This window comes from Pollachius pollachius (assembly GCF_949987615.1).
Source record: "Pollachius pollachius genome assembly, chromosome: 16".
Classification (NCBI taxonomy): domain Eukaryota; kingdom Metazoa; phylum Chordata; class Actinopteri; order Gadiformes; family Gadidae; genus Pollachius; species Pollachius pollachius.
Genome location: NC_136949.1, coordinates 8,489,053 through 8,558,638, shown reverse-complemented (window position 1 = coordinate 8,558,638; position 69,586 = coordinate 8,489,053). Strand labels below are relative to the sequence as shown.

Sequence of the window (69,586 nt, the reverse complement as noted above, 5' to 3'; positions counted from 1 at the left end):
GTGTGGGTTCGGCCACAGTGGGTTAGGTTATTACTGCATGCAGACGGTCGCTGAAGTTACGTTGGGGCTGCTGGGGCTGTACAGCCCTCCGGCGCTGATCAGGTGGCAGAAGGGGCTCCGGTCGGGGACTGGCAGCACAGGTCGCCCCCCGTGGTTGGCTCTCGGTCTGGAGGCAGCACTAGCGGTGGCGCTCTGGCTCTCAAATCTATTACTGCTGTGGAGAGGAGAGGAGGAGAGGAGAGGAGGAGAGGAGGAAAAGAGGAGAGGGGAGGAGGAGGGGAGGGGAGGAAGAGAGAGGAGAGAGGACAGGAGGAGAGAGGGGAGGAGGGGAGGGGAGAGGAGAAGAGGAGGAGGGGAGGGGAGAAGGAAAAGAGGAGAGCGGAGGAGAGGGGAGGAGGAGGGGAGGGGAGGAAGAGAGAGGAGAGAGGACAGGAGGGGAGAGGGGAGGGGGAGGGGAGAGGAAAAGAGGAGGAGGGGCGGGGAGAAGGAAAAGAGGAGAGGGGAGGAGAGGGGAGGAGGAGGGGAGGGGAGGAAGAGAGAGGAGAGAGGACAGGAGGGGAGAGGGGAGGGGGGGAGGGGAGAGGACAGGAGGGGAGAGGAGAGGAGAGGAGAAGAGGAGAGGAGGGGAGGGGAGAGGACAGGAGGGGAGAGGAGAGGAGAGGAGAAGAGGAGGGGAGAGGAGAGGAGGGGATATGACAAAGGACAGGAGGGGAGAGGAGAGGAATATTGATTGTTCTCTTGATTGACCAAGAGTTAACTTATTACCTGTTAACATAATGTAATAGTGACTATGAACTATGACATAACATACCTGCTCATGACTCCCAGGCTATTGAGGTTCAAGGTAGAGGCTGCCATGCCCACGGCCAGGCCAGGGGCTTCGATGGCTGGGTACACATGAGACAAAGTCCCCTACAGCTGCATGGAGTGCTGGGAAGTTACTGGCAATCACTGGCACTAGAAAATTGTCTGAGTCGAAAAAGAAACCCAAAGAAGGGAATGTAGACAAAGTTAATGACCTTAAAAAAACTTTAAGAAGCTGCAGTTTTAAACCAGGACTGTAACATGTTCACTTTAGGCAGGTAGTCATTCATTTTGATTGAAATTACTTGGTAACACTTTACATTTAGGGTACATTAATGAACCATTAATTAACATTAGTTAATGCAGAAATAGTTAGGGTTAACAATAATCCTAACCCTATTAAATAATGTATAAATGAATACCATACTTAACACACCATTACCTTAGTTGACATCTGATTCAAATAAAAATAAAAATCTTTATTAATTCCATTTGGGGCAATAGTTACAAGCAGCTTGTACACAGTGAACCGCACCTTTAGTAAACATAATCAGCATTAGTAAAGGATTACTTTATTTGTTGACTGTGAATGAAATTTTTGAAAATGCTTATTAATGCATCAACTAATGCCTTGTTCATTAATGTACCCTTATTGTAAGGTATTACACAATAATCTGAAGAAAAAGGGTGCGTCTATAACTTCTAAGACGGCTGCACTGATAACAGTGACAAGGTGCTGAATGAAAAACACTTTGCGGAACCGACGATGGAACGCATTGTGCTGAGCAAACAACCAACACGATGGACAGATATCATAGGTGGCCCGGGCTTGATCAAACAATCGTGACAACAGCCTGACTGTGGACACGCCACACCGATAGTACTGTGCTCTACCGTGCGTACAGCCCGTCTTTACTGCGCTTCTTAAGTCCTACGGAACAACACCCATTTTGTTTTCATGAGAAGATATGATCAGGAGGAAAAACAAAGTATCCCCTGAAGAGATGAAGAGATGAGGACTAGAGGGAGTTGGAGGAGGGGGGGGAGACAGAGGGAAAGTCTTTTTCTGTCTCTGTATCTGTGTGAGGTGAAATGAGGCATTCGATTGCTTTCAAATGATGAGTTGAATAGAATTATAACTATAACAATGGAACTATAGTATTTTTTTTGATGCCAGGTTTTTTAGCCATGTTGTGGTATGTTATTTTTTAATAACATAATAATAGGTCCACTATAATCCAATCTTCAGATATTTTAAGATAAGTAATGACCTTATACACATAGCAGCGCCTTGACAATATATTTGGATAAGCTTACTAAGTCTTTTTTGAACTATGATAATTGGCATCTGCTCATTAATTTATTTTCCAAGACACCAGACGTCCTTCTGCATGGAAAGTCGCTATGACCTAGTTTGGTTCTTCCTGACTCAAGACACGTGGAATGAGAGGAGTAACAAGGCGAGCCGTGGAATCTCCATTGGTGTAGAAAAATGCAGGCAAAGGAAGGACAAACCAAACAGGAGTAGATAAGCACTCCTCTAAGAGCAACTCGGATGACACAGTTTGAATCGGTCGGCACTGAATCAATCAGTATCCAAAAGCCAGCATAGTCAATATCATTGTCTGTATCATCATCATCATCATCATCATCATCATCATCATAGTTTTCACTTAGTTTGCTGTACTTCTCCCTGGTAATGTGTAGGGTATGTAGGAGTATAAATGTTGTTTGTTTACCGCTCATACATATGTATATATGCTTTCATCAGAAAAAAATATGAAAACAAACAAATGTACTAACATAGCACATGCACATAACACATGCAAATACCTTAAACATCTGAAAGGACTGAAATGAGAAAAGTCAATAATTGCACTGTTTGAATACTGGAGCGAAGTCTTGTGTGCTCGCCTACCTCATGGGGTCATCGCTATTACTTCAAATATTAGCCTATGTTTGCTTCATCACTTACCTCTACAAAGCTGATTAACAGCAAACTAAAATGCGAAAGAATGTACCACAGTATCCAGCCCACAGCAATCATATTTGCATATGAATAATGATAGAAAAAAAAATATATATATATATATATAAATATATATATATATATACTATATATATACTATATACTATATATATATATATATAACTACAACAACGGTTTAACCTACCTCACTTTAAGTCCCATGACTGAATTCCATTCTTAAGTGGGGGGTCTCCCATGTTGGACTTGTTAGAAGAGGCAGGAAAGTGACATAACAGAAGAGGCTATATCTGGTAGGTTTATTAGCCTACTGGCAGTCTGCGGCCTGGATAACCTTATGTTTTCTATCAGGCATTAATGACCCGCATACAACTGTTTCTCTACTGGGTTCACTTACAGACAGATGTGTCCCAGACAGTATTGACATGGCCGAGGCCTAATCGTGTTGCATGCAGCCCCCTTTACCGGTTGATTGCGTGTAAAAAAGGTTCCTTAAATGAGGCTTTTGTTTCATGGCTTTACCACATAATCCGCTGGTGTCCCAACATTATATTCGGGGTGGGTTGAGTGTCGTTTAAAGCTTCTAAGCCCGCGTGGTTTATGCAAACGCATGGCCAACCTGTGAATTTTCATCAAACCACGACAGACTCACAGAGGACCATCTGTCTTTGGGTGATTGGTCGTGGCAGGCTATAGATAGACACAATAATCAGAAGGTGTTTTCATCCTATAACGTTCTGAGTGAATTACACGAGAAGTTTAAGTTAACATATAGGCTTAAAGAGTAGTAGTCATAGTCCTCCCCAAATCACATGCAGAGAACAAAAAGGGGATTCTGAAAGTGAAAATGGAACAAGCCGGTGACCAGTCAAACCATTCAAATAACTAAACACGAAAGACATTGAACTTACTTAACCTACCTCCCGTTGCAAGCCCCTTTCTTTTCTCAACGCAATGTGTGTTTGAACTGGCATCCCCTCGAACCGACGGTCACCCTGTGCTACCCGAGGAGGAGAGCCCCCAGAGCAGTGTATAAACCAACATCTGTGTGTGTGTGTGTGTGTGTGTGTGCGTGCGTGCGCGCGCGCGCGTGAGTGAGTGTGAGTGAGTGAGGGAGATATAGAGCGTTTGTACGACGGATAGACGGACCAACAAACGGCGGTTACACTTACTGAGAGATCCATCCACACAAAGTACATCCTACTCCAGTCCAGACTCCAGAAACATTGGGCTAACAAGGCGTGCGAAAATAGTCTGCTAGCCCCCCAAAAGAGTTTGACTAGTTCACTTCTCCAGCTTCGGCTCTTCTTGGACAATAACTTTTAGTTTGACTCTTTAACGGATTTATCGCATAATTATCGATCATGTTGCAACTTCTCGAACGTAGTATTCTGCAGGTCGCTGTGTAAGGAGGCCTTTAATGTGTAGTATCGCAATGAATGTTTCCGATGTCATGTGTTGCCCAGCACTTCTCATCATAGTAAAGCGTTGTTTGCTGTTTGAAGCAGGAAGCGACAAAGAACCTCCTCTCTCTCTCTCTCTCTCTCTCTCTCTCTCTCTCTCTCTCTCTCTCTCTCTCTCTCTCTATCACAGGAAATAAAACAATACGTCTGTGTGCAACGTGTGTTCGTGTGTGTCCGTGTGTATCTGTCTGCGTTGGGGAATACCTTGGCTCAGCCTATTGCTCGAGCGGCAGGGGGGAATCCCTCAGATAAAGGCTTGTGCATATTATCGGATTTTATTATAACAAAGCGAGTAGGCCTACGAAAGAGCTTGGGCAATGGGTTGCAACGAAAGAAGCTTTCTAGTCTTGGAAGTGGTTGCATTTAAATGCATGAGACAATTGTCTCCCCAATTTCCTTTCTCAGTTGTATTGTCCGTTATGATGATGTTATATGAACAGCCGTGGTTGATTCCCCTTATATAGCCTACGCCTGTATTATTACCCATTGTTGATGGCCAATTACCTTAGACAAATTAGTGTATTTCTTTGCTTCCCAAACTCAGGGCAATGTAATGGCTTTAGAAAAAAAAATCTGGAGGTTGTTTAATGCTTTTTAAACGCTCACTGCATGCTAACAGGTAGGTCGTGTTTATGTTGAATAGTTCTGTTTGTATTTGTACTTGATTAAGCTTTGAGGGAATGTGTGTCTTGTTTCTTTTGTGGCGAAAAAAAAGAAGATAAAAACAAAAATAACTTATCAATCAGGCCTACCAAAAAGAATACAGTGGTCTACAACATAAATACATAGGTATAGCCTATATACCTGTAGCCTATATCATATACGTGAATTGAAAACATATGTCCTCTACTTCAGAGGACTGAAGCCTAACAAGGTCAGAGGCCAAGACGTAATGCACACCATTTGAAACCGCTTTATCTTCATTTCTTCTGGATTTCTAAACTGAAACTGAAATGTGATTCTTACCTTGGGGAAAATTAGTTTCCCCCGAGGCCAGAACAGAAGAGGTTACGGAGTTTGACCTTTCTGAATACCTAGAGTATCCTTGAAGCGCTGCAGCAAACTTAACCCCTTTAACTTGTTCTGTCCTCGATGAAACACAGCCAACCACTATAGAAAATGTTTAGGCAGAATTGTCAAACTCACTCACACTTATTAAGCAGCCTCACAACAGTATAACTGGAATTGACAATAATTAAATACGTTGACTATAAGATTTTCCTCAATACAATGTAGCTATTATCGATTTAAGCAAAGGGGTTGTAATTTGGAAAGGGCTGGTTCTGCCCTCTACTGACTGTATAAGGTTATTGCAGTACATAGTAAAGAAACAAGCAGAAGGAACCCAACACCACAGTTCGAAGGACCTGTTTCATTGTGGTTTGCTGTAAGCGATGCCTGTCTGTCCCTTTAGGAGATTACAGCACTGCTTGTTATACAGCTTTTTGAAAAGTGCCACAAGATTCGCTAAGAGGGGGTCACCTGAAGGATTGACAGCAATATCATATTCGTTGTAATATTAGGAGAGTTTCAATGTCACAAATACAATGCAAATCCATCAATGTTGTTTTGCGATACGCCCACACACACAAACACACACACACTTCTCGACACTTCAATTTCTAGATAATTATACATATTATTTAGAAGCAGCCATGTATTATGAGGAGACACTATTCTTTCAGAAGCACAAACAGTCAAACACCCTCAATTAAAAGTACAACCTTGTGAAAACAAAATGACAAAAACAAACACGGAACAAGTTCCTGAGAGCTCTGCATTAAAGATAGTGCATTCAATCATTCCTTCCCAATTGTAGCCGATAAGGTACAGGTTCTACACCCAGGTCATACAGACATAAACACAATAACACATTCAAAGTCATACACACACACACACACACCATCATCATCATCGGCGATCACTCAGAGTCGAGTATGATGGTCCTCCCAGGGTATCCTTCTTGTGGGTCCTTAGATGGCTAAAGATGAGGGGCCGGGGGGGAGAGTATGAAGTAAACCCCTACAGGAGGACGCCTGTGTGTGAATTATTTTAACGTGGGGAGACTGGTGCACAGCCACCACACGATCCACCTCCCCCTCGACCTTACTGCCAAGGGTGACCCTACCAGGAGCTCACCTCCAGACGGCATTGCTCTTGGGATCTCAGGTACACACAAGCCTCTCCACCGCAACAAGGTGGCCACTCTCCGGAGAGGACACACACACACACACCTGACACACGCACACACACACACACCTGACACACGCACACACACACATTCTCCTCACCTCTTTCTAATTGTTATTTATCTGACAATCCATACAAGTCTCTGCTTACTACATACAGAGCGTGTAAGGTAGTGAGCGAGTGAGACGGTGAGCAAGAGAGACATCGAGAGAAAAAGGAAAAGGGATTGTGTAACGGTTAAGGAGAAGCCAAGTGATTCCCTCCTGCTTATCCCCTGGAGTCAGGTGCCAGTTGAACAGGTAAAATATTGATCTACTTTAGATACTCTACAGTTAAATATGGACAAAGGTCCACAGGAATTTAAATACTTCTCATTTTTGTGTGAATATTGGCATTAGATGCCAACGTCGGAAATGGTAAATGGCTGTATTTCTATTTGCTTTCCTGTGTTTATATGTTGGAGTGTCATGCGTATACATAATGCATATATATCAAGGTATGTCTGCACACACCAATATCTTTATGTTTAGAAGTGTGTTTTATAGAACAGAAATGTTGAGGTTGTCTTAAAGATAAGATAGGATAAGGTATTTTTTCAAATTTGTTTTATGTTGAGCACTTCTGGCAATTAAGGGTTCCGATGCAAAAAATATGAAAAAAAAACATTAAAATGTGAACCTATTCAAAAGTTGCACTGTTTCACAGATGTATTAATAGTTATTTATTTGTTGAAATGATCCATATTGACAGATTAACGGTGCGAATGTAAATTACTAGAACATGATTTACCTATTTGCTACTGCAAACAGACGTTCAAACATGCATGGATGATTGTATACCACTGTAAAAATGCTATTTGAATATTCGTGATTATGGCTTTCAGCATGACCCAACAGCAAATAATAATGTGCCAACATTCTACACACAATTGGCAGGAAAGTGCAAATGTAAGTTGAAAATGTGGACTCTTCAGATTGTTTAATGACCGTCCTCATTAAAAGACGCTGATGAATTCAACATAAGTTGTGATATAATAGGCGATGACATAAAGACCCAGTGGACAGTAATCAAGAGCTTGGAGGCAGTGAGTGAGCTGACTCAGCAGAGTGACTCGGCTGCTAGAGTGGTTGTTAGGGACGTCTCCGTAATTACACATGGTAACAGCTGGTCAGCTGACCTCACATGACCCACATAACCTACTTATATGTCTAGGATCAATTTACTACCTTATCAAGGCATTGACAATCATACACCATCACCTTGCCACTGTTCTCTCTCCCTCTCTTTCTTGTTTTCTGTATTTCTATATGTCTCTACATCTCTCTCTTTCAGTCAGTCTCTCTTGGGCTCTCATTTTTGTTCAATCTCTCTCTGTCTTTGTGTGTCTGTCTCTGTCCCTCTCTTCGACTGAAAAAGAAAAAAAGCGGAGGATATTCCAAAAGGTCTTCATTATGTCCTTAACCCTAATCCTAACTATTTTAACAGGCTATGCGCTCACTTATTATGATTTTGTAAATCACTGTTGCTTTAAGCGGGAACAAAATAATGTGTAAAGTTCTTTTTTGATTTGTTTTAAATGGACCTTTTTGATACAATGTTGTTATTTCCCCTCCAACCAGAGTAAAAGATTGACTCTGTGTAACTGTAGTACTCTGTGTACAGTTTAGGCCTATTTGTTTTGATCTGTCCAGATGGTTGCGTCAGGGTAATACTCTCCAGAGAGGCTCTCTACTAATCCCTCAGAGAATCAGTCAAGGCCTGATCTCATCCATGCGATGGAACCTGGACGATAGACTCTCTGCTTAGCTGCTTAGACTCTTGATTCCCATAGTGCTCTCTGTTTAGCACTGCGAGTGCAACAACATAGTAGCTTAGTGCTACACACCTCGTCCTTCAGTTTGAAGCTGGGATTCACCTGACCCTGGCGATAACGTGCGGATGGAAGGCAACGCCACCGTTGAGTTTTGAGATTTATTTACAGTGGGGTGAAGAACCTTTGTGAGTAGAAGTGGAGACATTGATAGAAGAAGGAGAGGATTTAACATTTAATTGACGCTGGAGGACTATTCAGGGAACAGTCGGTGTGGATGATAAATACCAATGAGGTACATTGTCTTCTTTAAATGGTTCAGCATTCGGCTAGTCTATATTGATATTCACAGTTGTGGCTATTTAGATATCTTAACATCAAGACTATGTTTATATTTATTTTCACAGTACATTATTTCCCCCTAATTTCTATAAATGTATGAACATGGTTGATACATTTTGTCCTGGAAGCAGATTTCATTCAGCGTGGTATCAGTCAGACCAAAGCAAAGGCTTTAACCTCAAGGGTAGATGTTCAATTTACAAATATAAATAATGTATGATGGCATCTGTAGGGAGATACCTAAAGAAATAGAAAACAACGTAAAGGGTTATTCCTGCTCAGCAGGGGCAAAAATAGTGAGCTATATATCCGACGTAGGTGGAGCAGGAAGCAATTCTGAGGTTTCCTGTTCCCCCTTCCCTTCCCTCTCTCTGCCAAACTGAAGATGCTCCCAATGAACATGCAGAATGTAAAAATAAATATCTGAACAATATATATAAATTAAATGTTCAATTAAATGTCTAATTGTGTGTGTGTGTGTGTGTTTTGTTCGATCAAACCCTGGGCCTGCTGCGTGTCTCTTGTGGATCTTCTGCTGCCCGGCGGACGGTGAGTTTCCATGACAACGAGGCCCTGACAACGAGGCCCACACGGGTTCAAGTGTTGATGTTGATGGGTTCTCATTGGGGCTGTAACGCCATTCACTTCAGCATATCAAAATGTGCTCTGATTAATCTTCTCTGGTTTCTTTTACCTGTAGAAATACATCTCAATATTAACCTCTTCTGTTTCCATTAAACAGTCCCTCCAGAAAAACGCGATCATGCGATCGCATAATTCAACGCATAATCAGCCAAAGTCCGCATATTCATGCGGGGCCGCATTTTTTCAAATATGCCGCACTTTCACCGCATAAATTGCCGATTTCCCCGCAAAATATGCGGGGCTTGCATGATTTTATAATCCCCGCATTTTCGTTGCAAAAAAGTCACATATATCTGAGCAGAAAGTTGAAAAATGTTGCGTTTACTTCACACAAGAGCAGCCATTTCCCCCTGTTGCCATGGGAACGTTATGAAGTGACGTAATTACGCGACGTGAACGTCATCGAAAAGCTGCATTTTTCGCAAGTTCCCGCAATTTTTGCAAGTTCCCGCAATTTCATCGCATAAATATGCCGCATATTTCATTTTTTTTCGTTTTTAAGAAAACGTGCCGCATAATCAAGGATTTTTGGCCGCAACAATCACAAAAAACGTCGCATTTTTCTGGAGGGACTGATTAAAGAGCATTATTTATTGATCTATTTTTTACCATATCACTGTTCTGTTGTTGAATCCATGGCATTTTATATATTGGTGTCTCAAAAATGGACACTCAAATCAAAATGGGATCAAAGTCCGACCTTGAATGTTAAAATAAGTGTATCATTACACCCCTAATGTGCATTTTATGATTCGTTTTCAAACTAATATGTCAACTGTCACTTTTTTGAGATACTCAGTTGGCCAAATAACAGTGATTGGCCACTCAGTTTGCCAATAACTGATAAGCCAATTAGCTGACCTTCAGTAAGCTCTCGCTCTTGTGTTAAAAGGTAGTTTGTGGGCTTGTTTGCATATGAGAGAGAGAGAGAGACAGAGAAAGGGAGAGCGAGAGATACGATGTGCAAGAGAGAGAGAATTTGAATGTTTTTGAGTCAGACGAGCTCAGTGAAGGTGAAAGCCAAATGAACAGGCAAGACGTTTGCTTGCCTTTTTTTGGCAGAGCCTAAACTGAAAGTAATATTTCGACACAAATAAAATGTATAATTTTTTTATTTAAATATAATTTATTATTTACAATATAATATAGTATAATATTATTTACAATACAATAGAGCATAATACAATCTCTCTCTCTCTCTCTCTCGCTCTCTCTCTCTCACTCTCTCTGTGTGAACAGCCGATGTGATCATATATTATAGAAAAGTTCTCGCAGAAGCATTTTTTTTATTTTATCTAGACATAATACAATTACATAACGCTGAAGTCATGCCTGTGATTTTTTCTCTTGTTTTGAAAAACACAAACGTATGCCATATGAAATATCCTCAAAACATAATTTGGCGTATATCGTTCTCCCCACTAGACGTCACTGTGTCACCGCATAAGCACTTTCCAGCTGCACTCAACCCTATACTGACAAATGGGCGAACCAATCATATCCTAAAATGTGATACAGTAACTTCACTGGACCAATGAAAACAACCCCAGTGTGTTTTTCACTGTAAAGGGGCGGGTCTTGTATGCGGTCTGCAGGTTTTCTTTGAGCTCGAGCCAGGTTTTCGGTGTGAGATCCCCTATTTGAGGTTTGGATCGCGAGCGGAGGGACATAACGTTTTTTTTCCGAGAGGACAGTGAGGTTCCGCGTTTGGAAAAGTTTTTTCACGTTGTGGGGGAATTTCACCAGGTAACGTTTGTCTTAACACTTCAATCCACGTGAATATCATGACACATGTGGTATTTTTATGACGGCGTATTTTGTGAGAGATAAACCAATTTCAAACGCACAGTTGGTTTTCATCAGATGCTAACGCTGACCAGCGTCAACGTTGGGCAGGGCTGTAGCTAGCCACCTTTTAAACCCTTCAGCGAGGCTTCACGTACTAGCCAATGTCGCTATCCATCTGAGCATTCATACCTTCGATGCAAAGATATTTCACGGCACCTATCTCTACCGTGCTATCTCGATTACGACGTTATTCATCCGTGTCTTCTTAAAGATCGTATTGGTGTTGTACGTCAACGATCACCGGGGGTTGATGGCTGCATTTCGCATTAATGGACCTCACGTGAGGGTAAAAATCTGCTGCCCGCGCCTCTCGGCGTTCCTACGTTACGGATGTTTACCTCTCCTAAGGGTAAATGCACTACTGCTCACGTTACGCGGCAAGTTTTGAACAGGCTCCCTAGGCATAAAATGAAGAGGACACGGTTTACAGTACATGTCTATGTTATGTTAGATTAAAGCTGCTTCCCTGCAGGGGCTGAAGTTGAATGGCCAGATGTTTGCATAGCATGTGTGCCTTGGCTCAGAAGCAACATACCACTAGTCGGTTTTTATTACGAGCGATTGCCAATAGATTCAAAGTACTGGGACACTCGCCCTTTATCGATAAAGCCAGTTGACCGTTTGTTTTGAGGCCAACGTTTCGATATGTTTGATATAAAACATGAGGAAAAAATCTAAACTCTTGAAAAAAGTAGTAGGATAGACTAGTTTAGATGTTCCATGTTTTTGCAAGTATTTATAAGTTTGACCTGTGTGTGTGTGTGTGTGTGTGTGTGTGTGTGTGTGTGTGTGTGTGTGTGGTGAAATTCTTAGGGGCAGATTGACAGATGGCTGGTGGCTAAAGTAGTTCTCAGACAAGCAGTACCCCTACGAGAACATTATCAGGGCTTAGAGTTTTGCTTGCGTATCCAGCGAGTTAATGTATATTTACTTTTTAGAAACTAATGGATGATATCATTTTTACTGTTGTACTTTTTACATTGAAGAGTTATTGTAGATTGTTTACGGCGAGTGGCTCTAATAATCTCATAGTTCTCTTGTGTGAGTCTGTCTTTTCAGCAGCTAGTTGTTAGGTGTGTCGTGCAAGTCAGGGTGTCATTTGTTCTGCAGCATACAAAATAAATCAAGATGAAAGGTCTCAGTCAGACAAGCTGGCTGAGACAGATACCCTTTTATCAGGGCAGCTGGCTGGGCACTTAAGGCATTAGGAACCACCTTTTTAATATCCAAACCCAAGTATACGTTGGTGCCCGGCTGGGCACCAAAGCCCTGAGCCAAACTAGTCATCATCTCAATTGGCATTCCCCACAGTAGTATCTCCTCTTGAGCTCTCCTCATCTTATGCCCTGTGACAGACACGTAGGGAAAATAATATGTTGGTTTTAAATCCAAACTGAAACTGTATACTACACCCTTTCTCAATACCTATTTTCTTGGGACACTGGTTGTCCCAGATCCTCTCGATTCTCTGTCAAAAGCAAAACATAGTATGTTTTGATATGAGCGAAAGGAAGGCATTTCAATCTATTAATTCTGCATGCACAATAGGGATGCTAGATAAAGTATCTCGCTAATGAGATTTGGAGCTTACTTCCCGCTTGCCCGGCATTCACCTCAATTAGTGACTCCTCATTTCCTGTTCTCATTATCCTATTTTCACAAGTCCCTTGTTTTTAGATTCCGATGACATGCTAGGACAGTGTTGCCTTGAACCTGCCTGGCTCAGACAGGGATGCATGTTGACACGACAGCAACTTCTCATTATTCCTATGAAATTTACGATCTTTCACTTCTCACTTTAGATTTTGGGGTGGTTTTGATGTGAGCTCGCAAGCTGTGGGTGACCTCGGTGTCCGGCCTTGCTATGTATGTAGCACGGTTATAACCATCCGCTCCAGAGCCGAGCCCCCGCCGGCTGGCTGGGTTGAACACTAGGACTCTGTGGAGCGGTGCTCTGTGGGGCTCCGCTAATGAGCAGACCTAATTGGTCCTTCTGGTAGGAGAATCTTCTCATTAAAAGGTGGCTAAAACTAACTCTAAACGATTGCACAACTCATTTTCAACGTGGCGTTTGTTTCTGTGTCAAAGACCACCCAACAAAAGACGGTTTTTATTTTATCATGTTTTTATGACATATTTGGATGGAATGTCGCTGGTGCGCTGCCACGGCCAGACAGGCGTTAGTCATTACCCAAGTGTCAGCTGGCTGACCCAACGGTACAACTGTGTTATTCTCTAGCTTTCCCTCTCTTTCTCCGTTCCTCACCACACACACACACAAACACACACACACACACACACACACACACACACACACACACACACACACACACACACACACACACACACACACACACACACACACACACACACACACACACACACACAGGGAATTTGGCCGGCCCTCAGTGAGTAGCCTTGCAGATTGCTTGACAGACTCGGCCAGTGAATTGCATGGCCAAGGTTGCCTTAAACGAGAAAACCAACTCTCTCCCAGCCCAAGGGTGCTGCTGCTCCCTTGGGCTTAATGGGGGGCTGGGATTACCATGGCCCCTTTTAACCATGAGTTACACAGGTGAAGTACTAGTTGAAACGGGTCCCAGCCAGTAAGATGGATGAAAGAGGCAGATACAGTCACGCTGGAGATGAGAGGAAAGCAACGCGGCTGGTAGTAAAAGTCTGACAAAATTAGAGGGATGAAGAGGAACAAAGAGGCAGAGGATATGGGTAGAGTGAGAGGGGGGAACAGAGAGACTGACTAAGGGCGACAGGGAGAGCGATATTGCCTAACCATTCGGAAAGGCTATGGGAACATCGCTTTGTCTGTGTGTGTCAGTAGTATGTGTGTGTGTGTGTCACTCGGTGTGTGTGTCACTCGGTGTGTGTTTACCCTGACCTTGTTTTTTCAACAGGATCTATCTCATCAGCTGTCATTCACGAAGGGACCCACATTCATGATACATTGTCCTACATTCACTCACTCATTGCATGTGTCTTTTTGGTGTGTGTGTTTGTGTGTATGCCTTTCGCATACAGCATTAAACGGAGGTCGAAGTGGATCAGAGAAATAGGGGCTTACTCTTGTTGATTAAAATGTCCAATGGACCTTGACACAATTTGGACAGTTATTGCCCTAGTAGTGTAGCAGAAAGTTTTGCCATTAACCTCACATCCGTACAGTAGTTTAGCAATGAGAGCAATGGCATGTAAAAACATTGATTTGCATGTAAAAATGTTTGTGTATATTGTATAGATCAAATATCTAGGAAAAGATAAGGCATGAAAAGGCGGCTGTGTAAATTTGCCTACTCGATGGTAATCAGTTGCACAAGCCCTGGCCGGCGCGGAAAACAAACAATCACGAGCGGCGCTCGCATGCGTCCTTGGGACTGTCCTGTTTTCAGACGGACATGCTTGACAGTGCTGGAGCTTGACCAGAGAGGAGCTTTGGCCAATAGCCCTGCAGCGTTCCCTGCTGCCATGCGATCCCACGCTGCGGGACAGCCATTCACACAGCGCAGATCAGAGGGCCCACGGATGAATGGAAACTGTAATGTAATGTAATGTTCCGCTTATTACCGTAACAGAGGGTAAGGGGCGAGCGAGGGTGAGAGAGGAGGGGTGGGTGGGGGGGACTGTGTGCGTGTCGATGAAAGGGAAGGCGATAAAGGTGGAAGTGGGAGAGCAGGGTGAGCACGTGTGTGAGGGGAGCGGCTGAGGGAGCCCAGGTAAAGGGCCTGGTTCTTGGGGAAAAAGACAGAAGGAAATGATGGGACAAAAGGGGGAGATTTTGAAGGCAGTTGGGGGAGGGGTTTACTGTGGCTTTTGGCCGTGGGCCAGATGTGGTTAAAAACAGATTAATCAGCAAAGGGTCACATTCTCCCAAAGGGAACACGAACCCAACTGTTGGAGAACAAAAAGTCAATAAATAAGAAATTAGAGCAGTGATTCACATGCCACTACAGCTGTTAATATCAGCAGATCAATTTAAAGCAGATCAGAAAATGATACACCAGTATTCAGTTATTAAAGAAACCATTTGTTGCTGCTTGAATTAATAAATAAATAGATGTTCAACTACAATTTAAATGGTCAGGAGGAGAGAATGATTGGTCAGATACTACATTGTAGAAAGTAGAAAGGTAAACTTACAGAAATTGGCTTATCACAACATTAACTGGTTGGCTTACTATGGAGGTATAAGGTATCTTGCCTGGTACAGCATCCCTGACAATCAGTCACTGAAAAGAGAAATACACAAAGGAATTTAATGAAGTTGTGAGTGTGTGTTTTTATTTTAACCCTGTGAACTGAATTTCTTCAGTAGTACTCCTTAATGAGGACATTCTCTGATGGTCCATCCTAGAGGAAATGCTATTTTAATGAGTGAGTCAGGGGTTATGGGTAAGGCTAAGTCATCTAGCGGTCAGGAAATTAATTCCAGTTTTGTGTGTGTGTGTGCTCTGCAAGCTCCTAGATATTTTACTAAAGCAACAATACTAGTGCAAGCTAGAGTGTAAACATTTGGTAAACCAGAGACATTCATTTGGTATATCAGAGATATTCATTGGGTCCCTCCATATCTTGTATGCTGTAGATCCCATGTTCCCGGCCTTTTCCAACATTTGTATACAGATTTAGTTTAGACTTTAGCCCTTTGGCTTTCAACAGCACCAGTGCCTCTTGATGTCCATCCAGATGATCGTCACACCACATGAAACCCTAATCCCCTTCTTGAATGTATCGTCCCTGTGTTGCCTCGACAATACCCCACACCACACCCACTCTTGCAAAAAAAAAAAAAAATCAGTTAAACTTTCCCCGTTTTATTTCCTACAGGTTCAACAACACGCTACCTCAGTCGTATAATCTTTTAAATGTAGTGCGTCTCCCTTTTTCCTTTCAAAGCCCTCGGGGGCTCGAAACGTTTTTTGTCTAATGTTTTCTCGTTTTACCCTCTCTTTCTCTCTCTCTCGCTCTCGCTCTCCCACGTACACACACAACTTGCAGGCAGAGCCCTTACGGCTGACTGCCTTAATTGTTGAATGGGGAGTTTAGCAGATAACAATAGTAGTTATGAGCTGACCTATTCTTCTCTCACAGAAAGAGACGGAGGGAGGGGGCGCTGGCTGGTGGATACACCAGCATGGGTGGTGGCGCATGCGTGGGTGTGGGCTGCACACAAGCTTGTATTGTACACCTGAAATGGGGTTTTGCGAGAGTCATAGTAGTGGAGGGTGTAGATGGATTTCTCTGGAAAGTAATTGCAGAAGTTATGATTAATAAAAAGGGAAGTTTTGAACAGGATTCTTTGTCTTTTGACAAACCAGTAGAGCTGTAATATACAGGCATTGCTGGCGGTGGGAATGGTATTCATGGGGGAAACCCCAGGGAATAAGGAGGAAATGTTGACTACATAACAAGAATGATCATCTGGGTACACGGATAATCACACCACCATCGGTGTTATCACCACCTCGGGAAAATTCATTCAGACCAACTGGTAAATGCACAGAAATAGATGGATGAACGGTCGGGTGGGACTGGGTGACTGAGGGACAGCTGTGACATGGATAATCCCAGTTATAATCCAGTGTCTATAGGGCTTGCCAGTGTAAGGGACAGGGATGTTTTGGAATCTGGACACGGCCATCATGTTTGTGAGATTCTGTGGTTGCTGATTTGCGCTTGTAAGCACATTTACCACCACGGCAGATGGGCAAATAGTTGGATGAGACAGAGTGTGTGTGTGTGTGTGTGTTCTAGGGCTGCTTGATTATGGGAAAAATCATAATCACGATTATTTTAGTCAATATTGAAATCACGGTTATTCAAACGATTATTTTTGAGTTTGAAAACATGTTATATTCATTCAGCATGTCTCTCCCAAAAAAAACTTTCTAACGGAGGACTTTGAAATTTCGCCTTATAAAAATACACAAAATGGTCAAAAAGAAAATGTTCCAATCTAAAATAATATGCAGATATGTATCCAGCTGTTCTGCCATTTCTATAAAACATTACATTTAAAAAATATAAATATCGAAAAAAACTCGATTATGTTAATTTTGTGATCGTTTGACGCTAAAATCAAAATATTGGCTGAAATCTCCACTTGCGACGGTTGAATATAGCTGTAGTGTTATTCATTTGGTCGCCACAGCAAAATAGTCTTTCATTAACTTTTGAACCCTATGGTGTGTTGTATTCATTTTTATTTGTAAAGTCCCTTTAATATATCCTGCACACAAGGCATTTGGGCAAACATTTTAAGATGATTGTAGAGGAAAACCTGTCAGCTGAAAGGCTAGATTTCCGCTGTGATGTAATTTTACTTGGTTGTTTTTGTTTCCCTTGGTGGTGTCTGCTATAAAATTAGTTATTGTAGCCATGGGCCTGCAATGCAGGAAGCCCTTCACTGTGGAATAGCTCTCTAACAACCCTATGCAGATAAAGTTGATATGGAAGAGCTGTGCGTGTGCTTGTCTGTGTCTGTGCCTCTGCACAATGCATGTGTTTTCTGCTGTTGTGATTGATGCCCACGGCAAAGTGGATAATAGCACAGGCATGAAACCTTGATCGTGTACGTGGGCGTGAGTCTGTGATTTACACACTGCTCGGTAATCTCCTTTTGACGAATGGTACAACAAATTGCTTGAATGAAGCTATCTTTGCTGGCTGCCTATAGTGAAGCATCTTGGAGTTAATTTTCCAGCAGATCAAGGGGTCTCTGGAATGAAACGCACACTGGGCTTTGAGGTAAGGCTATGGCGGAGCAACAGATTTCCCAGTCAGGCTCAATCAAGTATTTTCATATTACTTTTCCTTCTTTTGCCTTGCCTTACTTTCTTGCATACTTACTTCCCCTTTTTAATGGCTCTTCTGAGGAATACTTTTTTATTTGGAGGTAAACAAGATAAGAGAATTTCTATAGCTTTCCGTCTATTTATTTCTCACTGGGGATCTTTTATCAGTGCAACTAATGGTTTATTTACTCAAACTATAACATAACATGTTAGGTACTTATTGCTCTTCCATATTGCAGTTAGACACAATAAATCGCTGTGTCATAAATCTGAACCAGAAGGGTTGGGAGTCATGTTGCCGGACAAGAGCAAGTATAATCAGGTCTCTAAGGTGTTCTGTGCTGGAAGGTTTCAAGGTGGTCGTGTGTTGGCAGTTCCATGAAGAGGCATGGTTCCGAGCCTTTGGGACATGCCTTGCGTAGGCGTCTCCCACTGAACTTGACCCTGGGAGACCAAACAACATGTTAAAACCCTACCCACTCCCTTTCTCCATATTTGACACTCCCGCTCTCTTCCCACTCCTATTATACACACTTCATTAACGCCCCTCTCATTGTTACCTTGTTTCTTGCTTTCCATCCTCCTCTCCTTGACCTTTTGTTTGTGGTTCTCCAAAGCCCTTCACCCCACTAGCTCACACTTGCGCTCTGTCCCTCACTCCCTCTCCCCCCCTTCCCTAAATTGCATGCCACTCCACAACTAGGTCCACTTCCTATTTTCTCTTGTCCTTCTACCTTCTTTCTTCTATCCTCCGATCAGCGGATTCGGAGGGGGGGGGTTGGAGACGCTGCAGAGCTCTGAAGGACAGACGAAAGAAGATGAGGAGAGAGGGGGAGGGACTGAAGTGCGGGGGGCAGGCAGGATCTGCATATCAGAAACGGATGTTGACTGAAAGATTGAGAAAGATTGTATACACAAGTTGGACAAAAGAATGGATAAGATAAAAGGGAATTGAGAAGGCGGAAGACGAAGAGTGGGGAAGTACTGCATGGTTAAAGGGCACAACGAAGTAAGATGTTAATCTGTCTCTCTAACTTAATCCATCCATGTAATCACCAGCAACTAACCAGCTATGGTTAGAACTATTAGTGAAAAACAATTTACCCTATTTATGGGGTTGTAAATCTTCAATCAAGGGTTATGAAAGCCTGTGTGTTTCTAATCCGTCTGCACTCTTTTGTATGCAATGCATCCCATACCAAAGAGTCCCATTTGACTTACACCTAGGTAGTGTTTGTAAAACTGTTTCAGTCAGAAGGACATCCAGGGTATTAGGTATGCTGCTGCATTAGCGTCGGTCATCCTCGTCAGTTCTGATCGATTCAAAACCTTTTTAGCACACTCTCTTATAACTAACCACACATATGAAGTGTGTAGGCGTTTAGATCTCTCAAGGAAAACGCATGTTTTCAAGACACAACCTCAGACCCTGGCAGAACTTTGATGGATACCTACGCTGGCATATAGCGACTGGGCCTTTGACGATACTTTTCTAGATTCTAGTTCACTTGTAAAAGGGAAGTCCTACTGTGTCAATGTCCCAGCTTGCTAGCATAGTTACATAACATGCTAAGCATGCAGATGTCGTTCCCCAACCATAAGCCATTTATCCTATGGTTGTAGAAGGCGGGGGCGGGGGGCAGGCAGGCAGAGGAGAGGGGCACAATGATGCACATGCAATAACGTGGACTCCATTGTCCGAGTGGACCGTGGTGTGGGAAGTGGAGAGAGGAGGCCGGCCAAAAGAGAGATAAAGAGGAGAGATTGAAAAGGGCCCCGGAAAGAAGGGATTGAGGCAGGCGCAGATGAGAGGAGAGATTGGGCGAGGAACACAGAGAGGCGGACGGAGTAGATCAGTGAGCTCCCAGGTCGGGAGAGAGAAACACTTTATTAGGATAGAGTGGGATGAGTGGGATAAGAAGAAAGTCCTCTCTAGTCTGAGACTCACTGTGAGAAAAAGGGGAGAATAGAGGGGGACGGACGAAGGGTTCTAAAGTTTTAAAAGGACTAAGCAGCCGTGACAAATATCTCTCAGAAACATGCAGTCCACTGCCAAGATTTATTCTCCCTCTCACACACATGCTGCTCACACACTCACTCAAAACCCGAGCAAAGCCAGCTCAACCATTGATGAAGAACTGGTTTGAGTCAACAAGAGGGACGACCACTACAACTAGTGTTGGATAACATTGAGCTGGTTAGTGGCCATTTAGTCTGCCACTAACTACAACAGTCTGTGTTCCTAGTAGCCTAAACCATGGGTTTCAACCATGGAGTGTCCATTAAGGTGCGTTCACACCAAAAGTACAGTAAATATTCTACTTGCGTTACTCGCACACTGCAAACTTTACTTGCACAAGAGATTCAGCAACAAGTGAAAATTCGTGGCAAAGTTCACACTAGTAATGCGCGATATAAACTATATACGATAAAAAATGGCCTACGATAGAGATTTTAATTCTATCGCTCTATCGCGATAATGCATGTTGATGACGCAAAATACAATGTTTAATTTTTGGTTTGGTGCAATTCCTTTTCACATTGCAATTTTCGCAACAGTGCCAGAATTCGTCAACAAACCTGCATGTGTGCAAAGAACGTTAAATCATTGGACAAAAAGGTCTGGGGCGTTGTAAAGCGTTAAAGAAAAAGGGGGGGGGGAAGCACCGGTGAAAGTAAACAATCATGGATATCCAGCGTGATATACATTGATCTGCGGACTGGTCCAACTCCTTCTCCCTCATCCTGACTCGGAATGTGTTAAATGCATCAGCATTTTTAAGTTATGTTTTCCAGCATACTTTTTACTTGCTTTTGTCAGACCGTCGGATGGTGGCTCAACATGGAGCAAAGAGGAGACGGAATGTCTTTTGGATATCGGACCCAAATATCCAAAAGACGTCCCGTCTCCTCTTTGCTCCATGTTGAGCAACGTCTCCGACACCACCTCTCCGGCTGGGTCAATCTCCTTTTGATGGTTAAAAATATCACGTAATCGACAAAAATCGTAACAATCAATGATCGATCATCAATTAATCATGCCCATCCCTAATTGTCAGTACAGTGTCTGTTCCTTATCTGTAAAGACACCCGTTTTTCCTGTTCTCTTCATCTTGGGTGGCATTTAAGAACCAAGGACTTAAACTAAGTGTAGTGCCTTTTAGAATGGTTTGCACTAAAGGAAAGAAACCCAATACTAATTTTATTTATCTGCAACATTATGTTGTATGATTACAGTGTTTCACAATAAATGTTCTCGAAATGACATACTATATTTCTCTTTTTTTGAAATACATTTAGCAGTTTGGCTTTCCTTAGAGTCTATGTAACCTGTTCTGAAACGGTTATTTTATGATTTTATATCGTGATATATATCTTTATCGCAAGAGGCTGCAATGTATATCGCAATATGGATTTTAGGCCATATTGCCCATCTCTAGTTCACGCTGTGCCATTTAAACCAACATATAATGTTCATATATCGCGTCTTTGCATTGACTTTGTATGTATTCACATCGTGCAGAAATAAGCTCAACTTTTGGTGTGACCGGATCTTTAGGCTGAGAAACTATCGAGGAAGCAGGAAGTTCTAAACTACATTTAACAAAATCATTAGCTCAAAACCACACAGACTTTAGTTGTGACAGTTTAATCTAGATAGTGGTATATGTTGTGGTGATGTGGACGATGAAGAAATGGTGTCTTGATAGTTATGATACACACGCACACGTACACTCCAACTGTGGACTAAGAGACTACATTTGAATCTGTAGGCTATTTCAACTGAACTTAACATTTGGATCAACAGCTGACCAGGTTAACCTTCCTGCATCAGCAACACTTCCTGCATCAAAAACAAAGCAGACACTTAAAAAAACAAACTGTATTTGCAGGTCTGGAAAAACAATTATCTGGTTATAGAATCTGCCTTGTTTTCTCATCTCTTTGTGATTTGCAAATCATGTCTGCAACTCACAGGATGTCATTTTAGACATCCTCTTTCCTCCCGCTTCTCCCTCCTCTCTGCCCTCCACCTCATTAGCCAATCATGCATAAGGAGACCTGTTCTATTTTTACTCGATCGTGGTTGTGTCTGCGTGCGCTTGTACTCGCACTTGTATTCTTGTATTATTGAAGGTGTCATCAGGGAATGAGTGATAAAACTAAAAACTAGCATCAGATTAAAAATAAACATATCAATGACCATGAAACCAAGGCTTAAACGATTGAACGTGGAGGAAAGGAACTACATATAGCGTTTACCCTCCGGTCTTTGTAAGCGTGCGTGCGTGTGTGTGTGTGTGTGTGTGTGTGTGTGTGTGTGTGTGTGTGTGTGTGTGTGTGTCTTCAAGTACGCTACACTCAACCTTGGGGCTGTGGTCTGGTTTAACACTAGCAGGCTGCAGGCATCCACAGCCACTCTATAAATTCTGACCTCAGCTTGCCCTTGGTGCCGTTGTCATGGTCCCCATGTGTCGTCACATCCTCTGTGTGTGTGTGTGTGTGTGTACAGGTACTTGATCAGCTTGATGTTGACGTGTGTGTGTGTGTACGTGTGTACAGGTACTTGATCCGCATGTTGGTGGCATGCATATGTGTCTCTGGAAAACATGTTTGAAGTCTTGTGCGACGATGACAAGGTGAAGGTGGTGTGATTACGTGAGTGTGTGTGTGTTTGTGGGGCGTGGCAGGCCTGGTTGCCCACACAGCTGTTGATCTTGATGACTCCCTAATGCGCATGTTTTGTAGAAATTTGTCCAACTTTAACAAGTTCACTGTGAGTGGGTGGGAGCCAGAGGCGTAAGTAACTGCTCCACTACCATGGAATTCATGTGCTAATGCTTTAAGTATCCATGAGCTCAATGCTTTAAACCACCATGCACCATTAGCTGGGGACCAGAGAACTAAATATGCAGAATTGTATTGTATCAACGGCTGATACTTTGGCATAGTTTTTGTCTGTTTTTATTTAGGACAATATAACCCATCGTACAAGTGCCAGACTAAAGCTAAAGTGCATTTTATTTAAGATGCCTGGTTCATGACGGATACCAGAAGAAAAAATAACTGGTGGGCTCATTTATTAAACATTATTGTGCACAAAACTCACACTAGAGTAGCGAGCCATGAAAAATGGATGGGGCGGCCAAAATGAGCAGGCTGCATTGATTCCACCATTTTTCTCACTATGTTTTGACATGCTGTCGTCATTTATTTTAGATATAAGTTCATTTTCATCTAATAGATTTCACAGTCCCAGTACTGAATGTATCGAGCTCTTATCCAAACATGTCATACATGTTTGGATAAGAGAAAGTGATGGTAGTCAATTTGAAGTAAACAAGCCAGAGTATGCTAGATTTTGTATCCAACGCAAAGTATCCCATTCCTCCTTAGGAGTGGGATACTTTCAGGCCCCCTTTCAAAGCCATTCCCAAAACACATTACACATGAGCTTTAGCAATTGGTCTGCCTAGACGTATGGAGGACTCGGGTCATGCGCAATGGGTGTACAGGGAGGGCGGGTCGGTAGGTAGACGGACAGGAAGACGTCCAATCATTTAATGCGGGTCGAATGGAATTCATATTTTATTTGATTGCTGTCGAGGTGTAAAGAGATTTCAACCAATGTGACAAAAAAAGGGTGTTCAATACCTTGCCTACCCTAGCTTTTAGAGACATGTATTTCCTGTTAAATAGGTAGGATCTAGGATTTTGCAACAGGAGTGTTGATTAGGATGGCTCCACTGGGAATAACGGATGATATAATACTGCTTTTCTCTCCCCTCACCCGTTTCTCGTTGACTCTGCAGATTGACGCGTCACCATGACGACCGAAGTGGGTTCTGAGACTGAGGTAAAAGAAAAAGCGGAGGAGACAGCTACTCAGCCCGACCAACCGGAGAAGGCCACAGAGGGCAACAAGGAAGTAGCAAACACTGAGAACGCCACTGCAGAGGGGGGAGAGGAGGAGGAGGAGGATAAGAAGGAGAAGGACGGGAAGGGAATCTCAAGATTTCTCCCTCCATGGCTTAAGAAGCAGAAGTCCCAAGGCCAGGTACATTTTTTATAGATTGTCTTCCCTAACAACTGTTGGTTAGTAACAAACATGGCATTTTCAGAGGTGTTTTCAACAACTCCTCAGTAGTTGGATTATTGTAACGTTATTACCAGATGTTAAATTAGATTGACTATCACACCTTACTTTCTCATGGTCTTTCTCACCATCAAAAGCTCTCTTAATGTGATTGTGAATGCTTGCCAGCTGTTATCACTAATTATTACAAATTACTTAATTGCATTATTTTCAATTCAAGGTGGTGCCCAATGAGACCTCCCCCACTAATAAAGTGATTTCCAAGGTGACAGAGGAAGAGGAGGTGCCGGGCCCAGAGACAAACGGCCATAACGAGGAAGTGGAAGAGAAGGAAGAAGCTCAGTCGGAAGAAGTCAAGCAAAAAGAGGCAGAGTCAACCTCCAACGCCAGCGCGGACACCCAGGTAATCCCTCCCTATTGATCTATTTGACTGTCCATCATGCCTTACGCCTCCCTTTGAGTGTATGGTTTTAAAATAGCGATAATGTGTTTCCATTATCACTTAATCGGTTGGCATGCGTGTGTGGTCAACTCATTCACGGTAATCAACAGGGATAAGGACATACTACTAGGGTAAACTAGGGATGCACGAATTATAAATAATTTCAACCGTCCCTATAACGGATGATTTCCTGCTACTCATGGCTGAGAACTGATCATATAATGAGAATCATAACCTGTAGTTTGTGACCAACCATCTGACATCACTAATAATTGTAAACACAAACTAGCTGAACAGGTATCGCAAATAGCAATCGTGCTGCGACTGTAAGAAAGCTTCCAAAGTGGCAATGACAAGTTGTTTTGCTCCCTAATCTACCACGCCCACCCCACGTGGCACTACTCAGGTGCAGAGGGTTGACGTCATGAGTGTGACAACAGTGAGCAGTCCTTCTTAATCCATGAGGTTAAACAAATGGAAGCAATATTGAGTTCCAGTTATTGGCTCTATTTAGTGACTATCATTTTATTATCGGAATAATGCGTAAAAAATTCCCAATATCTCGATCATTTATCAGACCTGATGTTTATCATGCATCCCTCCATACAATCAATACCTATGTGTTCAGATAGGTATTCACACGGGGTCAAATAACCAGCACTAAAACACAGTGACAGTTTAAGGCCAGTCGATGCCACAGACTCACACATAGTGCCTCTGTCTCTGGAAAACACCCCGGCACACAACCCGCAAAGTCAATGATTCACAATCAGTCACACCCTGGGACATCATTAGCACCAGTAACCAGGCCAATAGGACCGCCCAGAGTTTAGCCAAACCACAAATTGGGCCAACCGAATGCATCAAAGACAAACAAAGCCAAGTTTGAGCACACAGACAGTAGGTCATAATAGGTATAAGGATGGGCGGTCAAACAGAGACAGAGCAGTACATACTTGGACAAACACAACTGTGTGCGTTTCCTTTTTCTTTTTGTTGAATTATGTGTACGGGCGAGGGCAGGGGGTAGTTCCTCCCAACAAACTGTTGGGAGGAAAGGCCCATATGTACTGTTGTCACAACAAACTACCAGTGTGACAGACGGACAGCTGGGTGACCAGTAGAAACAACCGGCCAAGCAGACGGCTCAAGTGACGACTACACATCAGGCTCCGACTGTCAAGCCGTTGTTTCATTGTTGTCCTGGCGTGCGTGTCTACTCACTCAAATGCTCTCCTCGACACAGACGCTATTTGTGTGTCTTGTCTGCTCTGCTTAACTCTCCCTCCCTCTCTCCCTCCCTCTGTCCCTCTCCCTCCTTCCCACTCTGTCTCTCCCCGTGTTCCAGCCCGCAACGGAGGAGAAAGTCACAGAGAGCACCGCGCAAAGCCCCGGCGAAGCTAAGTCTGCGACCCAGGACGTGAAGGAAGAGGAGCAGCAGCAGAAGAAGAACGAGGTGGAGGGGAAGAGCACGGAGCCGGCGGCGACAGGGGACGCCAAAGGAGCGGCAGACGAGGGGCTGTCCTCCATCTTTCAGTCTCCCCTTCGTCTGGTGAGGAGGAACAAGATGAAGCTGGTGGTGTGTCACGTGGCCCTCCTGGACGGAACCGACTTCCCCTGCGAGGTTGAGGTGAGGCAGCGGACGCGGCTCTGCGTGTGCACAGACGCACGCACGCACGCGCACACACACACGCATGCAGAAGCACACGCACGCAACCACACACGCACACCGATTAACACACGCTCGTAGAAATAAACAAAGGCGAAGAGAGAAACGCGATGGTGTGTGTTACACAGAGTGATCTGTCAGTGAACTGGAAGGCTCCGGTTCAACCAAGCTATCATGAGTTAGTTCCAACGGGCAAACATGTGATTAAAAAGTCCTAAATCATTTTGAAAGACAGTTCTAATGGAATCTATTTAGTATGGATTGCTAATCCATGTGGGTTATTTTAGTCTCTGTTTACATGCCACTTTTTTTGACTTTTGTCTCTTTGTTGACATGCCGTTTTGCCACTCCTTAGAGACCCAACTGATGCATGCAATTCTAGCGTGACTGCAAACCTTCCCTTTCGCTCCGTAATGGCTGTCCCCGAGGGAGCGATTGTTTGCATTTGCCGGACAATCAAATTGCTATTTAGGGGCTAATGTACTTCAAAGACACAGTATATTCTGCATATCTTCAAACTGATCCATGCTATAGTAAGACTATTGACTAGTAAAAGTACAGAAAATGTGTGTGACTCAAGGGGAGATTGGCCATTGTAGAAACATGGCCATTGTCATGCTAGTGGTGTCCCCTAACCACCTGTACCCTACCCACCATCTAGTTGTGCTTGCAGCTTGTCTCCTTAAGCTGGTTGAGCAGGCAACACGTGAGTGTCAGTGTGTCAGTGACGCAATGCTCTAATAGGATCACAACTGTGTGTGTGTGCATGTGTGCGAACACAATTACAATGTTAGGGCGTGGTTTTCAGGGATAAGAAAAGCACACAGTGCTTGGCATGTCTGGTGACCCCCCACACACACACACACACACTCACACACACTCACACACACACACACACACACACACACACACACACACACACACACACACACACACACACACACACACACCAAGCACAAAAACTGGGCAGATTAAGGGGGTCCCGCCAGATTAGCGGGAGGCATCTGCTCCCCCATGCAGGCAGGGGGCCTTCGACCATGACCATTCTGGCTCCATCTCTTGCACCCTACATCCCCATTTGCAAATGGAGGATTGCTTGCAGTCTGCAGTGAAATTCAGCATAATGTCACGGCAGACAGAACCGACTTGTTGTTTTTCTTTGCAGTGGTCGTGTTTTAGAGCCAGACCTATTGGTTGGTCGATTTTATCAGCTGACATTGGCCTAGCACAGATAAATTTGTTGGCCGATATGACATTTTACAAATGGTGTTGATTTATTAACATAATCACCTCTTTTGTAAATCTTCTCAAGCCTCTAAACGGAGCACATTTGCGTAAACACTCCCAACACTAACAGTTTTACATTATGTTATGTGTGGAGGTTATTAGCTCTTCCCATAAAGGGGATTGGTTCCTTTTGCTCTGGGTTTTACAACGATGTTGTTGTGGCCCGAAGCATTGCTGGAAGGTTAGCAGCAAATCCCTAGGAGCTGCTCCACCCCCAGCATTCCATGATCCTGGGGTGATATATATAAAGGCTGATATATCTATATTTTGAACACCGGCCGGCAACAGAAATCTTTTACTTCCTAATATCGGTATCGGCATCAACCCCTAAAATCCAGTTTTGGTTGGGATCTAGTTGTGTTGTCGTTTGTGTACTTATTTTGTTGTGAATTGGGAAAGCTTTTCCAAGTGGCATATGTTGCATTGCAAAAACCCAACTTAAATTGACCAGTTTGAAGTAATTTCGTGACATGGGAAATGTCATGCGCAGAAGTCATAGGTTTGGACTCAACTGGGGTCTTGCTTGCAGTTTTGGGCAACTCTCTGTGTCCCGAACCTGCCTCACAAATCTTTAGTGTACCCAATAGGCCTGTCTGTGTGTGTGAGCGTGTCTGTGTTAGTTTGAACAGAAGCTGCATTGTCTCTGCAGATAACGCTGATACAACAACTATATGCTATTGTTCTACAGCACACTCACACAGACACAGACACACAAATCCAGACACACATGTACACACACCCAAATCCACCATCCTCCACATGGCCGCATAGCTAGAACAGGATGGCATGAGAGGGAGATGGAGAGGGAGAGAGAAAGAAAAAGAGATGGTTAAACATAATGCATACCAGAGATTGTTTTTTTCGTTTGACATATAAGAGCCAAAATCCATCTGGTCATGGAAACAATAATTGAGTTTTTTTTTTTTAGGTGATTGGCTCACTACCTGACCTGCTGATCGCTGGGGGCTGTGTAGTAATGTTTCACGTCTCTTTCAAAGGAATTTCATTAGAATTGGATTCAGATTTGCAACACGCTACTAGAAAAAAAATATCATTGGGCTCAGTTTCAGCCAGGCTAATCGCCCTGATGCAAATCTGTTTTACAAGCATTTCTGTGTGCATAAAGCCAAGTTATGTCTATGACTCAAGCAATTCTGTTTTTAAATGCATACAAATCCAGATGGCCTTGATCATGCTGTGATGGGCTAGGACAGTGGTTCCCAACTTTGAGGTCGGGGGCCCATTTGTTACCCCCTGATATGCAAACGCAGTCACAGGCAATTGCTGATAGCTATAGGTATTTGATGATCCATTAAGGCAATCACATTTTTTGTTCTCATAGATTTCGTATATATACAATTGACATGCAATCGCTAAGGTTGTAGTAGAGCGATGGGATTGCGTTCAGGGGGAGGTTGATATTACTGATAAAAAAACATTAATGCCGAAGCAGATGTATAAAAGTTTGTATAAAAGCTTTTTAAGAGCTAAAAATCGGCTCTTGAGCTAAAACGGGTTGGGAACCACTGGGAAAGTGCCTTGCTCAGAGGAACTGTTGCACAGACCAGACCCGGAGACGTGCACACAGAGGAAAAGTGAAAGGTCACATTCTTCCCTCAATGCAATGTGTGTGTGTGTGTGTGTGTGCCACTAAGCATTGGAACATACCACTGAAGTTTTCAGCTGTCCCAGGGACGAAGACAAAAAGACATTCTTTCCTTCATTCTCTAATATTTCCTTTTTTCCCCCACTGTATCACGCTCCCTCCTCCTTCAGTCTGTCTTTGAACGTGCTGTTTATGGGAGTGTGGGAGGGAGGGATGGATTGAGGGAGCGATAGAGTGAGTGAGAGAAGTTAGCTGAAAATAAATTACCAATTTGGCTTTCTTTGACATTTTACGACATTCTCTGAATTCTTTCAGTTAGGCACATGGCTACGTGCTGAATGTCATCGTCATATTTGAGTGTGTAGGATGTTGAGATGATGCTACTGGTAGGAGTCAGCACTCAAACGGGAGCAAACTCTGCCAGAAAGCCCCTTATCGCTCAATCAAAGGTCAGACTGAGACGCCAGGATTTCTGGATGTGTTTTTTTGAATTCATGATGGCATATTTATGCATGCAATAAAACTATCTCAGATATCACGGTTAAATTGTTTCAACAAACGCATCAAATGAATCTGTGTTGTAGAAAAAGTCAACATTCACTTTAACTTGACATTTTATAGAATAGTCTTACACAGCTGTGATATAAGTGGTGGGATCTCCGAAAGAAACTCCCCAACGCTTTGTCCAATGAACCATTTAGTTCAGGCTGAGTATCCAGAGGCAATAAACCCATACTTTCAGAGACGCAGTGAGATTCCATAGAACAGGACTGAACACAATGAATTTGTATGAGATTGCTTTAGCCTGGAGCCATGGGACTGTTGGTCTCTGGAATGGACCACCAGGCAGGCAGACGGACAGACGGATGACGAAACAGAGTGATTGCATTATTCAATTAAAAAAACAAAAATGGCAGAAAGCACTCCATCTGTTCTTTAGGAATACATTTTATTTATTCTAAACCTTCAACCCCTCTCCCCAGGAACTGGCAACATATAACAGTTCTCATCAGGGGATTCTGATGTCAGTTTTTCCCGGATTACTGGAAAAGGGACCCATTTTACTAATTGTAACGGTATTGGTTCTTGATCTGGTCTTTGCTGGATTAGTCCAACCAAAAGCAGACTATCTTCCGATGACGGAATCTTGCTTGAGCATCGGAGTCACTTGAGACATATGTGGGAATTGAGTAGAGAAGACGAATACGACTGTTCCAACGATATTAGGGACCGATTCCACTTCTAGCCATTGCTGGGAGAATGGGTCCTTCTCTTGGAATTTCTCCCTTGTTCTTCAGAGGGTGTCGGGTTAGGGGTGTGTGTCGTGTAATGTGGTCCTGTAAAGCCCTATTGAGACTAGAGAAACTATGATTGAAAAGCCATACAAAAAATAAAATACTGACTCATTGACGAGTACTTTATTTAGTACATTGAGGTAAACACTGTTTTGCTCACTTTGATTTATGATCAATGCTGATATATTGTCTAAATGCTGGATATGTTTGAACTAATCTGTCTGTTTTCTGTCTCCATTCAGAAACGTGCGAAGGGACAGTTCTTGTTCTTTAAAGTCTATGAGCATCTCAACCTAATGGAGAGGGATTACTTCGGCCTGACGTACAAGGATAGCCACGAACAGAGGGTGGGTCACACATTCAGAAAATAATAGTCTATATTGTGACCAAGTCTGTTTTAAGACCTATTCCATCAATAAGATAACTGATACCGTTTCCTTTCTGTTTCCTCACAACAGTGTTGGTTGGACCCTACTAAGGACATCAAGAGACAGATACGCAGTAAGTTTGACTTTTCTGAATAGCCTCCTAAGTGGTTCTTTACTAGCAACCCCCCCACCCTTCCTCATGAACATTGTTTCCCAATTGAATACAGCTGACATACAGCGCTGCAAATTTAATAGGTTCCTAAACCTGGCATTTCGATTTAAAAGCTGTTAGCAAGAGCTGTAGGACGTTAAAATGTTAGACCTTTGAACAATGCCATCTTTTCTGACCCGCTTAGCTGCGGTATTAAATCAAACGAAAGAAGTAATCCATATTACCTTTTAATGTCTTACGGTAACATAAACAATTGGCTCAACGCCTCCTCAAATCAGTCAAGTGTAGACGGCAAGAAGGCGGACTGCTTCCACACTAGGATATCGTGCTAAAGACCAAAGCTCTGCATTGGGGTTGAAGTTTAGCAGCACTTCCTTCATTGTACTTTAATTGACCAACATTGTACTTTTTCGTTTTGAACGGTTTTCCTTTTAAGTGCATGCAGGGCTACGATTTGAAACGCTAAGCTGCAATTACACATGGAATTTTCAGTTGAAACGTGTCATTTTGGCACTATAAAGTATTTCACTGCCTTTTATAATTAGTGTGTGTAAAGTGTCTGTGTCTGAACGGGGCACGTAAAGTCAAAGGCGAGGCTGTTTGGTTTGTTCACAATGAAAGTTGCATACATCTATCTATGCTTGTGTATGTACTTTGTTTCTACTTGCTCACTTGTGTGAGTGGTCAGTCTCTGTGTGTTCTCACATACCACACAAATGACCAGTTATACACACCTCTGTTGTTAATGGTCTTACGAAACAGTTTGAACACAGTGTAGTCACTCCTCATTCCTTTACAACACTTTCATCAGTGACACCAGCAGGATGTGTACTTAAGGTTTCATTAGATCAATATGGGCGACGGAATGAGGAGCTCTCCATCCGCCAGCAAGGTTTGGGCGGGTTGGCATGGGCAATCATTTCCATCCAAGTCTCCAAAAACAACCGTTGAGGTGAAGGGCTGTGGTCTGCAGTCTCTAGTGTGCTGCATGCAGTGGTGGCATCCACGCAGGTGATCAAACTCCCAACAACAACAACAGTGTGCAGTAGTTTCCAACGCCCTCCAAAAGTTCTTCTTCTTCTTTTTATAAATGCTCTGATGCAAGCACTGCCTTCTTCACTCAGGTACATTAAGCAAGACATCTGGTGGTTCCACCTGCTGTCCCTAGGGGCCCTCATCATTTTGGTATCACATGATTGAGTATGCTGGGTGTTGAGCAAGCACAAGATCAAATAACACACACGCACACACACATTCCCAGAGGAACACCCCCTCATGGTAACTAATCACACTTTTCTGGCAAAACCTAAATCTACAACTGAAACTCTGGCCGTGAACGGTGTCTCTTCCTTCGGTCCACAGTCTCACAGTGCAGGAACTTGGAAAATGCGGTTGGAATGTCAACTGGTGGGGAAAAAGACCCCTGCTATTTATTACAGTGTGTTGTGCACAACATTAGCATCCTAATGCTAATTACTGCATTGTCACCCCTGCTTATATTTCTCCTTATTACTCTTATCGTTTCCTCCCTCTCCCTCCAGGAAGGAGCTGGGGCTGGCCTTTGTGTCTGTGTGTCTGTGTGTGCGTGTCTGCGTGTGTGCATACACTTGGATTACAAAATGGTCTCTGTGAAGTCATCCTTTCCCAGATGTAATTTTCCTGATGATGTAATCACCAGCTTATGTCACACAGGGAGAAGAGAGAGGGAGATAGAGTTACTGGAGAATGAGGGACAATAGAGGGAGTGAGAGAGGTTGCATGAGTGTGTTCAGTATGAAGGAAACAAAAACGTGTGGCATTGATAAGCCTATTGTGGAATAAATCAGAGCATTTTTCGACTATCAACACTCTGTGTTGATAGTGAAAGGGAGGGAGCAAGAGAGAGACAATGGCAGCAACCAGCATTGTTGTTGTGGAGCATTCATTGGAAATGAGCACAACTAAGAATATAATTGGGTCCAGCTAGACAGAGTTGTGTGTGTGTGTGTGTGTGTGTCGGGGGGGTGTTTGTGTCCTATTGTATTTTTCTAGAAATGTCATAGTTCCTTAGATCATTCAAGAGTGATTGAATCACACACCCTGTCCTTGCGTCTGCTTCAACCTGCGCATGTCATGGACAGAAGCCAGCAGTGTTATCTTCGTCCTGACTAAATTGAACATTCAACTAATTCTCCGACGCCTAAGTAACAATGTTCTATTTTGATCTAGGTATCATTCTCGTGCTGACTTCTCTTGTCACTTACTGTATGAAAGGTCTCTCTGGGGTTAACTACATCTTCTGTTGCTTTGATTTTGATCAAGTGCAGAATATAGAAACATGAGTGATTTCTGATGCTGCGTCCCTCTCACCCCACACAGGCAACAACTGGCAGTTTTCATTCAACGTCAAGTTTTACCCTCCCGATCCCTCGCTGCTGACTGAAGACATTACCAGGTACACATTGTTGATTTCAATGGATTGTTGTTTGTCCTTTTGTAAGTTTTTGAGACTCCCATTATTACAACACAATTCCCAGATAGCAGTGTGTTTTGTGTGCAGCCTAGAATTTGCATATTATGTATACATACATACCCACGTACACATTGCCCCACAGCCATAGGGCTGTGTGTAAGTGTCCGTGCATGTGTGTGCATAACGAACCAGACGCAGGGTCAATCTAGGTCACATACACCACACCACTCAACACCACCGAAATGGTCATGCTAAGTTAAAAATGACCCATCCGTTTTTATGAAGGGCTGCATACCAAGTTCCAACATGTTTGTGTAGCCCAGCCGTTCATCACAAACCTGGCCTACATTCGGACTGTAGAGACGGTACCACCCACACAAAGACCCGCTCACGGTTGTCTTGGATCAAAGTGTTTTCACAGAGTTTACAGTTTTTTAACCATGTTTGATCATATAGAATCTCACCAATCGCTTTTTACTTTTTTGCAGTCTGAAAAAGGAGATTTACGTTAATGTTGGAGTTACGGCATTGACTGTTGATATTAGCATAGCAGAAAAATACCTGCCTTTCAATTGGCAAAATGTTGACGTCTTTGTAGGAGTGTTTTGTTTTTTGGGACCAGTTGTTCACCAAACGCCGGGTGAGCCATCAGGTAGATGTGTGCTATGGAAAAACCAATCAGGGACGTTATCATGTTTCTCCATTCACAGGTACCTGTTATGTCTGCAGCTCCGTGAGGATGTGGCCTCAGGCCGTCTCCCCTGTTCATTCGTCACCCATGCCCTGCTGGGATCCTACACACTGCAGGTGTGTGTGTGTGTGTGTGTGTGTGTGTGTGTGTGTGTGTGTGTGTGTGTGTGTGTGTGTGTGTGTGTGTGTGTGTGTGTGTGTGTGTGTACGCGCGCGCACGGGATTCAGTTGGGCTAGTGGGAGGGCAGGGAAAGGGCAAGTCCCAACCGTCGCTGTGCGTATTTAGAGTATTCGAGTAGGAGCAGAGATTTGCCGAACAAGAACAAATTGTGTATCATCCTTTCTCACATTAGCTCTTTTTTATTAGTTGACCTTTATGGTTAGTGAGTTCAAATCTATCCCACAATGCATTGTTGGAGTCTCTAAATGTCAATCATAGTTTCCTAGGATTGTCTTTCCAAAAGCTAACAAAAGTTGCTCGCAATTAAATCCAAAGTGCAGTAAATTGATTTATAAATGGTAGTTCACATTATATAGAGAGGTTTATTACAAGCATTCTAAAAAGAATATATATTTTTTATATAGAATGAAAAGGAATGTTTCCATACATTGTGATGTCCAAACATATCTACTTGTCCTTTCTCCCATGATCCAGGCAGAGCATGGGGACTACGAGCCTGACCAGCCACAACCTCTGGACTACATCACCCAGCAAAGCTTTGCGCCCAATCAGAACAAGGAGATGGAGGAGAAGATTCTAGAACTCCACAAATCCCACAGGTCGGAGGTCACATCATGGTGGTGCCGGTTTACTTGAGGGAGGGGGGGTCCATTTTGGCAACGATCAAATTACCACAGTCAAGGGGAACCATCAACATTTACTCTCTGGATACAGATGTTTTTGTGGGTACTTAAATATAACGTGGTTGATTTTCTGTTTTCATTGCTGGCAACCAAACTTAAAATAATTTTACCAAAATTTATTTTTGGGATGTTTTTAGATCTGTCATGTGCATTTATTAACCTTGTTTTATTTTTGTTGTGCTGAAACGAGTGTGTTAAGTCAGTGCTTTGGTTTCTCGTTTCATCATAGACATAAACAAAGATGTATATCACCAAAGAAGTACCTAGTACAGCCACAGTCCACCTACTCTTGTTTGTTCTTGCTTCCAGGGGCATGAACCCAGCACAGGCGGACACCCAGTTCCTAGAAAACGCCAAGAAGCTGTCCATGTATGGGGTTGACCTTCACCGGGCAAAGGTACGTAGCGTCCTGCTGAATCTCCGGACATGGCCCTAACTGTCCGACACTGATGACCACTGGGGTCCATGAAGCCCCTCTGTCTCGCATCAAAGCCCATGGGGGCCACTGGTTCAACCAGATTCATGGCCTCTGGGGGTTATAGCGCTGACTAACTCATTATGCCAGTGTGGGGCTGCTGGCTGTACCGTTGCCAGGGGTACGTGCCTCATTCCCTGACTAGCTCACTGGGTAGAGCACCCTGCTTATTTGCATAAATAAGGGACATGTCTGTAGCTGTGTCTGTTCTCTGCATTGCTGGCTGATGGTGAGTCATATCATGGTCCACAATGACATAAAGACTTTTTTTGAACCGATTGTTCGTCTTCAGCCAGTATGGTTGAATTCATCCAGCAACAACATAAAAAAAACCTGTTGATGTCTTTATGTCTGTTCCATAACCTGTCTGGCAATGTGGCATATTTAGCTTTGATGTGGAGAGAGGGGGAGGGAGAGGGTGAGAGAGAGAGAGAGAATATGTCAGCTGTACAAACACACTTAGGAAAGCAGGGGGGCCATTTCCATGGGAACTGCCTATCTCTCCCCTCCTGGGATACTAGGTCAGCCAGACAGTTTGTGTATGTGTGTTTTCTTGTGTGTGTGTGTGTGTGTGTGTGTGTGTGTGTGTGTGTGTGTGTGTGTGTGTGTGTGTGTGTGTGTGTGTGTGTGTGTGTGTGTGTGTGTGTATGCATTTGAGGCAGGGCATGTTATAAAAGAGATAATGGAGTATGTGAAATGAGACAGAGAAGAAGTCTGTATATTGTGTATGTCGGAGGTCTAGGATAGTAGTGCTATAGAGTAAAACAGGTAGTTTCTCTTTAAGGGCACGCTTCACTTGTTTGGCAACAAGAGGAAAGTGCCTGCTTATCCCACAGAGATTTGTTGTGTTTATAGATGTTTATCATGGCAGATCACTAGACCGATCAAGAATCCAGTCTTCATACATACACCACGACAGGATTATTAACTTGACGAAACACAAAGAGTGGAAAACAAAGCAAGCAATCTGTTGAGTATGTCATGTATGATGTGTAGTTGTTCAGAATCACCTCCACACCCCTCTGGCACAGAGCTGCGTACTCGTGAGGCTGTTGTTTACCGCCGTACCCATCGCCGTTGCCATGGCAACTAAGAGCAAACCCTCCCCGACTTCCACTTTTTTGTTTTGATCAATGTCGCGGCGCGCAGCGTAGAGCATGGTCGATGGGCTGCTCCCTAATAGCATGAGATGGGCACGTGTGTGCACTCATGTGTTACAGTAAAAGCATCCATTATCGACATAATAAATCCTTAGCCATTAGCCGAACTTATTTTGCCCTTGTTGGCTACCGACTGGTATCAATGTTTCCTGCCCATCCTTGTCTGTCTGTCTGTCTGTGTCTCCACCTATCTTTCTTTTTGTGTCTTAACGTCCATCAGTTCTGTCCCGGGCTCCCAATCTGTGTTTCATCTTCCTTTAAACTTGTATTAAGACCTCTTCACTTCTTTAGATTAGTTTCTTCCTTTTTCTGTTTTTGGCCTGGTTAGTGTGTCAGCCTGCCAGCTAATTGAGTTAAAGTTCTCTGTGTGTGCGCCTGAATGAGGCTGCGTGTTTGTGCGCTGAGTGAGGCTGCATGTGTGTGCGCATGTGTGTGAATCTTTATTGAATTTCTGATGCACCAAGACTGTCTAAGTGATGTCTAGATAAGTTTAACTCAGTGATGCATCCCATATTTCTTATTGGTCTTGTTCAAATACTATTATTAAAATAAAATGCATACATATATATATATATATATATATATATATATATATATATATATATATATATATATATATATATATATATATATATATATATATATATATATATATATATATATATATATATATATATATATATATAATAATTGCTCATGATATTCCTTTATACTTGTGTTTATAAAAGTGTTTTATATCGATGTTGGTTATTGTTACAGGATTCTGAGGGTGTGGACATCATGCTTGGTGTGTGTGCCAATGGGCTGCTGGTCTACAAAGACAAACTTCGCATCAATCGATTCGCCTGGCCCAAAATACTCAAGATTTCATACAAAAGGAACAACTATTACATCAAGATCAGACCAGGAGAGGTATGGAGACGCAAACTCGCAACATCCAGCACAAACAATGCGGTTGTATTATTGTCACTATTTAGTTTAGTTTTGATGTTCTTTCCATGGTAACACAAGTTAGGGAATAGTCAGGGAATAGCACAAACAGGTTTATAATGATGTAAGCCTATACTTGTACTCTCTTCCTCCGTCTCCTAGGGTAGATCTGTTTATTGCCTTTTTTGTTTCCTTGATAGTCTGAGCAGTTTGAGAGCACGGTTGGATTCAAACTACCCAACCACCGGTCTGCCAAAAGGCTGTGGAAAGTGTGTGTGGAGAATCACAGTTTCTTTAGGTAAACACACACATGCACACGCATGCACACACATGCACACGCACATGCACACGCATGCACTCAAAGGCCCATACGCACACACAGGTGCACACACACGCACGCACGCACACACACCCACGGGCGAACGCACGCACGCATACATACGCATGGGCGCACACACATACATCCCTAACCCTAACACTTAACAAGATAACTCAAGTTAATACACGTCATTGTAGCACAAATGTAATAATACATGACAGTTCATATTCACATTATTACAACTCAGTCTCTGGAGAGTGTATGTGCTGCCTTATCAGTGCTGCCCTATCCAATCAGTAGAGAGAAATACTGTGCCTGATGTGATTCTTTATTTTGAACTAGGGGTGGGAATCACAGGGTACCTCATGATACGATATGCGATACCTGGCACATGATACAGATTATACAGCGATTCTGCGACTATCAACATATTGTTAGACAAACCTATAACGGGACATCACGATGTATGTCTAACTATGAATACAAAATGACAGTAACAAGGAAAAAGTGCTGGTTTTCTGTCTTTATTCATGGTCCATACTGAGTTGTTTTCTTTAGACCCATCCTCACCTGAACAGCCACCTGTAGATGCAGTGTATTCTCTCCGGCCCTCAGGTTGAACAGCCCCGAGGTTCCTCCCAAGGCCCGCTTCTTGACCCTGGGCTCCAAGTTCCGATACAGCGGGCGCACGCAGACCCAGACCCGCCTGGCTAGCTCCCTCATCGACCGGCCCGCGCCCAACTTTGAGCGCACCTCATCCAAGAGGATCAGCCGCAGCTTAGATGGAGGTATTGCTCCCTCTCGTAAGCGCCAACAGAGGCACGCACGTGCACGCAATTGTGCATACACATGTTAAGTTCACACATGCACCGTTGGACAAATCAGGCACACGAAACACAACTACTACAGTAGGATAATGGGTTTAGTTTTAAATCAATAGAAAGGAAATGCAATGCACATCCTAGAGGCTGGACCAGAATGCTGTATTGAGTTGCAGAGAGGTGGGTGTGGGTGTGGACGTGGGTGTGGCTATGTGTGAGAGAGAGAGAGAGTTCACATGCATGGTTTGAGTGTTTTCGTTTGAACAGATACAGGAAATAGCTGCGACACATGTTTCCTGTCACAGAGAAGGAAAAGGAGTAGAAGGAAGGGCTGGATTAGTTTAAAGAAATATTCTGCGATATATTGTATTAGGAGAGGATCATAATGTTGATGCATTCCAGAAAACAGAAAGTAGATTTGTAATCAAATCAAATTGTATAATTTGATCATTTAAACCATCTAATATATTTCAAAGTTTTTAGCCGCCCAATTTTGAACAAAATCCTCTGTGTCTTTTTACGACCTTAATTGTTCTACATTCCACCATTCTGGCACCCCATTAGATAGAAATGGGATCAGCTTCACTGGACATAACCCAAAGACCACCTGATTGTTTACTGTGCCATGACACTGACCCCTGGTGGAAGGATCCTGCTGTGCTGCTCTTTAAAGCTTGTGATGTGACCTTTGCCTCCACTTGGCTCCACCTGTCTGCTGCATGATGACCGATCGATGTGTCTGTGTTGTGTTTCTTCTGCTGTTCATCTCTTTCAGCACCTGTGATAAACATTACTGAGGCGGGCAGTGAGAACGGCCACGAGCCCCACCTAGAGCTGCACTCTGACTCAAAGGTGAGTATCCACAGTAGTACAGTTTAGGACAGGGGCGAAGAGAGAGAGGGGGGTGTGTGTGTGTGTGTGTGTGTGTGTGTGTGTGTGTGTGTGTGAGCGGGCGTGACTTGGGGAGGAAGAGATAGACTAAGAATGTGGATGATACAGTTGATCTCCTCCCTAGCTTATCTGGTACACAGAACACGGGAGTCCATCCTGCCATCGAAGACGTAACTACGAAAGATGTCTTAATGGACATATGCTTCTTTTGTCAAGTAGTGCTGAGACCAAGTAGTAAAATGTTCTGATATTCTTTCGTATTCAAATCAGTATTTGAATGCTTTGTTTTTTTTTTACAAAAAAATACAAATACCAATTATTATTTTTTTAGAATTTTCGTTCGGAAAACTTAATGTATGTGTGTACTCAAGTCAGCCCTGTTGTAAAGTATCTGGAGTTATTTCAGCAACTCGGAATAGCTATCATGGCTTCGCTCTTTGATCTTATGAGCAGGATATGGTTGAGACCAACGCTCACTGGGGAATAAGAAGGATTCAACCTTTATAATGTCCCCCTTCTCTGACAGGCTCTTGATGCTAACCTAAACTTTGCTCCGACCAGGTTAACTACAACGTGGGGGCTTTTTTCTGTTTTGTTGTGTAGAGCGGCAGCATTTTGATACAGACCGGATGATGTTGTCGTTATTTAATGACAGAAAGTGTGTCCTCCTGCGTGAGACCCACTGATAGACCCAGAATTAGCCACCATGAGCTAGTCTCTCTGGGACCTTATCTAGAGCGGGTCATTGGTGAGCTGTTCAGCAGCTCCTAGCGGTCATTACACTCTGTCTCTCAAACTATCACCCTGCTCATGGGCCTGACTGTTTCTACTAGCCTAGTTTCCGCAAAAGTGGTCTGATCTTAACCGGCCACTGTTGTACCATCGCCCACCCTGTCAGGAAATAGATGTCACAATGTCCTGCTGTGACTCACCTGTGGTGCAACTTTCGACCCAGGACCCACCAAATATTATGTGTTGCGAATTCTCATTACCAAGTCCAAAAAGTTGGATTATGTATTATCTTTGACATGGTAATGAGATTACCGAGGCATAGTGTCCTTCAATACGGTAACAAAGGACAACGAAACAGGATGAATCTAATACGCTTTTAGTGCTCTTTTACCAGGCAGTAGCCCAGCACTGTGCTCACCTCACTCCTTCTCCCCCCTCCCCCCACCTCCTCCCACCCGCACGGCAGAGCCCACTGCCACCTCCTTCTCTCAGTGGCACCCCGTGCACCCTGTTCCACACTATGCAACCTGTCCTCCGCAGACCTGCTCCGTGGTGCCCAGCTCACCGTGCTCCTCCTGCTGTTGTTTTAAAACCAGAGTGCTGTGTGTGTTTCACTGACTAACGTTGTGTATCTCCTCTTCTTTCCCTCTGTTTTCACCTCCTCCACCTCCACCACCACCACCACCACCTCCACTACCCCGCATGGTCCCATTTATATTGAATTTGCAAAACACTGCACACGTTTTGGCCTCATTTACACGGTGCACTTCCTTCCCCACCTTCGCTCTTATGTGTGTGGGTGTGTGTGCGTGTGTGTGTGTGGTTCCGGTGTGTCATGACTCAACATCCCCCCACCCCTCCCTCCCTTGTTCCCTTGTTTCCTCCTTCCTCCCTTGTTTACTTTTACCCTTGCTTCCCTCTCACTCTCGCTCTCTCTCGCTCCCCTCCTTCTTTGTTTCTCTCAGTCCATTTTCATGTTTCCGCCCTCCTTCTCCTCCTGCTCCTCACTTTCCTCGCTCCCCCCTTCCCTCGACTCCATCTCCGAGTTTGAGAACGGCCTAACCGACATCTCGGAGGACGAGGGCGCGGCGGAGGACGCCGACGCCCTGCGGGCTCCCTGGGCGCTCCCCTTGAACGCCCTCGTTTCGTCCACCTTCCTGGACCTGTGTCTCCCCGACGGGGACCGCCTCCCGCACACCCACCACCACCACCACTCTGTTATTTACCCGGTCCCCAGCCACTCCCACACACCCCACTCCCTCAGCCAAGAGACTCTGAGGGAGGAGCTTACTGGTCAGGCAGCGCCCGTAGCGATCGCAGGGGCCGCTAGTGGGCAGGGCTGGTTCTCTCCCAGGGGTGTGGTTAAATACGTGTCCTTTGTCCTGTGTTTCATGTCCCTTCTGGGCAAGAACGTCAGCGTCGCCGTGCCGGCCGAGACGTTCGCGAGCATTAAAAAGAAAATGGGCATTTTGACAAGCACTTTGTCCAGGATGATAGCGAGTCGAGTAGGAAAATTGACCTCACTTTTCACTACGACCTCAAAATTCATAAGCCAAATCGCTAGCGTTGTGGGTGTGAGACTCGCGATCTCAATGCAGTTTCTGAAATGCCATCTGCCCACCCGGGTCCTCCGTCTGGTCTCTGCAGTACCCAGGCACCCTCTTCTGTCAAACATACCCTCTCTCTCCTCCGGCACCTCCCTCTCCTGTCTCTCCTCCCTCTTCTCTCTCGCTGCTCTTCCCTCCATCACCGCCTTTTCCAGGCCTCCGCGGCTCTCCTCCTTCTCGCTGTCCCTCCTGTTTGCATCCCTGCGCCGCTACCTCGCTAACCCCTCCCCGTACTTCCTGCCCTGCCTCCTGGTCGCCTTCCTATTGGTCGTCATGCTTACCGCCAGCCAGTCCCTGGGCTTGGCCTTGATCATAGCCACACCCCTGGGGCTGACCCTGTGCTTCCTGGAGAGCATGGCCGCCCGCCAGAGGAGGGCCGTGTTGCCAGTGTTCAGTTCAGATGCGCCGAGCGGCCGCTCCGGGGAGCACAGCACGAGCAAGCGGTGCTCAGGCCCCAACCGCACCCCTCCCCGCATGAGATACCACGCACACCCAAACACGGAATGGACGCAGGAGATGTGCGACCCTGCAGCGTAGATACACAAACCAACACACACAACCCCGTAACCCATCCTCACCTCCCCTGTGTGTGTGTGTGTGTGTGTGTGTGTGTGTGTGTGTGTGTGTGTGTGTGTGTGTGTGTGTGTGTGTGTGTGTTTGGTGTGTGTTCTCCCTTCTTCCCCCTCACTCCTTGACCTCCCCCTGCTTCTCACCTGCTTGTCCTGCTTGTAAGTAATGAAGAGGCTGCATTATAGATAGATGAGTAGAGCTTTTAAACACAGAGACAGACGAGAGAAAAACATTAAATTAAAATACCATAAGGTTTGATACCTGACTTTATATAAAGTTATATTCTAATGTGTGTACATTGTTGTAAAGTAAATGTAGGTCAATATTGAGTTCAAACGTTTTAAACCTAACCTTTTATTCTTATATTGCACTTTATAGATTTGCCGAGTTCGTTTTTGATGCTTGCGTATGCTGTTGAGTATCGTGGCTGCAGAATTCGAAGCCTTTGCTATGAATAGATGAGCATCTACGCCTCACTTTAAAAAACAATATTATACTATAATAGACGTACCATATTCAGTAAGGCACTCTTTGAATTCCTGAAGTAACCAAAATAAAACATGCTGTGCATAGTTAAATAGTGTTTGATGCTTAAAGTCGATGGAGTTAAACGCACTACTGTTATATGTAGTAACAAACAAAGACAAAAACAGTTCAGGGTATGAAAGCCTAAGTATCTTCTGTCAGAAGCGTTTGTTAGGCAGTGTTATCGGGACAAAATACAATTCTACAATGCTCTACATTAATTCCACATCCTTGGGCAACCGTTTTATAAGAGTTAAGTTAATTTGGGTTAAGCTCACGCTTCGCCATCATTAATCTTCACATCAAATGGCCAACAGTCAGAGTTCAAATGTCACCTGACCCGATACATCCCCTCCAACGGAGCTACTCAGCTGGAAACGTCATTTCCATTTCACTTTTAATTTTTTTATTCATGACATTGTCTCTACATTGTCATGACCGCCTACGCCATTGCTACGGTCAAAGGTCGAGGAGGCGGACTCCAGTACGGGCCACCCCGAAGCTGCGCCCACCCAGGTCTGTGGGGCCACTCCCCCTTCCTTGCAAAAAAATTATTTTCACTGATGAACAAAGTATTATTTTTCTCTATGTATGAATACTGTTACAGTATAAATTATTGTGTACAAGGATGTCGCTGTAACTGGTATTTCACAGTATTATTTTAGCATGCTTGTAGTTCTGTGTTCCCGTGCATGGTAGAGATAATCTGTTACACTCTCTGATCACATGCCATCAGTTACAAGGACCTGACTAGCTGGCCCCTGCCCAGGTTCACATACCCCCCCCCCCCCACCCCCACCCCCCCCCCCCCCCCCACCCCCCCACCCCCCTGAAATAGGATTACATGTTGGTCTGTCAATCTTCTGTCATGGGTCACTGGGTCGCTTGTTGTAATTAGTCCATGTGTTTCATTAGGAGGTAGAGATGGACAGCTTGTTAAAGACCCAATCTGACGCCATTCAATTTTAGTTAGCAAAGTTCCAAAAATGGATGTTCTACTATGAAGCGGCATCGTATCTGTCCCTGCCGGAGCAAATATGATTAGATTTGAATCCCAGATTGGGTCTTTAAGATGAGGGTTTAAAATCGCATGGACGAATGGGTGACCTTGAGCCCGAGGCGCCTGTTCATTCCTGTTGGATTTTGGTTCTTACTTTTGGTTGTGTTTTTGTGGCTGTTGCTTCTGGGTGTGGGCGGATTCTCTTTTGGTGTTGGTGTGTTGAGGTTTTCTTGTTTGCAGGAACATGGGTACAAAGTGCTGCAATAGCGAATCTGACGCGTGTATGTGTGTTGAGTCTATGTACCCATCTTCCTTCCTTCATCACAGCTCATTTCCTTTGGTCTCACCACATGCCTGCCTGATGTTTTGAATGACATTTTTTAGGTTTACCACATATTTCACTTATTTGTTTTGCCATTGTATTGGTTTTGTCATCCATTCCTAGATTTAATTTAGAGTCTTTGGACTTCACATCTTGTGTGTTTTATAGTCCTTATTATTTACAAATCTGCTTATTACTTCACGTTTTTCATTTTATTTATATTTTTTTCTCTCCATTGTATTTTGTGGTGTGTGTGTCTTTGCCTTCCAGAGTCCAATGAGAGTGCATGGGCAGAATATTTATGTGAGGCACAGTAATTTGATGTTGGAGGTTGGTACCGGTGAAGTCTGATTGTTTGAACATAGGACCCGTATTGAATGAACTCTGGCGGCACCTACCTGTTACAATCAGAACTACAACCTTCTCTGTACTGTGCAGTACAGGTCTGCTGCCCTCTGGCACTCTCAGGCTCTGTGTGCATGCACTTGTGTTGTGTACTGTGTGCGTTTTCTGTGTGTGTGTGTCAGGGCTAGACTCAATTCACTTTCTGATCAACTAGTTGCAACGAAACTCCTAATTCCACGCTAATGCATGGTTTGAAAGGGTAATCTGAATTGACACTAGCCCTTTCATGTGCGTATGTGCGCGTATACCCGTGTGCAAAGGTCTGGACTGTTGCATGCTCCATGCGCATGTTGAGTGCCGTTTTTTTACCACCATTTGACCGTGCCGTGTTTTACCGATTGGTGATTGGTTAATGGGATTTGCTAGGGAGCTGCGTTTTAACCCAACTAACCCTGCCTCCCTAACACAAAAGGCCTCTTCCTGTTTTCTATCTGACTGTGATTGGCTGCCAGTTTGACTTGCAGTTTTATTAACCTTATATAAACAACAGCCCCCCTCAGTAGAAAATGGCACCAGAAGTGACGTAAACATACTCAAATATGTTCTGTTTCATTTCTAATATAGTCAAATCTGCTGGTTCTTTTACTACGTAAACATATAGAACGTCATATATACAATCAATTTTCTCAATACTGGTAAACAGTTATTTGATATACATCTCCATCTCTTTATAAAAAACATTCAAAAACCGCAGTTCCTACAATAAAAATGTAGGAACAGAGTCACGAGATGAAGATGACCGCTCCTGGGGTCGGTGATGGGGAAAGACTGTAACATTAAGAAGAAAGAGTATAACATCCAACCTGTCACTTTTGGTACCATGTTCTGTTAGGGGTCCCAGTTTTACTGTTTTTAAAAAGAAACCAAAAATACGAAGAAGCCTGATCTCACTGCAGCACACTCAGATAAACGCACTCAAACACACACAAACACACACACTAGCACTAATGAACCCTGACTGCAGTGAGGTCTGGCATCCGTCATCTCCTTCTCTTGATTGACAGACTGATGTATCTGTAACCTCCGTTGTCCCCCCCTTCCCCATTTATGTCCCTCTTACCTTTTCTCTCATTTTATCCCTTGACCTATGACCCACCCTTCTCCGTCTCCCCATCATCTCCCATCACCTCCCCTTCATCTCTCCCCATCCCTCCCCATGCCATCTCTCCCCTCCCCACCCCTCCCCACCGTCCACAACACCTTGCCCATCCCACTATAAACATCCCACCCTAACCCTGACTCGCCCCCATCCCTTCCCCCCTCCTACCCCCTCCCTCCCCCACTAGGACCATGATAAGACCCAGGAGGATGTGCTGAGGCACCAGGCTAGCATTAGCCAGCTAAAGCGCTCCTTTATGGAGGCACCGCCCCCCTCACCTCCTCAACCCAACCAGTGGGAGAAACGCTTCAGCTCCTCCCCAGCCACCACGCTCCGTGCACCGCACCACCCCCCGGAGCAACCAGCGGTAGGTCTTGATGTAGTCTGGCTGGTGCTCTCTGACCCCGCTGCGTGGAGACGGGTCGTCGACAACGTGGATCACTGGGCTACCCGACGGGGGGGAAAGAGAACATTTGGAATGTTATGCGTGTGTGTTGGCAAACTATAAGTATTTTGATTAGTTCACTTTGTACGATTTATTTGTACAGCTGTCGCTATGTATTTTATCATCTGTGTATCTATGCATCTCTCTATCTAGTTGTGTATCTATACATCTAATCTATGTATTTATACATCTATCGATTCACCTATCTACCTATACATCTAACTACCATTGAATCTACACATCTTTCTATTGTCGTATCTTTACACCTCTCTCTTGAGCTACACTGTCTCTTGTTTTGCCGTCAGTGCCTCTATGTGTACATCTAATTGCATCCAGCGTGGATCTCATGGGAGTATGTCCCTTTCGTCATTTCTGCCTTGTCTCGGCCAAACCCCATGTTGTCTGGCTAGCTTTGATGTCACAAGCTGTTCATGACCACTTTGTTATACTAGAGAGCTTTTCAATGACTTGTAAAAGACTGTTGGTACTCTGACTCCTACTGGGGCCATTGCTTGTCTTTGAAGCTTTTAATGATGGCAAAGAGTGTCGTAGCAGACAAAAGTAGTTCTCTACCTCCCCCCATGGTGAACTGTGTCGGTCCGCCGATTGGACAAGCAAGGGTCTGTTCATCAATGGCTACATGCTTCATATTGGCTGTGTTTCACATTCTTTCACTTTACTATTACAGAATAACATAATTGTGCTGCTGACTGCTGCTTTATCGTGGCCCTTCTGAACTTGTTAACAAGCCTCTACAGTTGGCAGTACAAGATCAAACAAAAGTTCCTCTCTTAGTCCATATGGAACCTAGAATCTATGGAGATGGAGATTTGCTGAATTTTCAAGGGGACAAGGGAGAGATAGAAAATGGGAGCAATCCGCATGCATGTTTTGGAGCTTTAATTGGAATTGGGCACAACTAATAATATAATTTGGTCTAGCTAGACAGAGATATGTGTGTGTGTGTGTGTGTGTGTGTGTGTGTGTGTATGCGCGCTTGCACATTTGTGTTATTAACTCAATAATGCAATCATTCAAAACTCTTTCTCACTTCGCACAAAGTGGATATTTCTGTTTACTTGTATGACTCTGTGCTGTAACCGTGTGTCTGTGCATCTCTTTCTGCGTGTGTGTTGCTGTTCTAGAGCCTTGAAGAGGAGATAGCCTTCATTCTTTTCAATAGAGACCCATGCTTTGGTCTTCACTATTCTGCTGTTGCGGCTGCTCGCAGTGAATTTAAGCCAACACTAGACGATGCTCTATCCTCTTATTTTACCACTACTACTATCCTTTCTGCTACCACTACTGCTACAGCTACAGCTGCTTCTGTTATGACCACTAATGCCTCTACTACCACTGCTACGGCTGAGTCTGCTTCCATCTTCAGTACTAACTCCACGCCACTAGGGGGAGCTCTCGTTACATCACAGCGATCTGCTGCCGAGGTGCCAGTAATGTCAGCACTAAGCATTTTGGGTCAATTTACTTCTCATTCAACCTAATGATGCACAGTGCTTGGCTAAGCTTACTGCCAATTTTGTCATTGGGTTGAATTGTATTTTAATGTACAATAATTAAAAACGCTCCACGAATTGGTTTAATGGTACGTAAAATGACTCAAAGACTTGAATGCCTTAATACTTTATGATACGTTCATACTTTTAGACATGTTGAAGATGGATCTCTGTTGCCTGCTCCGAATGCCGGACCACTTCGTTCATTTTCCCTCCTTCCGGGAAAATGTGGTGTTTGATATATTTGTGGATGCAAACTTAGCCTTTAGAAGGCATTCTAATCAGTCATGGATGCTTGTGAATTCTAAGGATCATTATTTGTGTTTGATTATGAACGGTTGGGTACTTGAGGATGATGCTATCCAAAAATATCTGCACTACACGTTATTCAGACAATCCATTTTTGACTTCTTCCATCTTGTCCACAAGGTGCCAGTGACCTACAAAGACTGTTTGAAGCCTCTGTCGGGGACCGTATGTGATCCAACACCCACCCTGTACTGAAGCTTATTGTCCCATTCGGCGCTGGCTGGTTGTTGGAACCCTTTTGACAGTCCACTGTCATCCTATCCTAATGATGAGATGGAAAGAGTCTGCGCTGAACTGTCTAAATAATCCATAATCCTCTAATGTCCTCCTCAGTGTTATGTTTTCTGTGAACTTTACAGATAACATTTCTCCAATGTTATCTCCATGTTACTAATGGACCTCTGTTATCTTGCACTCTCCTTCCCTTTCTATTGTATTATTCTGCCCGCCTGCTGTTCAGAGTATGCACAAACTTTGACAAGTTAAGAAATATGATCCTGCAACTTTTCTATTGCATATAGCGAACAGAATGTTGAAATTGTAACGCGACAATTTGACATTTTGCTGTGGTCCAATTAGAGCGCCCAGTTCACTGGCCCGTGGTTGTCGGCGTAACCACAACCAGCGCTTGGATGTTGCAATGTGTTGCAGAGGACATTCAGGCTGACTGTTGTTTTTCCGCGGTATTTACTTGTCGTTTTTTTGTTACACAGGCCAGTGTCCCAACAGAGGTTTCCGCAGCCGATAACAACAGCTTCCCTGATACCAAAGAGCCTGGAAAGGTGGCCCTAACCGCTTTTAACCTCTTTTAGTTCAGTCCCTTCCTCGCTGCCCTTTTCCTTTCTTCACTTTTCAATTTAAATCCATACATTTTGTATCTCCTTCAACTGAATCTGGCCACATCTCTTTCTCCTGTAATCGTCCTCTTCATTCCAGCTGTTTCCATGGGCAGAATTGTCCACTTCTCCTTATCTTTCTTTGTCTTCGTTCATCGTTTCTTTCACCGTTGATCAATTTAAGTTAGTTTTTTTTGTGTCTGATTGCTTTAAGGGTTATTTGTTTTGTTCATTTTTAAGTTCTGTTGTCATGCGTTTGTTGTTTTTTTTTTCCTCTGTGTGTTGTGTTCTGGTGTGTGTCTTCATGTGTGCGCACACTTCTATGTGTGTGTGTGTGTGTGTGTCTCTGTGTGCGTGCGTGTGTGTGTGTATGTATTTATAGACGGCCCAAGTTGAAATAGAAGAGACTCATGTCATCCAGGAGGTTTCCAAGGAAACCAAGCCTGCTACGGTCACAGTGACTGTTAGCCCCTCCCCCGACGCACCAGAAGGTGTGGCTTTGCAGCCGGAGGTCGGGGAGAAGGAAGTGGTGGTCGTGGTGGAAGAGGCCTCGGACGCGGCCACCAGGGCTCGGCAAGAGAGCGTTTCGTCCGAAAGCGAGAGCGACGAGGAGGCGGAGTATCAGCCCAACCTGCCGTCGCCCATCTCTCACTCGCTCATACCCGAGGAGGAGGAGGTAGAGGAGGTGGAGAGGGAGGAACAGGGAGAGCAGGAGAAGGGTGTTGAGCCCGCCCCCATTACCAAAGAGACCGCTCCCCATCCTGTGGAAGCCAGCCAATCCGCTCAGGATGTTGAGGAGAGGGAGAACGGCACTGAGGGAGAGAAAGGGGAGACGGACGACAGCACCGAAGATCCCATGATGACACCAGACGAAGTCCCCAACGGCCACGCCCTCCCTGAGGAGGAAGCCCCCGGATTGGCTGCTTTGTCCGAGGAAGAGGAGGCTAAAGTAAACGGAGAGTCCCCGATGGCAGACTCAGAGCCCCGCCCCCAGGTTATTTGTTGCTCCGAGGTAATTAGTCCTTTGGGCCAATCGTGGCACATCGCTGACCTTTTGGTCCCGCCTACCAACCCTAGACATGCCCAATGTCCCTGCATCCCGCAGCCATCGACCCCTCCTGCTCAGTTACATCCCACACCCACGTCTCCTGTCCCCTGTACAGTTCATATCGCTCCAAGCTCATGTCTTAATCTAAAGGAGGGGTGCTGCTTTGAGACATATTTACCATCCTGTACACCTAGCTCATATAGGGAATAGATAAAATGTGGAAACGCCGATTTGATAGCGCAAACATAGCCTTGAACCACCCTGTCTGCTCAAGGCTGTAGCCATCAAAGCGACTCCCCCTCAAGGCATAGAGATCAGATGATCGTCCCCGTCCCGTCCCGAAGACATCAGTCCCCTAGTGTTGTGACTAGCGGTAGCCCCCTGCTGTGTTGGTGGATGTGACCATGGACCATCCACATAAACCCTTTGAGTTGACCATCTCATTTTTATGTGCATCTTCCCAGTCCAATCCCATAGCGTGCCGTGTGGCCAGCTCCAGCTCCATTTCTACGTTTCATTCACACACCTTTTTGTTTTCATGTGATGGGAGGGGAATTTGTCATGCGGCCTATCATGCAGTTCAAATGCTTTTGAGTGCATCAATGCTCTGCATGCGATACTCTTTCATCCTTACTGCGTGTGTGCGTGCGTGCGTGTGTCTGTCTGTATTTGCCCTCATTTAATCTTTGCCAGTGATGAGTCATTTGACATTGGTGTCCTTAATTGGTCTCTATGGCAACAGCATGGTAAAAAAAACTAACATGAAAAAAAGCCCACACTGCCAAACATTTCTGACTGAGGCATCGGTGTCTTGATGTGAAAGTCACCTTCCGCACGCTATTTACATGGCCGGGCTCGTTGAGTTTGCATGTGATTTGCGTGGGTGTGATTCTTGGTCCGTGTCGGGTGTTTAGGCTCCTCCTTCCGTGTGCCGTGATTTGCTTCCGCACGGTGGCTGCCCATGTGCATGTGTTTTCCTTAGCCGTGTTCTGTGAGCTTTACACACACCGTGGTTCTGTGTTCAGCGTTGTGACGTGAGTGAGGCCTTCTTGCATGCTGCCGGGTTCACGTCGCAATGTTGTTTGTGTCACCGTGTTTATTGCATGTGTCAGTGGAAGGTGCATGGGTTTGTTCCTGAATGCATGATTCGCGGGGGTCGGCGATCTGAATACATGTGCATGATTCTGGCTGGGTGTAGTGCATGTACGCTGGCTGTGTCTGTGTTTTACCCCATTGGGGTCAAAAGTCGTTCGATGGTTAATAAATGTAAATTGCTTTTAGGTTCCGCCCATGATGAAGTTTGTCTCGATCATTTCCTCGTTGCTTTTCCGCTTTATTGCGCTTGTTGTGTTGAAAGCAATTCTGAGCCCATCTGTGCACATGGGTGTCGTGCCACAACTCTCCTGCCTGTGTGCACTCGGGCAGCAGCCTAACCTCCCCCACCTGGCCTCTCTCTTCCCCGCAGCCTCCGGTGGTGAAGACCGAGATGGTGACCATATCCGACACCTTCGCCGCCCAGAAAACCCACATCACCACGAAGGAAGTGCCCATCGTGCACACGGAAACCAAGACCATCACCTACGAGGCAGCACAGGTGCATGACGCACATACACGTGCACACGGATGCAGGCAGACACATGCAAACACACTGTTGAGCCAGCCTGTACTGTTTTGTAAGCCTGGTTGATTGATTGGATTTTAATAGCGTTCGTGAAATGAGTTTTGTACGCCAATGAACCTATCACCAATAGGTTTGCTGGTGAACCGTTCATCATTGCCATTCTGTGTGTTACTTACAGTTGGACAACAACGGAGAGGGTGATCCTGGAGTTCTGATGACGGCTCAGACCATCACATCTGAATCTCTGTGTACAACCACGACCACACACATAACCAAGGTCACACACACACACACGAGTTTCCTCCATACACCCGTCATGTGCGGCATCACGTTAAGTGCTTTGTATTTGTCTGTTATATTTTGGCATCGCTTATTTATCTTGGCGTCAGAGTTGCACGTCGGTGTCAGCCGAGCATGTTCAGCATGTCCCTGTGCACCGTGTCCGCCGCAGACGCTGAAGGGCGGCCTATCGGAGACGAGGATCGAGAAGCGCATCGTCATCACCGGGGACTCTGACATAGACCACGACCAGGTGAGCTGTTAGCCGGCATAGGAGTGGACGACGTAGCTGTCAATCATCATGGGACCATCAACAGCGCTCGCTCCGCCAACCAGCACATCAAGCCTGTTGTAGAGGCCCCTCCCCCCCGCCCCTGGGCTTAATTAACCTCACCTTCACCACCACCCATCTAGCAAGACCCATTTTCCAGCACCATCAACTCCTTAACTACCATTGGTTGTTTGTGAACACACTTCTCGTACCTCTGTCTGCTCTTCTTCTTCTAATCCTGTAATGATTAGAAGACTTCTTTAGTTTGCTGTACTTTACTGAGAGGGTTAATGGGAGGACTGTGAAGTCTGTGTTGGTGAGGTCATGCTGACTGGCCCGCCTCTTCTTCCCGTTGCCTGGACTCACTCAATAACAGTGTTGGCCAATGCTCTACCTATTTGTGATCCAAATATCCTGTTTTTCATGGCAAAGTTGGAAGGTCATATTTGGATCAGAGCATTGTGTCTTTTATTTCTTAGTTTGTGTTTTTCACCCTCCCCCAAATATGTGATGTCAGCCATTTTTCGAACTATGTGGCATCCCATAGTTTCTTAAGAAATGAAATGGGGAAAAGCACAAACCTGTGACACTAAATCCAGCACTTTCTTTGTTTTTTTGCGTTTAGCCTCTGTCTCATTTATTATTTCAGTTTTTAACTGCCATCATTCTCCCCCTTCCTTTCCCTCCACCCCATCACCCATTGCCTGCCCTGCTCGCTGCCTCCACCGTGTGGTTGCCCCGTGGTACTGCAGGCTCTGGCCCAAGCCATTAAGGAGGCCAAAGAACAGCACCCTGACATGTCAGTCACCAGAGTGGTGGTTCATAAGGAAACTGAGCTGGCTGAGGAGGACGAGTGACTGAAGGTAACAAACAGAAACAAACAATTCAATATGTATAGGGAACGCTAAGGGTTATCGGTCTGGTATCAACACAACGGGTTTGTGGTGAGAGGAATGGGACCGTTATGCAAAAGTAGTTAACAGGAGGGAGAAGTTTGGGATATTTTTAATGACCCAAAAGTCGGCCATTTACTTTTAACGACCCAAAAGTGACACTCAGAATACAGTAGCGTGTCACTCCTTCTACCAGGATTTACTGTGGTTAAAAGTTTGAAATCTGTCCCAGTTTCAGAGGCAAAATGCAGATGCATGCAGAAACCTTATTACTAGTGCAAAACCCTGATGGTTCACTCATACTACTGGAGATGAACCTTTTAAGTGTCTGACACTGGGGCTGCCTGGGCCCCCCTTCACCATATGACTCAGTTAACTTGTTAACGGCGTTCTAATAGCTTGTGTTCACTCTCACCCCTCTTCACCTAATGCAGAGCTGAAGGACCCCTGAAATGGTTTCCACGTTTAACCACCCTGTTCACCCCATGATAACCCAACCTTGACCCGTTTGAAGAGGAGGAGGAGGAGGGGGAGTGGCAAGAGGAGGAGCAGCAAGGACCATAGGAGAGGAGGAGGAGGAGGAGGAGGGGAGTCCTTTTTCTGTTTGTCTTTGGTGCTTTAAAAGTCCCTCACTCCCTCACAAAAGTCAAAGGAAAAAAATATCCTCAAACTTTCTGAAGGAAAAAAAAGAACCACTTTGTTAGCATAACATTTGTAGCGTGTTTTTATTCCAATTGTTTTAATAGTGCTTTTTTTTTCTCTTCAATTTGTATGCTTTTGCAAAAGAGGGAGAAAATACACATGTCTGCCATGTATTTCTATGATAAATCCTTGATGGAGAAACTGATACCATGTCTGATAGGAGGTGTGATGGTAGTATTTCAACCAGTACTGTAATCTGGAGAATCCCATAAACTGGTTACGCAGGACCAAATACACACAGACTAATTTACTTTTAGAGCAATTACACCAAAGCGATCCGTTATCTGTTATCAGCACATGGTATTAGTCGTTTCCCATCATTTAAAAACATTTAACAAACACAAAACATCCCTCCCATATTACATCTCTGGCTATTTCTCGTTACAGTGGAGCTAGAAACTAAAACATGGATTGAAATAGTCTTTGTGGGGAGATGGCTAATCTGCAGGAGGAATGGGAGACTGGTCTTGGCCCGTTATATCTAGGATCCAAGTGTTTTCGTCATGTTCAATTTTGCCAGGCATTTGTGTCAAGGGAATGGTGGTGTCCATTTGGTTTGCATTAGTCATAAGCAGCCGCTATAGAAAGGGAGCTGTAATTGAAATATTCACCGTAACACCACTACCCCTCTTTGCTGTAACGTCATCCACATTCCTAGTCGGTGACTTGTGCTGAAAGCCAGTTTGTTTTTAAATGTATCTTCTTTTTTTATTACTATATGATTACCATATGAGATGTTATAAAAACCTGTTTACTATTGAAATTATTTTAAAGACCGTTCTACACCAGCCAATCTGAACTTGGTTTCAAAACAAATTCATTCTTGAAATCCAAATGGTGCATGACACAGTTAAGGGAGACACTTTTTTTTTTAAACCCGTTTTCCGTCTGCAGGTCAAATATTGGTTAGGTTGGTTTCACGGTAAATAATACATATTTATCCGTCATTATTGATAAATGGGAGTAGCACAACATTCAATTGATCTGGTTCTCGATCGCGCTACGAACTTAGGCTTCTTCGGTTCTTGTAATTGTTCGGTTCAAACGTGTTTTTTTTGCACCGCGGGGAATGAGGGAGCTGGCATGTTGAGCGATTAATTAGGCTTCATCGATTAGTTCGGGTTCATCGATTGGTTCGGGGTCATCGTTGAGGTACCGCTTGAATGGTTGAAAGGCACATGGGCAGTTAAGCTGTTCTGCATCCTGGATAAATACTGGGCTGTCATACACACACAGGCGTTGAGGTACGGTAGTGAAATGAAAAACGGGCATTGTTAATAATATGCATATTACAACATGCGACGGGACCAAAATATTGCAACAGCAACCGTAACTGGACTTGACAAAATTAATTTTCCTTGTGTGTGTTTACTGTATCTCTACAACAAGGCGCGTGGTGTGGTGCACTATTGGCCCTCACTATAATCTATAAAAGTTGTAACCAAAAGCTCGGAAGGATCTTTGAAGCGCATGTTTGGCCGTGGAGATGCGAGACACTGGCTGTGTACTGATGAGAGAGACTAACTGGAAGACTAAGTGAACACGTGTCGGGATGTGTAGAACTCCCATCTGGGCTAGACTTAGGATGTGAAGATTGATGCACAGTCTGGAGGATTGAGGGAGAAAGTTGTGAGAATTACAATCGCATTCATCTCCCATATTTTGTAGCCTTTCTGAACGGTTCAACGGTTCTGGTGCAAGTGTTGTGTTTCAGCAAGCTCCAGCAAGGCACCGCAATTCAAAACAACTGTAAAAAGATCTGATTATAAAAATGATTGCCCAGGACTGTTTGACCATGTTCTTTTCAGCCCCAAAAAAGACCACTGTCAACATCTATATTCTGGTGTTTACATGGACGAACATGAGTGTGGTGGATGTAAACGAGCTTTGCATCTGTTGCAGAACTCTGGTCTCTGTTGCCAGGCAAAACGTTATGCAGAGAAGTGAACGGATTTGGTGTGAACTTATCCAAATGTTTTGGTTTTCCATTTCATTTTTTCATTTTCTTTTGTATTTTTTATTTGAGGCGATACATTTAGCCAGCTTCTATTGACCACCATACTCTTTCAATGCTACTAAAATACAGATTTAACTATCGAGATAATTCAATGAAGCCAACATGGTACTCTATTGGGAGACGCCGGTCTGAATACTACTATGCAGTTGACATTCCAGAGGGTGGGCTACCTGGTCGACCCTCTCAACAACAAACATATTTCCAAACGCATCGGTTACTAAAAAAATACTTCAATGTAATTTTCTTTTTGTATTTTTGTCCATTTTATTTTAATGTTTTTTCTTTGTGAACCTGTTGCTTCTGACAGTTGGCCCTCGCTAGACTCTCTCTTTGATATCTCTTAATATATTTTAGAGTGATTTCATTTTCTTTCTTCTGTGTTCGGAAGGTTTAAAGAAAAGAAGCACACAACTATGATTCACATCATTTGAGTCCTCTTCCAGGACTTCCTGCATAGCGCAGGTTGACTGGATTCCCAGGGGCTCTGGTGCTGTATCTGGACCAAGAGCTCAGGATCCCTGTTCTCTGGAGGTTGGTCTTCCTCAATATATGTAGCCTTCTCACTTGAACACGATGGAACGTTTAGTGTTGGAGATACCCCTTCATTGATATTTGTTTTAACCAAAAGCCCTGAAAAGAAAATTTGACTAAATGATAGATTTGCCCTCCAATTCATCGTGAACAACCAATTATCGTCTTACCACGGAAACGCTCATTACCACCTTGAACATTGTGTTATGTATCTGTATTTATTTCTGGCTTCAAGAACAAAAGCAACCAGCATAGAAAACTTTTTTCAAATGTTTCATACACCCGCCAAATGTAATGAACGCATGGGTACAGTTCATTTGTTGAATTACACACGTAAGATAGGTGTATCACTTTTTAACCATGTTTTAACTGAACCTGTATAACTGCCTAAGTAGGCCTACATTATTTTGGAAGACCAAACCCCTCCATCAGTTAACAGTGTGCCCGGTTGTGGGCCATCAGGCACCGGAGCTTCCTTAGAAGAGCCCCGCCCTCGATTCTCTCTTAGCCAACCAATGACCACCAATAGTTTCACTTATGAGCAGCTTGATATTAAAATGTGTCGTGCACATCCCTTCACAGCCACCCCTGTCTTGTGTAACACTGTTTAAATAAAGGATTGTTATACTCTGAAGAAAATGTTTTCAGGCATTTGTTTTTCATGACACCTCATTGTTCTTTCTGCCAATAAGGCCCATTTTTATTGTTATAAAAACGGCTAAATCTATTTTTAAATGTTTCCTTCTACATAATTTTAATCCAACACCTAATAACAACGGAACAGTGGCTAACACAATATTATCGCCGTTTAATTATTAAATGGTGACTGTGCGATGTAAGGAGCTAGAGGTAGGAGATTGAATTGTTGATAGGGTTGGCACTTGCTTCCCAAAGGTGCATTCCGGTCCTGAAACATGTATCTGCCATTCTGCTGTGCCACAGCTCCGAAGCCGACTATAGTCCAGCTACCTATAACTCCACAGCAATGACCTTATGAAAACGATAAGTGAAGCCATCCGTGTCCTTAGTTTGAGTCTTGTTGTGCTGTGCAGCTGTACTGCGACCCAACGCTCCTCCGCTTGGCCGACGCAGTGTCGTGAAGTGGCCTGAAGATGGCGCCCCTGTCCCGCGAAAAAACCGACAGCTCGTCCGCTGGAGAGGAAAGAAAAGAGGTGCGCCGCGTATGGGTAAATAAAGACGAGTGACGAAAGTAATTGATTTCTTAAAAACTGTATCGATTTATTTTAATCCAAACACAAGTTGTTTGCTATTATTGCAGATAATGATGACTCGAGGGATGACTTGAAAGAGGGAAATTGTTGTTGTTTTTTTTTTGGGGGGGGGGGGGGGCGGGGGTTGCTCTGTACCTCAGCCAGAATGAGATGAGACGTCAGAAATGTAAAGTGAAAATGTCTGTAGGTAATCCAAGGGACAACCCACACGAATCACAACACGTACGCCTACAGCTCCAGGATTAGAATAAACATGGTTATTTAAATCCGGCAGAGGGGGTGGTATATGGAAGTAGGCCTATATTTAATATGACGCAGCCCTCCTGTTAGCCTTTGAACACATAGTTCTGTCCAACAGTGGAAATTTAAAATCTGAACTTTTGTCTGGCGCAACGTTTTGACGATCTCTAGAGAGCCTATTTATTTTGCGAGTCTAACTTTACCATTCCGATTAACATATTGCTGAAAACAAAGATTAGGCCTACCTGTTTTTTGTAGATATGTAGGTATACTATGGGACTAGGTGATGTGATAAATTGATAGGGGATGTGTCGTCTACTTAATATTTATTTTGAATTACAATTGTTTATATACTATAGTTGTTGACATAAACTTTAAATTCCTGCCTGGACTGGGATGTAATTTATCATTGCTGAGATGATCTTGGACTATTGTCTTCTGTGTATCCCATGTGCTTGAAATGTGTTCATTCGCTGCTGTACCAAAAACGGCACCTAGGAGGACGTAAACGTTTTCTAACGTTAAAGTCTCACATGGGATCATTGTGTCATCTCAAAGGAATGGTTTCAACTTGTGGAAAAACACGAACAACGTGGCTAGAACCTGACAACATGCTTACCTTGTCCAAGTTTCCACCAAAAGTAGACTATCAATTGGCACAGTAGCAGGCAGACAGACACAAACAGCACAAGGCCTAGCAAAGCGAAGGGCACACAGCCGTCTGTGTGGCCGACTGTTTGTCTGAGCAGTAGGGTCAGATCGACCAGTGGACCACTCAGCACCTTCATGCTTTGCCTGACGAGAAAGTAAACAAAAAAGCTGTGATTTAGTAGTAGGAGTGAGAATGAGGGAGAGAGGAACACACAGCACAGATCTCCTTTACTGTTTTAGAGGACACAATATACTAGATGAGACGGTAAACATGCTAGGAAAAAATACACGTCAGTTTGAATTCATTAAATAAAGTGAAAAACATGAAAGGATAGATGATGAAAAAGCAGGGGAGAAAATCAATAGTGGTGGAAAGACGAAAAGGATGAGAATCAGAGGAAGAGCGAGAGAGGATGTTGAAAAGGACGAGTGTTTTGATGTTATTTGGTATTCAAAAAGGAGATGAAAATAGCGTAAAAAGTTCTCCACCAAACATTAGAGGGTTAAGAGGGCTGAGACTAATGCTTGGATTGAAATACAATTCTAAAAGTGTACTCCTAATAGCTTGTTTCAGCTTGCTACAGCTAAAAGCAAAAATAACTTCCTTGCTGGTTTTCAGATGAGGTTACATGGGAAGTGACTAGACAAAAAGGCCCTGAAAGCTACCATATATCCAGTCAGGGGGAAAACAGATATAAAACTTACCTTCTCTGACGTTGGTCAGTTTGCAGGTTATCAAAGGTGATTTAAAAATAAGCTTGTATTGCAGATGGTGCACAAATGTCCTCAGCTTACTTCATCCCCCTTTGAAACGAGGAAATCATCCACTCTCTGATTTGAATTCACTCAGGATGTCAATGTGAGGTTATTGACTGTGACTCTAGCACATGAGAGCTCAATCTATTCTACGAGTCAGGTTCTGATCAACTGTTGAAAGCAGCATTCATCTTCCATTCTCCCGGTGAAAGTCCAACAGGTTGAGTTTCAATGCTCGGGGCGGCCAAAATCAGCAACCGAAAACCCCAAATAGTAAATAACCTCCATGGGACACTGGAGGGTAAAAAGTACAACCCTTATGCCTCTTTCTCTTTCAATCCAGAAGTTAGTGTTCAACCCCTGTGTCGTTCTGGGGCGTAATCAAGAAAGTGTATCTGTCTTTTCACTCGCTAAGTTGTGTCTGTGTGGTTTCTCTCTGATAGAAACACAACAGTGGCTCTGGCTGGTCGATTTAAATGACCTTTGTTCTCTTACAACAGTTCAACCTTGTGATTACTAAGAAGATTAACACACACACACACACACACACACACACACACACACACACACACACACACACTGTTGTACTTGGTCTTACGTTATTCTGATTTTGTGTGTGTTTTGGCACCAGGGTAGTCTGACATTAGTTGAACCTTAACCCCCCCACATACCACACACACAAACACACACTTATAACCACACACACACACACACACACACACACACACACACACACACACACACACACACACACACACACACACACACACACACACACACACACACACACACACACACACACACACACACACTAATAACCCATATACATACATACACACACACCACTAACAAACGGCTACATGCACACACACACACCTCTTTAACTGCTATTTAATGTGCACATTTCCATACCCCCATGCACTTTGTAACTGCGTATCTCTGTCGTTTTAAACCCATCTCTTCAGCATTGTAAATACATATATAACCTTTAGTGTCTCTCTCCAACTGTTTATCTAGCCTGGCAGCCCTCTCTCTCTATCGCTCTCTCTCTCTCGCTCTCGCTCTCTCTTGCTCTTTCTCTCTCTCTCTTGCTCTTTCTCTCTCTATCTCTCTTTTTCTTGCTCTCTCTTTTGCTCTATATCTGTCGCTATCTGTCTCTCTCTCTCTCTCTCTCTCTCTCTCTCTCTCTCTCTCTCTCTCTCTCTCTCTCTATCTCTCTTGCTCTTTCTCTCTCTATCTCTCTTTTTCTTGCTCTCTCTTTTGCTCTATATCTGTCTCTATCTGTCTCTGTGTGTCTCTCTCTTTCTCTCTCTCTCTCTCTCTCTCTCTCTCTCTCTCTCTCTCTCTCTCTCTCTCTCTCTCTCTCTCTCCATTTCCTGTTACTTGCAGTTTGATAGTGGATGGGTCAGAATCCACCAAACTTTGGGGACTTAAAGACTTCAACCACACCATCCAACTCCTCCAAGTAAATAAAGTGAAGTCACTTGATAACCTCTTTGACCCATCTTTTATTAACCCTTTCCTCGGCTCCTCTCTCGACTCTAAGTGATTGATGGTTTCTGGTTTGTTAGAATGTCTTTAGGTGAAAATATGTTGTGAATGTGGCCCCGAAACTGAGTGTTAAATGAACGCCTATATGTATCGTCATTCACATTCTCATAAATAACTGTACTTCTGTATTAAAAGAGCCAATTTAAATGTCTGGCAGCCTGGCAGCCATGCCGGCATAATAATGGAGTCGCTCATTAACGCAGGAGCATTCTCCCCTGCGATTCCGGTACTTTGTTGATGCCGGTGGTTTCACAGAATATATGTGATCAGCTGGCGGTCATCGTCTGGGGTACTTTGTTGTCCATGTGCTTCTTCCTCCAGAGCCAAGGGCCAGGAGTCCAGTGCAGGGAAGGCCGGACCTGTTGCTAAGTAACTGGTCACTCCAAGCGCTCCACCACAGTTGTTAAAACACTGGCCGGCATGTCGCCATGGCGATGCAGCGCGGGAACTTAACCAGAAGCAGCAGCGGCGGAGGAGTAAAGTCAGAGCTGTGTGCAGGGGAAACGCAGGGGGATGCGTGCGTGTGTTAACACCCTGTCTGTCCGGTATTATCCATCTCATAGTCGATCTGCTCGCCGACCTTTGACCTCCGTGTGCTCTTACCACGACCCTCCTTTGACCGGGTGTCGTCAACCCCACCACAGTCCGCCGCCACTGGAGGATACGCACCAGCATACACACACACACGTATACACGCACGCACGCACACACATGCGCGTGCACACGCAAGCATGCGCACACATACACACACAAATGCAAACGGTAGAGTGGATCCCTTTCCAGGACACGTCGTGTTGGGGGTCTGAGCGATGGGGACCCTCACTTGGCTCTCGGGGACCACGTCTAGGGCAGTGATTGGGCGGTGTAAGATGTATGGGACTAGTGGAGTGGTAGCATGCATCACAGTCAATAGAGCGGTCCATCAAACACTACTCAATTAGGACTCATTTGTTTCCGTGTGAAATCACACGATAAAAAGCTGTCACTGTGTGTGTTTATTTGATCTTCTTAAATGTGTGAGTGTATGTTGTCTGATTGGGAGTGTGTGTGTTTGTGGGTGTGGGAGTGAGAGTGTGTCTTTGTGCAATTATGTACACTGTGTGTGTGTGTGTGTGTGTGTGTGTGTGTGTATGTGACCTATTATAAATTAGCAGTGGACGAGAGACTAGTCTACTCCTCTCATAAACTGAAACGCCAGGGCTGTTATCAAACAATGCCCATACACGGCCTCACTCCCAGCCAACTTCCGTCTTGCTCGTTTCACTGGGATCTGTGCCATGTTGTCTCATCATCCAACTTATCTACGTCCTCGTCTGGACACTCTCTCCCTTTGTATCATACGCGGTCCTGCCTGTGCCGCTCACATATCTTGTTATTAAGGCCCTGAAGAATAGTGTACAGCTTCTTCACAGTAATCTGTCCCTGAATAAACCTTATGGATGCTTTGTATTTCTGAGTCTCTCCTGGTGACACGGCCTCGTGTCACCTCAGTCCCAAGGCCTGGATATTAGAACACACCTTTGGAACAGAACATCGGATGACCTTTCTTAAAGAGCGAGTTACTCTTCAGAAGAGTTCCAGTGTTTTTCCACGATTCTCTCAATAATATAGCATATAAGGCAAGATATTGATATAATCCTTCTAAGGGAATAGGGAAATTCTCCCACACATATTTGTCTGTCTGTCTGCTCGTCTGCCTGCCTGTCTGTCTGCCTGTTTGCTGTCCATCTGTTGCCTGCCTGTCGGCCTGTGTGTCCATCTATCCGTCTGTCTGTCTATCTCTCTGTCTCTGTCATGTCGGCTTCTCTCGTTTTCTCTCCGCCTCTACATGCGAGAGTTTTCCACATTCAAAGACACATAGTAAACGATATAGACACACACAGGAGACCATCAACTATTAAGTGGTTCTGAATTCTGCACAATCGTGTTCACCGCTCTATACACGCCGCTGTTGAGCCGGAGTGACGGTGGCACATACGCCGGAGAGTATTTCGGAGTGGAGGCTGTTCCGCGGACAGCTGTTCCCCGGAGCACGTGGCTGCGGAGGGAACACAAACCCTTTTAATTCTCCGCTAAAGAGGCCGGCGGCGGGCGGCGCTAACCGCCCGAGGGACGATAAACCCTCGCCGACTACGCCGATTCCTGACAGCTGAGCGCGTTCACGTCTCCGCTGGCTGCTGGTATCATCATATGCATATGCATCACATGCACATGCTTCTTTTTTCCCCCGCTTATCCCTTTCCATGTACGGTTCTGATTTTTGTTTCCAAGAAAAAATAGTAAGCTGAAGGTAGATGGTTGACGCAATCACACGCTTCTTGCATATGCATTTTGAATAATGTGGTTGTGTAGGGTTAAAAATAGAAAACAAACTATGGTATGGATCCACGACCTTTGCTCTGCTTCTTCATACTTAGCTTCTTGTAGTCCTGCCGGGGAAAAAGAAATCTGCATTTAGGTAAAAAATAAATAAAAATGATATAAAAATCTCATCTCAGGTATCAGCAATGGGCCAATGTTCTACAAATGCTTTGTATCTATATGCAGAGCAGTGGTTTATTAATTACCATAGATGGATATTACATGATGTTCTCTGAGGACCACAGGTGGACTTAGTGGCAGAGCCGTGACGTTAAAGTGTGACACAAGGTAATTAAATTAACTCCGGGAATAGTTCCCCTCAGTGGCTCTAGTGTGTGTGCGTGTGTGCGTGTGTGCGTGCGTGCGTGCGCGAGTACATGCAGGTGTGCGCGCGAGCGAGTGCATGCACGTGCATGTGCTTGCACTTAACCTTGATTTTTTTTATTATCTTTCAGTTGTCATAGCAACGTCCTAGCCATGATGTTAGCATACAGTGTATTGCGTCGAGGGGTCATTGATGACGATGGTTGCCATAGCTACTAGTAATGAGATTCCCTGCCTTCGAGTGTTGCGTAAGAGGCGATGGCATTTACCTACAATCAGAATGACGGAATGGAGGGCGACACGTTGGCACGTCGGTGAACTATTGTGAGAAATGTCAATCAAACGCCCCACTCTAGACCAATTAAAAAGCCATGCACTTCGTATTCATATGCGGATGCTTGCAATGCTACCCGTCATACATACTACCACAGTATGTAATGGCATTTAATATCATATCATCATATAATATAATATAGGATGTAAAGATGTAGTAGGCTACAGTGTTTGTATAAAAGAGAGATAAATGTTGCCTGTAGTATCAAAGGGTTGAGTTCTTACTATATGAACTGGGAATATGACTATAAAGGTTTCTGCTCCTTAAACCCAGCAGCAGCACTGAATTATTAACTGATTTGTTTTACCCTTTTATTTTTGCTTTATCAACCCTTTTGGGGTCTTCTATTCCATCCCATTCACTGTCCCTGTATTGTAGGACACTCTGTTAACTATGTTCTGTTCCTCTCTGATGCTCTCCCTCCTAATCTATTTCACCTGCACCACATTAGGAGTAATGCACCCTACCAGGTGCACAGTGTCCCCAGAGGGGGAGAGACACACACACACACACACACACACACACACTCATTAGGCTCAGAGACACTGAGACACACACACACACACACACACACACACACACACACACACACACACACACACACACACACACACACACACACACAGTCCCATTGCCTTAGGCCTTAGGGTTTAGGGCTCAAACTCTTTTCCGTATGCTGCAACACCTCTGGGTTCTCACACCCCGGGTTCCAGTGGTCACACCCCCAGTAAGAACAGAGAATAGCAGGATGGAAGGGGGAGGAGAGGAGGTGGAGGGGCAGAGCAGGATATCAAATGGAAGTTAGAGAGAGACAGAGAGGGAGAGAGAACATATATAAATAGATTCTCTATGAAGGGAAGTTGTTCGGAACACAGACACAAACACACACATATGCACTATTGATTACTTACAACAATAATTAATTCTCTTACTTTTTCCCTCTCTTTGTCTCTCTCACTCACATACACATAGACAGACACACACACATTCTCACAGCATTTTCTCCCACGCGCTCTCTCACTCTCCGCCTGTCTCCCTCACTGACTTACTCTCAAACACACACACACACTCACTCACTCACTCACTCACTCACTCACTCACTCACTCACTCACTCACTCTCACACACAAACACACACACACACACACACGTGTGGAAGACGACAGACGACCAGAGATGGCAGAGAGGCAGAGCTGTGAAATCAGAGATGATTACATTGTTGCAAATGAGTTTGTGTTTCAATATTATGGAGAGGAGAGACGAGAGGAAGCTGTGAGCACCAAACGGGATGTGGGATCTAAACCAGGGAGAGAACGGAAGAAGAGCGGACACGTTGTTCCGTCATGAGATAAACGTGCGGCTCTCAAAGGAATAAATAAGTCAATTATTTGTTTCTTATTAGTAGACGGATGAAGAGAGGGGGGCAGGGTGGTTTACTGAATAATGTGTTCCGACTCACATCTGAATGGGAATCTGGTTTTGAATGGGATCGATTCCCCAGTGTCCCCAGCCCAACCCGCCCCTTCACTAAATTTTTAATTCACTGGGAGTTGCTTTGGATACAAATGAATGCCAAATGCAGACAAGATGCATGGAAAAAAACATTTAAGAACTGGAACGCAGAAGTGGCAATTACTTTCTCTTTGTGCGTCTGTGTGTGTGTGTGTTTGTGTGTGTGTCTGTTTGTGTGTGTTTAAGTGTGGTGTGAAAGAGGCCCCCCCTTTGATTGGCATTCACATCAATCAATCACCACAGAGGTTGAATGTGGGATGGATGTGATCAATCCGATGATTTGAACAAAAGAAGAGAGAGAGAGAGAGAGAGAGAGAGAGAGAGAGAGAGAGAGAGAGAGAGAGAGAGAGAGAGAGAGAGAGAGAGAGAGAGAGAGAGAGAGAGAGAGAGAGAGAGAGAGAGAGAGAGAGAGAGAGAGAGAGAGAGAGAGAGAGAGAGAGAGAGAGAGAGAGAGAGAGAGGTGGGAGGAGGCTGGTGATAAAGGGAGAGAGGGAGGCCGATGCGATGGTTAGACGATACTCAGGGGAGGTGGATTGAACAGACGAGGAAGATGAGATGGAGTGGTTGAAGGGGCAGAGAGACAGAGAAATGCTTAGCAGTAATGAGCAAATCATTGTTATCAGCCAATGCTTTTGTTGTTGATTATTCAATGATGTTTTGAGGAGAAGAAGATGAGCCGATAGAGAGAGTATGCGATACAGTGAGCTTTACTGACCGGGATTCTGCGCTTTGTGATGAAAGAGACTGGGGAATGAGAGATTGGGACAGACAGACAGAGAGAAAGAGGGCGAGTGAGAACAATAGAGAGAGAGGGGGAGGGAAAGGTGTGGTAGAAAATAGCCGAGTTCTATCACTTCAACTAAATGAGAGAGCACGAGGAATCGAGGAGTCCGGAGAAAGTATGACAGAAGACTTTATTGCTACCCGCGAACAGGCGACAGCAAAGCCGGGTGGCTTGCAAGACACACCGCCAGACGTTTCTCGTGGTTTGCAAAACGCACTGCAGAAGGATTCTCGTCCTGCTCCTTATATACCCAATCCTTACATAACATAAAGTAAGACTTAAATAAAATGTTGATTTGCATAACATGTTTTTCCAGGTCACAGCTTTACCTTTGAACATACATTGATCCCTATGCATAAGTTTTCCATAGGTTTTATGTGCATCCTGACCCTTGGACCCTGCATGTGGCAGCACACAAGAAAGGAACAGAGTGAACCTACTCCCTGGCGCCGTGTCAAAACCTCATTTCCACTTTTAATGTATTTATATGATATATAGGCCTGATAATAATCATAGTTTGTTAATTTCTTCCATAAAGGTTAGAGAGGAAAGTGTGACAGGTGGATAGAGGCGGCGTGGAAAGAAGAAAGAGATGATGATGAGAAGATTTGGACTTAAAGGGCAGGTCAGGGTGGCGGAGCTTGGGATGATGGGGGCGTACTTATTCTAAACAAGATCAATTCTGAGGACCGTTTGGAGTGAAACATATGAGGAGACACACGTGATTAGGAAACAGTTAAACAAGGATACAATACAGATAAGAGTGAGAGTGAGAGAGAGAATGTAGCCTTAACCTGGTGACAAATGACCAACTAGTTATGGAGGGTTGGTGGGATTGCATGAACACTTCCTGAAACATATTTTTAGTTCCTGGTCAGCTCAGCAGGACAGCCTCACCAACTTCTAAGAAATAACACAAGTCCCCATACCACAAATACAACAACACAGAAGTTATTCACCCTTTGCATTGCATTTGGTTTTATTTGCATCAATACCGCTGCGACATTCACATCATGCTTTAATCCCCCCCGTGGTAAATTACAGTCACAAAAGGGATCAACTCTTATATTAGGTCTCTGATTTCTAAACCTTGCTCGGGATTAAGTCTGCTTCCCGAGCCCTGACGGATGGGCCTGCTGAGCCAGCGAGAGAGGGAGACTTGTATTTAAAAACGCCACACAGTAATAATCATAATCACAACGTGAAATGTGGTTTGTCCTGAGAGTGGGGCGCCACTTCAGACTCGCACGCAAAAAAAAAGCTTTGTGGATGAAGAAATAAAATGAACAAGTCTCTGCTGATGATAAATGGCACCAGCAGTACAAGATAATCATCGCCTGGGTGAATAACTATATTGTTATTCATGGGAGCAGCTGGACGGGGGCGATGGTTTGGTTGGTAGCAGACTCGCTCGCTGCTGTCCGGAGACACCAGTGGGTGATGGATTGAGACGATAATAAGCCAGAGGTAATAAGTTATGTTTGTGTGCAACAGTACGACTTTTACGGCCGCGTTCACTCCCCGAATGACCAGATGGCAGAGTTACAGTAGCTCCTCTAAAAAGTCAAGTTTAATGAAAAGAGGGAGAGAAAAAGGATAATGTGTGGTGTAGGTGAAGCAGGGGCCACTAGGATAGGTTATTAAAGTGTTGAATTACCTCCCTTGTTTAGACTTCAATTTGCTTTCCTCCTTTCCTTCATAATTGAAGCTGCACTTTAGCATTGCCACCTGTCTCCCTCACTCTCTCGCTCTCTCTCTCTCTCTCTCGCTCGCACTCACACACATGGGCACACTCAATAGGTACACATGTGACTCGCATATTTATAGCAAGAGCCAAACAGATTGAAAATGAGTGTGATAGAGAGAGAGAGAGAGAGAGAGAGAGAGAGAGAGAGAGAGAGAGAGAGAGAGAGAGAGAGAGAGAGAGAGAGAGAGAGACTGGGAGACAGCAAGATAAGGAGAGTGATAAAAAATGGTCTGATGGAAATAAAAATCTGCTCTGCTCAACCCTGTAATTTTGAAAGTGGTCCACGGATGGCGAAAGTAAACAAACATGGGACAATGGTGGTGTGTGTGTGTGTGTGTGTGTGTGTGTTTGTGTGTGTGTGTGTGTCTTTGAATGTGTGTTTGCGTGTGTGTGTTTCCATTTGTACGTGTGTGTGTGTGTGTGTGTGTCGTTTGGGTTTGCATGTTTGCATGTGGGTGTGTGCGTGTGTGTGTGTGTTTGTGTGTGTTCCAGTAGGGTTAGTACACACTGGACTGGATGTTCCTCAGCGTAACTGTGCCTCTGCTTCTGCTCTGTGATGTTGTGGTCAAAATTAATCTTTGCATTTATGCTCACTCAGAAAATCTGTGAAACTCAAAGCTATTCGTCAGATAATAGAGGACTACATATTTAATACCTTCTCATGTTAATATTGCACCAGCCGGAAGATGGAATTGGTAACGACATTGAATTATTAAAAGTCCCCACTGTTTTCCTATTACATCTGGATTAGTTTGATTTTAATTGATATCAGTGTTTCCTTTAGATGGAGAAGAACCTAACTTAAGCCATTCCGTTTTGTTGTTGCCCATTTTTAGTGTGAATGTGAATGATTGTAGACTTCTGTAGAGTCACTGGATTTCCCTTGTGGATGGTGAGCTGTTAGCACATATAACACACACACACACACACACACACACACACACACACACACACACACACACACACACACATACACATACCCACAGACACATGCACACATTTGGACTTGTTTTCAAACACTATTCAATATAATAGTCTTGGATACATCTAAACTGTGTCCGTCTACTCTCTTCCAAAACTCATGTATTGTGGGCGAGAACCAACCATGTTATGCGCTTCTCTTTCATCTCTCTTTCTCCTCCCTGCTTGCACACAACACACACACACTCACACACACACACACACACACCATCACACACACACACGGACACAAACAAACACAACGCTTTTAACTCCTATGCGGTGGGCTGCCCTCTCTGTATAATTCATAGTCTCCAGACTAAGATGAGATATGCTTTATAACTGCAGGCGCTCGCAAGCCTGTGAAGCCACATAGAGGAAGCGACTGCACTGTTTGAGGGAGAGAGACGTCCAAAGGACTGAGTAATCCAAAGATAGACCTTATCCTTCATCACCATCGCCACCGTCACCACTACATCCTCAAAAAACAAATATAGCCCAATGGAGCCGTATGTTTATGGTAATAAGTGTATGACTCTGTCTGTGTGTGTGTGTGTGTGTGTGTGTGAGTGTGTGTGTGTGTGTTTGTGTGTGTGTGTGTGTGTGTGTGCGCGCATGTGTGTGTCTGTGTGTGTGTAAGAATGTGTCATCTGTCTCCACATGTGCCTGAAGGTGTTTTTGTTGCTACGTGGCTTGTAATCTTACAGCATCTTCACCATTCCCTTTTTTTTGTATTGTAAAAGCAACACATATATTATAAAGATTATTATTATGAAATGTTGTTTTATATAATCTTCATGCCAGATTAAATCCTTGTAATCATTATGCCATAATTTATATGTTACTGGAAAGACACAATGCATGGTAAAGCCTTAATAATCCTTTCTCTGGTCAGAGAGAACTAAACGTCTAATGAGGTTTGGGAAATGAAGAAACAAGAACTGTGCTTTAAGGAATATGCAAACAAAAACAAACA

The 69,586-nt window shown here is 44.2% G+C and overlaps 2 protein-coding genes across 9 annotated transcripts in view; one reads left to right on the top strand and one right to left on the bottom strand.

Annotated features, from left to right (window-relative positions):
* Positions 1-4,270, bottom strand: part of LOC307087978 (uncharacterized protein) — a 24,211-nt gene extending 19,941 nt beyond the window's left edge. The window contains exons 1-3 of one of the 2 annotated variants that reach the window (XM_079753699.1): positions 3,964-4,270; positions 812-969; positions 61-214 (exon numbers count right to left, since the gene is read on the bottom strand). In XM_079753699.1, coding sequence (XP_079609825.1) covers positions 61-214; positions 812-858 — 201 coding nt within the window. In that variant the 5' untranslated portion in view covers positions 859-969; positions 3,964-4,270. The remainder of the gene's footprint in view (positions 1-60; positions 215-811; positions 970-3,963) is intronic. The other variant, XM_079753700.1, reaches the window with a different exon arrangement.
* Positions 4,271-10,864: 6,594 nt separating this feature from the next.
* On the top strand, positions 10,865-56,778 carry epb41l2 (erythrocyte membrane protein band 4.1 like 2). 7 transcript variants are annotated; one of them, XM_079753857.1, is made up of 24 exons: positions 10,865-10,987; positions 23,709-23,953; positions 24,258-24,395; positions 25,783-26,064; positions 30,534-30,638; positions 30,750-30,792; positions 33,190-33,265; positions 33,994-34,090; positions 34,629-34,753; positions 35,147-35,234; positions 37,232-37,384; positions 37,603-37,700; positions 38,337-38,509; positions 39,318-39,394; positions 43,333-43,383; positions 44,460-44,519; positions 45,881-46,060; positions 48,675-48,743; positions 49,180-49,809; positions 51,311-51,439; positions 51,645-51,743; positions 51,918-51,998; positions 52,769-52,879; positions 53,344-56,778. In XM_079753857.1, exons 2-23 carry the CDS (start codon positions 23,723-23,725, stop codon positions 52,871-52,873), a joined length of 3,090 nt encoding a protein of 1,029 aa, XP_079609983.1. In that variant the 5' UTR covers positions 10,865-10,987; positions 23,709-23,722; the 3' UTR covers positions 52,874-52,879; positions 53,344-56,778. The 7 variants fall into 7 exon arrangements, with proteins under 7 accessions (XP_079609983.1, XP_079609982.1, XP_079609986.1 ...); XM_079753856.1 differs by having other exon boundaries at positions 24,213-24,395; XM_079753860.1 differs by lacking the exon at positions 43,333-43,383 and having other exon boundaries at positions 24,213-24,395; positions 44,460-44,492.
* The last annotated feature ends 12,808 nt before the right edge of the window (positions 56,779-69,586 follow it).

What these genes read in the sequence shown, in the direction of transcription:
- epb41l2 (XM_079753856.1), top strand. Translation starts at nt 23,723, where the DNA reads ATGACGACCGAAGTGGGTTCTGAGACTGAGGTAAAAGAAAAAGCGGAG. An exon ending in AGCTGCACTCTGACTCAAAG is followed by an intron (nt 39,395 to 43,332) that starts GTGAGTATCCAC and finishes CTACGGTCAAAG; the next exon opens with GTCGAGGAGGCGGACTCCAG. An exon ending in ATACCAAAGAGCCTGGAAAG is followed by an intron (nt 48,744 to 49,179) that starts GTGGCCCTAACC and finishes ATGTATTTATAG; the next exon opens with ACGGCCCAAGTTGAAATAGA.